Here is a 72089-nt window from a genome sequence, read left to right as displayed (position 1 = left end):
CAACTCATCCCTCACACCACCTCCCTGCAATAATAACCAAAACAGAATCCCCCTTGTCCTCACGTACCACCCCACCAACCTCCAGATCCAACGCATCATCCTCCAACACTTCCGCCATCTGCAATCCAACCCCACTACCAAAGACATTTTTCCCTCCCCACCCTTATCTGCTTTCCGGAGGGACCACTCTCTCCGTGAATCCCTTGTCCGCTCCACACTCCCCACCAGCCCCACCACCCCCGGCACGTTTCCCTGCTACCGCAGGAAGTGCTACACCTGCCCCTACACCTCCCCCCTCACCCCAATCCCAGGCCCTAAGAAGACCTTCCACGTCAAACAGATGTTCACCTGCACATCTGCTAATGTGGTATACTGTATCCGCTGTTCCTGTTGTGGCCTCCTCTACATCGGGCAAACCAAGCGGAGACTTGGGGACCACTTTTTGGAACACCAAAGCTTGGTTCGCACCAGACAACTGCACCTCTCAGTCGTGAACCATTTCAACTCCCCCTCCCACTCCTTGGATGACATGTCCATCTTGGGCCTCCTGCAGTGCCACAACGATGCCACCCGAAGGTTGCAGGAACAACATCTCATAATTTGCTTGGGAACCCTGCAGCCCAATGGTATCAATGTGGACTTCACAAGCTTCAAAATCTCCCCTCCCCCGACCGCATCCCAAAACCAGCCCACCTCATACCCGCCTCCCTAACCTGTCCTCCCACCTATCCACTCCTCTCACCTCAAGCCCCACCCCCATCTCCTACCTATGATCCTCATCCCGCCTCCTTGACCTGTCCGTCCTCCCAGGACTGACCTATCCCCTCCCTAACTCTCCACCTACACTCGCCTTTACTGGCTCCAACCCCGCCTCCTTGACCTGTCTGTCTCCTCTCCACCTATCTTCTCTTCTATCCATCTTCTGTCTGCCTCCCCTTCTCTCCCTATTTATTTCAGAACCCCCTTCCCCTCCCCCATTTCTGAAGAAGGGTCTAGACCCGAAACGTCAGCTTTCCTGCTACTCTGATGCTGCTTGGCCTGTGTTCATCCAGCTCTACACCTTGTTGTCTCAATATCAATGTACCTATTTGTAATTTCCAAACTGTTTGTCATTCATCTTTCCATCATCGTTCGAGTAACTTTGTTTTGGTCATAAACGTGTTATTTTAGCAGATTAAAGAAAACTGTCTGACTTGTTCTGAACACTGACCGTGATCCAGTGTGAGATCTACATCATTGGCCACATCACTGACCTGATTACGTTTAAAATTTTGGAGATTTCCCAAAGATAGGAGCCCATGGTATCCAAGGCAAGCTGGCAAACTGGATCCAAAACCGGCTTACAAATTGGAGGCAAATGGTGATGGTGGAGTGAGGTTTTTGTAATTGGAAGTCTGCGAGCAATGGCATACATGTGGATCAGTGCTGGGACTCTTATTTCTATACACAGGAATGACTTTGATGTGAATGTAAAAAGATATAATTAGTAAATTTGCAAATGACACACAAACTGGTGGTGTTGATTGTGAGGAGGACGTTATCAGGCTACAGTCTGAAAATGCTGGGCTAGTAATTTCGGGCAGATCAATGGCAAGTAGAATTTAATCCCTATAAATGTGAAACGAAGTATTTTGGTTGGTCTAAAGTGGGAAGAATCACAGGCACGAGAGCTTTTCACATCTAGACCAAAGAGCAATCAAGTACAGTTAGCACTTCATTGACATCGCTTATTACATTCTGTCAATACATTTAAGAACTGCCTTTTGTCGCTTTCCTTCATTTTCCACACATTTCTAACTCGGCTTGCAACAATGTGACATTTGTTCTTGTCCAGGTGTGGAAAACTGCGCAGGAAAATGCACGATTAAGGAGAAGGACAGGTAAAGTGAGAGGAATTAAAGTAAGATAGCTCATACCTGCACCAATGTTATAGAGTAGTGATCTAACAGCCGAAGGCACTGACCAATTGCGTCACAAGACCAATGCACACGCAGCTGGCAGGATCTCCTTAACCAGCCAGTTAGCTGTTTGTTTATATTGTGTGTGTGTTCTTTTTAAAATCTTCATGTCTGCCAATTAGCCTGTTCAACATCGATCGATTTGTATGAAAAAGACGAATGAGAGGGGATCTCATAGAGACTTATAAAGTTCTAACAGGACTGGACAGGGTACATGCAGAGAAGATGTTCCCAATGGTGGGTGTGTCCAGAACCAGGGGTCACAATATGAGGATTCAGGGCAGACAATTTAGGGCGGAGATGAGGAGATATTTCTTCACCCAAAGAGTGGTGAGGCTGTGGAATTCATGTACACAGGAAGTAGTTGATGCCAAAACATTGAATGTATTCAGGAGGCGCCTAGATATAGCACTTGGGGTGAATGGGATCAAAGGTTAAGGGGAGAAAGCAAGATTAGGCTGTTGAGTTGGACTATCAGCCATGATCGTGAAGAATGGCAGAGCAGGCTCGAAGGGTCAAATGGCTTGCTGCTGCTCCTATCTTCTATGTTTCTATGAATGAATTGTTTCAAAGTCCAACGCTGCAGATACTTCAATGGCCCATTTCGAAATGTAATGTTTGCAAAGTGGAATGGTTACCACTTTTGATGAGTGCACAAGAGACCCCTGTTTAGAAACAGTGATGCTGATTTTTTTCTTACTAGAGATGGGGGAAAAGTGACAAAGAAAAAGGACAGGCTATTAAGCAATTTGAGATTGAAAAGGATTTTCTTCCTGGAATTGGCTGACATTTTTGTCTGTTTCTTAGCAACAGCAAAATTTGCCCATGGAATTCAATTCAAGAGACAGTGCTGAAGCACATTGCCGTGGCCGAATAATTAACGTGGGCAATGGGGAGAACATTGAACCTTGGGCATGCGTTCGAATCCTACTGATTAGTGTACTCTTCTGTCGCTTTACTGAAGCAAGTGTCTGCCCAATTGATGATTCAAACACACTTGCATTTTCACGTGTCCATTTGAGGAACTTTGCAACATTAAATGGTGCATTAATCTAGTAATATATTAATTAAGAAATGAGTAAGTTACTTACTTAATTTCTGCCTGTTTGTCGATCCTGAGTCGGTGTTAACTATTGGTGTCTCTGTCTACCTGTGTTCTTCTTCAGGTGTTAATGTGGGTCAGTTCCCCAACGAATTGAACACATTGTTACTGTCCCAAACTGTTCACATCCGTCAGTTTTCTGGCTTTACATTAAGATTGTGCGGAGTAAAACAGCGAGTTTACAAAATGTGAGAGGATACGGGAGAGAGCGCGAGGGGACTGCTGGGAAGGTGAGCTTTTCAGTTTAAAAGACTTACCTCGTGAGTCTGTGGCCTCCATTTGTTCAGCAGTGGGAGTCGGGAGACAGTGTGAGGGGACTGCTGGGAAGGTAAAATCATATATTCTGGCAGTGGCTTCACCCAAAACACTACACGTGTAGTGTCTCCCACCCACCCTCCTCCTCTAACCAAAAAATATGACTCTGTGTGGAGGGTCAATAAGCACAACGATTTCCTCTGAATCGGGAGAGAGTGTGAGGGGACTGCTGGAAAGGTAAGTGGCGAGTATAATAACTTACTGTTAGTGCTTTGGGGCCTTCATTTTTGGCGGCGGAGGTGGAGACCGGGAGCAAGAGGACCCCTAGGAAATATAGCTTGGGCGGAACCTGTGGGAAGTGCACCCAGCTCCAGCTCCTTAAAGACCACATTAGGGAACTGGAGCTGAAGCTGGATGAACACAGGATCATTTGGTAGGCTGAGGTGGTGATAGTAATGAGCTACAGGGACATAGTTACTCCAAAGAACGAAAGCAGTTGGGTGACAGTAAGGAAAGGGAAGGGAAGGAAACAGTCAGTGCAGGGATCCCCTGTGGTCGTTCCCCTCGACAGTAAGTATACTGTTTTGGATACTGTTGTGGGGGACGACCTACCAGGGGTAAGCCACAGGGACCGGGTCTCTGGTACAGGGTCTGGCTCTGTGGCTCAGAAGGGAAGGGGGGAGAACAGGAGGGCAATTGCACTGGGGGATTCAATAGTAAGAGGCACAGACAGGCAGTTCTGTGAACGCGAACAAGACAAACGGTTGGTGCGTTGCCTCCCGGGTGCCAGGATCCGTGACGTCTTGGATCGTGTCTTTAAGATCCTTAAGGGGGAGGGTGAGCAACCAGCAGTCATGGTACACATCGGTACCAATGACATTGGTAGAAAAAAGACTGAGAATGTGAAAAACGAGTACAGGGAGTTAGGTTGGAAGCTGAAGTCCAGGACAAACAGGGTAGTTATCTCCGGATTGCTACCAGTGCCATGTGATAACGAGGTAACAAATAGGGAGAGCGTGCAGCTAAACACGTGGCTGCAGGGCTTCCATTATGTGGATAATTGGAGCACATTCTGAGGAAGGTGGGACCTGTACAGGAACGACGGGTTGCATCTGAACCGGAAGGACAGAAATATCCTGGGAGGGAGGTTTGCTCGAGCTATACGGGATGGTTTAAACTGGATTGGCAGGGGGTGGGGAACCGGATTTGTAATTCTGAGGATGAAGTATTCAGCCTTTCAACAGACACAACAGGGAGTGAGGTTGTTAATAAAGAAATGCAGTCGATGGAGTGTAATTGTGGACACAGGGATGGTTTGAAGTGTGTGTACTTCAATGCTAGAAGTATCAGAAATAAGGCGCATGAATTAGAGCATGGGTCAGTACATGGAACTACGATGTTGTGGCCAATACAGACACTTGGGTAACTCAGGAACAGGAATGGTTGTTAGAAGTTCCAGGATTTGAATGCTTTAAAAGAAATAGGGAGGGTGGTAAAAGAGGCGGGGGAGTGGCATCGCTAGTCAGGGCTAGTATAGCAGCTACTGTCTACGGAGTCAGTTTGGGTTGAGGTCTGGAACAAGAAAGGAGCAGTCACTTTGTTGGGTTTTTTTTTTTGCAGACCCCCGAATAGTTGCAGAGAAGTGGAGGAGCGAATTGGGAGGCAGATACTGGAAAGATGCAGAAGTCACAGGGTTGTAGTCATGGGTGACTTCAACTTTCCAAATATTGATTGGAAACTTTTTAATTGTAATAGTTTAGATGGAGTGGATTTGTCCAGTGTGTTCAGGAAGGATTCCTGACACGGTATGTAGATAGACCAACAGAGAAGGGAGAAGTGAGCGTAGAGGGAGAATAACAATTAATGTAAGGCAAAGCAGCAGGTTAACAGGTGACGAGGAAGCTTCAACTTCATTGAAAATTAGGAAAAAAGTTAAAGGGAAGGAGAACTCAAGAGGTGTTAGTAATGGAGGTAATAGGACCCAAAAAGAAGGTGCAAAAACTGGCATAAGTGCACTTTATCTGATTGCTCGGAGCATTCAAAACAAGGTGGATGAGTTGACGGTGCAAATCATAGTAAATGGATATGATTTAGTGGCCATTACAGAGACATGGTTACAGGATGGTCATGACTGGGAGTTAAATATCCAGGGGTACCAAACTGTTTGGAAGGACAGACAGAAAGGTAAGGGAGGTGGTGTTGCTCTGATTTTTAAGGATGATATCAGGACAGTAGTGAGAGATGATATAGGTTCTACTGAACAAAACTTTGAATCCATTTGGGTGGAAATTAGGAATAGCAGGGAGAAGAAGTCACTGATAGGTGTGGCCTGTAGGCCACCAAATAACGACATCATGGTGGGGCGGGCAATAAACATAGAAATAGCTAATACATGTAAAAATGGTACAGCAATTATCATGGGGGATTTTAATCTACATATTGATTGGTCAAACCAGGTCGGTCATGGCAGCCTTGAGGAGGGGTTCATAGAATGCATCCACAATAATTTCCTTGTATATGTAATGGAACCTACAAGGGAGCAAGCTACCTTAGATCTAGTCCTGTGTAATGAGACAGGAATAATTAATGATCTCACAGTTAGGGATCCTCTTGGAGGGAGCGATCACAGTATGGTCGAATTTAAAATACAGATGGAGCGTGAGAAGGTTAAATCTAGTACCTATGTCCTATGCTTAAACTATGAGACTATGAAGGAATGAGAAAGGAGTTAGCTAAGGTAGAATGGGAGCAAAAACTTTATGGTGGGTCAATTGAGGAACAGTGGAGGACTTTCAAAACAATTTTTCACAGTGCTCAGCAGAAGTATATTCCAGAGATAAGGATGAACTGTAGGAAAAGAGAGAGCCAGCCATGGATGTCTAAGGAAATAAAAGAAAATATCAGATTGAAAAAAAACACATACAAAAAAGCAAAGAGTAGTGGGAAACTAGTAGACTGGGAAATCTTTAAAGGTCAACAGAAAGCCACAAAAAAAGTTATAAAGAAAAGTAAGATAGATTATGAGAGTAAACTAGCTCAGAATATAAAAACAGGCAGCAAAAGTTTCTATAAATATGTAAATCGTAAAAGAGTGGCGAAGGCAAACATTGGTCCTTCAGAGGATGAGAAGGCCAATTTAATAACTGGGAATGAGGAAATAGCTGAGACATTGAACAGTTATTTCGTGTCGGTCTTCACAGTGGAAGACACAAATAACATGCCGCAAACTAGTAGCAAGAAGGTTATAGCAGGTGAGGACCTGGAAACTATCATTATCACTAAGGAGGCAGTGCTGGGCAAGCTAATGGGACTAAAGATAGACAAGTCTCCTGGCCCTGATGAAATGCATCCCAGGGTACTAAAAGAGGTGATGGGGGAAATAGCAAATGCACTAGTAATTATTTACCAAAATTCACTGGACTCTGGGGTGGTTCCCGCAGATTGGAAAACAGCCAATGTGATGCCACTGTTTAAAAAAGGAAGTAGACAAAAAGCAGGTAACTATAGGCCAGTTAGCTTAACTTCGGTAGTGGGGAAGATGCTTGAATCTATCATTAAGGAAGAAATAGCAAGACATCTGGATATAAATTGTCCCATTGGGAACACCCAGCATGGGTTCATGAAGGGTAGGTCATGTTTAACTAATTTGGTGGAATTCTTTGAGGACATTACTTGCATGTTGGACAATGGGGAACCTGTGGATGTGGTGTATCTGGATTTCCAGCAGGCATTTGACAAGGTGCCACACCAAAGGCTGCTACATAAGATAAAGTTGCAAGGTATTACAGGTAATGTATTGCATGGATAGAGGATTGGTTGACCAGTAGAAAGCAAAGAGTAGGTGTAAATGAATGTTTTTCTGATTGGCGGTCAGTGGCTAGTGGTGTGCCTCAGGGATCAGTGTTGGGACCTCAATTGTTTACAATATACATAGATGATTTGGAGTTGGGGACTAAGTGTGGTGTGTCAAAATTTGCAGATAACACTAAGGTGAGTGGTAGAGCAAAGTGTGCAGAAGACACTGAAAGTCTGCAGAGGGATATAGATAGTCTAAGTGAGTGGGCAAAGGTCTGGCAGAAGGAGTACAATGTTGTTAAGTGTGAGGTCATCCATTTTGGTAGGAATAACAGCAAAATGGACTATGTTTTAAATGGTAAAAAATTGCAGCACGCTGCTGTGCAAAGGGACTTGGGTGTCCTTGTGCATGAATCGCTGAAGGTGGGATTGCAGGTGCAGCAGGTGATTAAAAAGGCAAATGGAATTTTGTCTGCCATTGCTCGAGGGATGGAGTTTAAAAACAGGGACGCTATGCTGCAGCTGTATAGGGTCCTGGTGAGGCCACACCTGGAGTACTGTGTGCAGTTTTGGTCTCCTTACTTGAGAAGAGATATACTAGCACTGGAGGGGGTGCAGAGGAGATTCACTCGGTTGATTCCAGAGTTGAGAGGGTTGGATTATGAGGAGAGACTGAGTAGACTGGGCTTATACTCATTGGAATTCAGAAGAATGAGGGGAGATCTTATAGAAACATATAAGATTATGAAGGGAATAGATAAAGTGAAGGCAGGGAGGTTGTTTCTGCTAGCAGGTGAAACTAGGACTAGAGGGCATCGCCTCGCAATAAAGGGAAGCAGATGTAGGACTGAGGTCAGGAGGAACTTCTTCACCCAAAGGGTTGTGAATCTGTGGAATTCCCTGCCCAGTGAAGTGGTTGAAGCTACCTCACTGAATGTTTTTAAGGTAAGGCTAGATAAATTTTTGAACAGTAAAGGAATTAAGGGTTATGGTGAGTGGGCGGGTAAGTGGGCCTGAGTCTCAAAAATCAGCCATGATCTTATTAAATGGCCGGGCAGGCTCGAGGGGCCAGATGGCCTACTCCTGCTCCTAGTTCTTATGTTCTTATGTTCTTAACATGAGGAGAGGCCACTTTGGATTTGGTGCTTGGCAATGAACTGGGCCAAGTGTCAGACCTGTTGGTAGGAGAGCATTTTGGCGGTAGTGATCATAACTCTGTTACTTTTACAATAGTCATGGAAAAGGATAGGTACATACAGCAGGGTAAGGTTTATAATTGGGGGTAGGGTAATTATAATTATGTTAGGCAAGAGCTGGGTAACATAAAATGGGAACAGATGCTGTCATAGAAGAGCACTATAGAAATGTGGAGATTGTTTAAGGAATGCATACTGTGTGTGCTCAATATGTTTGTCCCCAGCAGGCAGGGAAGATGCGGTCGAGCGAGGGAGCCTTGTTTCTCAAGAGAGGTCGAACGACTAGTTAAGGGGAAGAAGGATGCTTATATAAGGTTTAGGAAACAAGGATCGGAAAAGGCTTTAGAGGGATACAAGTTAGCCAGGAAGGAGCTGAAGAAAGGGCTTAGGAGAGCTGTAAGGGGGCATGAGAAAACCTTGGCGGATAGGATCAAGGAAAACCCCAAGGCTTTTTACACGTACGTGAGGAATAAGAGAATGACCAGAGAAAGGGTAGGGCCAATCAAGGATTGTAAAGGGAATTTGTGTACGGAGCCTAAAAAGAGATAGGAGAGATCCTTAATGAATACTTTTCTTCGGTATTCACAACTGAGAGGGACCTAGTTTTAGGGGGAGGACAGTATGAAACAGGCTGGTAGGCTAGAGGAGATGGATGTTAGTAAGGAAGATGTACTAGGAATTTTGAGGAACTTGAAGATACATAAGTCCCCCAGGACTGATGGGATTTATCCAAGGATTCTATGGGAAGCGAGGGAAGAGATCGCAGGGCCTTTGGCGATGATCTTTTCATCCTCACTGTCCACGGGTATAGTGCGGGAAGATTGGAGAGTGGCAAACATCATTCCCTTGTTCATAAGAGGGAATAGGGATAACCCCGGAAATTACAGACCAGTTAGTCTTACTTCAGTGGGGGCAAATTATTGGTAAGGGCTGTGAGACATAGGATTTATGATCACTTGGATAGGCACAGTTTGATTCATGACTGTCAGCATGGATTTGTGAGGGGTACATCATGCCTCACAAACCTTATTGAATTCTTTGAAGAGGTGACCAAACACGTGGGTGAAGGTAGAGCAGTGGATGTGGTATATATGGATTTAAGTAAGGCGTTTGATAAGGTTCTCCATGGTAGGCTCATGCAGAAGGTAAGGAGGCATGGGATGGGGGGAAATGTGGCAGATTGGATTCAGAATTGACTGACCCTTAGAAGACAAAGGGTGGTAGTGGACGGAAAATATTCAACATGGTGCTCAGTTATGAGTGGTGTACCACAAGGATCTGTTCTGGGTCCTCTTCTATTTGTGATTTTTGTAAATGATTTGGATGTAGTAGTGGAAAGGTGAATTAGTAAGTTTGCCGAAGATATGAAGGTGGGTCGAGTTGTGGGTCGTGCGGAGGGCTGTTCTAGGTTACAAAGGGAGATTGATAGGATGCAGAGCTGGGCTGAGAAGTGGCAGATGGAGTTTAACCCTGAAAAGTGTGAGGTGATTCATTTTGGAAGGACAAACTTGAAAGCGGAATACAGGGTTAACAGAAAGATTCTCGGCAGTGTGGAGGAGCAGAGGGACCTCGGGGTTCATGTTCACAGTTCCCTGAAGGCTGCCGCCCAGGTGGATAGAGTTGTTAAGAAGACATATGGTGTGTTAGATTTCATTAATAGAGGGATTGAGTTCAAGAGCAGTGAAGTTATGCTGCAGCTATACAAAACCCTGTTTCGGCCACTTCTGGAGTATTGTGTCCAGTTCTGGTCGCCTCATTACAGGAAAGATATGGAAGCATTGGAAAAGGTGCAGAGGAGATTTACCAGGATGTTGCCTGGAATGGAGAGAAGATCTTCCCAGGAAAGCTTGAGAGAGCTCGGGCTTTTCTCTTTGGAACGACGAAGGATGAGAGGTGACTTGATAAAGGTGTACAAAATGATCAGAGGTATGGATAGAGTGGACAGCCAGAGACTTTTTCCTCGGGTGGAGGTAGCTCTTAAGAGGGGGCATATTTTTAAAGTGAGTGGAGGTAGATATAGGGAAGACGTCAGAGGTAGGTTCTTTACTCGGAGAGTGGTAGGGGCGTGGAATGCATTGCCAGAGAGGGTAGTAGAGTCGGCCTCATTAGGGGCATTTAAGCAGCTATTAGATAAGCACATGGATGATAGTATAAAGTAGGGGTGGACGTTAGATAGACCTTAGGTTTAGGGTTAAAGTTCAGCACAACATCGTGGGCCGAAGGGCCTGTACTGTGCTGTACTGTTCTGTGTAGAATCGATAACAAACCAAGGTGATTGATTTATGGATGTTCCATTCAGATGCCAAAGTGGTTGCATTTCGAACAAGGCCCAAACATTTTCCGAAGCGAACATTTAGTTTCTTGAAAAGTCCTGCAGTTCATTTCTTTTTATGGAACCTTAACCGCATTTGTTTTCTCACACATTTGACATGTATTCTTCACCATGTCTCAAAACATGCATTCAGTTCGTGATTTTCTTTTGTTTTCATTCGGATGTGGATGGTAATGGATGTTGTGACTCGGGGTCTGTAGCCACAATAACGGAGAAAGTCGTATTTCGCCAGCCTGCTGCTGTGATAGCGTGGCCGAGCGTTCTAATGCTCTGTGTTTCGGTTCCAGTCTCTATGGAGGCGTGGGTTTGAATCCCACTTTCGCTCATAAACTTGTCCCATCCAGTCTTTGGGAGAAAGTTTAAATTTTCTGTCAGCAAAGAAATGCGATCTGTTTAAATGAAAACCATCTTCAGTGAACGACTGCACAGTGGGAAGCGCCATACAGCCACACTGTATTTCTGTGGTGTAGTGGTTATCGTGTTCATATATGTTTGTAAGATCACGCCCCAAGCAAAAATAGCGCTGCTGTCTCATTATTCAGGCAAGGACCGTTGTCCCCACTTATCGGCTAAAATGAATGCATTTTTTTTCATTTTATTGCTGTCTGAAGTGTTCATCTGAACGATATTTTCCCTGTGAAGTTTTATTCTTAGGTGACACAACCAATGGGAGTGAAGTTTGCGATGGTAAAACAATGTTCAGACCCCCTTGGGGAACTGATTCTCATTTTTACCCAGAGAGGGAAACACATTGACACGTCGCCCAAGAGTGACAGAGACCTCAGGTTTGTACCCACTGCATGTGCTTCACGTCAGTTCCCCAACCCCACAGACACAAGGTTCTCCCACAAAAGGCAGCTTTAGGTCGAACACAAACGATTTCTCCAGACAATCAGAACCGTTGCAGTGAGCTGGGATATGAAATGGGCAGAGATAATGTAGTCCTACAAGCTGCTCATGTGCAACTTTCAATTTCCTAAAACCCATGACCCGATCACTGCAGTTCCTGGGAATCTGAAAGGACAGTGCCTGGCAGACTTTATTCACTAAAAACAACTGACATACGGCAAACTCTAATAACTCTCACGTCGAATCTCTTTCTAATTCTGTCCCCACCTCACCTCCAGCTCCCGCTGACCGTCCAGCTCCCAGGTCAATGAGCTGTTTGATACAATCACAGGCAGACGGTCTTTATCTGGAAAGCAGGGCGGGAGAAAAAAAAACACAAGGTTTTGAGAAGCGATGCTTAAAGAGACGTCTGGATCTCATCTTCCTGATCCTCCCAGATACTGATTCCAGGAATATGCACAGTACCAGTTGTCCCCAGTCCCAATAGATAATGTGTCAGACAGACAGATCAGGGGAGTGTAGTTTCGCTTCCTTCCAGTCTCGGATGCATTTTGTAAATGTTGTACTGTTACTTCGCAAACTGCTGTCTACAGCACAGAAAAGGCCTTTCAGTCCATTAAGTCTGCGCCAATCAAACACTAACTGTTCTGGTCTCATTGTTTTATATACGTTGACATCGCAAGTGAACACCTAAATACTTATTAACTGTTTAAGGGTTTCTGCCTGGCCCACCCTAACAGACAGTGAGTTGAAGATTCCCACCATTCGGTCTGGGTAAAATTACTTTCCCATCCCTACAACATCTGACGAGAGAGAAACAGAGTCAACGTTTCAGAATTTCTTCAGAACTTCATCGCAGCTGTTTTTTCCTAGAGATGCTGCCAGACCTGTGTGTTTCTCTAGCAATTTCCGTTTTGTTTCAGAGCATCAGTTCTTTGTATTGTCTTGTTTTTAGAAAAAAGGTATAGAAACATTCTAAGGTCACGCACGAGATAAGGTTTGTGTTTGCGGAACATCTTCCTGAACCCATTAACTGTTCGGAACTGTGCAGCACAGAAAGCTGACGGAGTGAAAACCACAGAAGTTCCCTCGCTTGGTGATTTTGGACCATCAACTTGGCAATTAACAGTTGAACTCACTACAGAGACTAGCAATGCACCAGCTTGCGCCATTCCCCTAAAGCAGGCAGTCAGTGAGTTCAAGCTTCAGATTGCCACTCCCGGAATAACAGTTGTCCTCCATCCATCTTACCTTTCCAAATTAACGGCTGGGACAATCATTATGGAGACACGGGAATAGTCTGACTCCTCCCGTTTGCAGACACATCCACATTACCAGGAACCAGCTCTCTTACAACCGGGATAACAGTGTGGAGCTGGAGGAACACAGCAGGCCAGGCAGCATCAGAGGAGCAGGAAAGTTGACGTTTCAGGTCTGATACTGCCTAGCCTGTTGTGTTCCTCCAGCTCCACACTGTGATCTCTGACTCCAGCATCTGCAGTTCTTACTATCTGTTACAAAAGGTGTAGAGCTGGATGAACACAGCAGGCCAAGCAGCATCAGAGGAGCAGGAAAGTTGACGTTTTGGGCCTAGACCCTTCTTCAGAAATGGGGGAGGGGAAGGGGGTTCTGAAATAAATAGGGAGAGAAGGGGAGGCGGACAGAAGATGGATAGAAGAGAAGATAGGTGGAGAGGAGACAGACAGGTCAAAGAGGTGGGGGTGGAGCCAGTAAAGGTGAGTGTAGGTGGGGAGTTAGGGAGGAGATAGGTCAGTCCAGGGAGGACAGACAGGTCAAGGGGCAGGATGAGGTTAGTCGGTAGGAGGTGGGGGTGGGGCTTGAGGTGGGAGGAGGGGATAGGTGGGAGGAAGGACAGATTAGGGAGCTGGGCTGGTTTTGGGATGCGGTAGGGGGAGGGGAGATTTTGAAGCTTGTGAAGTCCACATTGATACCATTGGGCTGCAGGGTTCCCAAGCGGAAAATGAGTTGCTGTTCCTGCAACCTTCGGGTGGCATCGTTGTGGCACTGCAGGAGGCCCAGGATGGACATGTCGTCTGAGGAATGGAGGGGGTGAGTTGAAATGGTTCGCGACTGGGAGGTGCAGTTGTTTAGTGCGAACCGAGCATAGGTGTTCTGCAAAGCGGTCCCCAAGCCACCGCTTGGTTTCCCCGATGTAGAGGAGGCCACAACGGGAACAGCGGATGCAGTATACCACATTAGCAGATGTGCAGGTGAACATCTGCTTGATGTGGAAAGTCTTCTTGGAGCCTGGGATGGGGGTGAGGGGGGAGGTGTAGGGGCAGGTGTAGCACTTCCTGCGGTTGCAGGGAAAAGTGCCGGGTGTGGTGGGGCTGGAGGGGAGTGTGGAGCAGACAAGGGAGTCACGGAGAGAGTGGTCCCTCCGGCAAGCAGCTAAGGGTGGGGAGGGAAAAATGTTTTTGGTGGTGGGGTCAGATTGCAGATGGCGGAAGTGTCGGAGGATAATGCGTTGGATCCAGAGGTTGGTGGGGTGGTACGTGAGGATGAGGGAGATTCTTTTTTGGTTGTTATTGCGGGGACGGGGTGTGAGGGATGAGTTGCGGGAAATGTGGAAGACACAGTCAAGGGGATTCTCGACCACTGAGGGGAGGAAGTTGTGGTCCTTGAAAAATGAGGACATCTGAGATGTATCGGAGTGGAATGCCTCATCCTGGGAGCAGATGCGGCGGAGGCGAAGGAATTGGGAATAGGGGATGGCATTTTTGCAGGAAGGCGGGTGGGAGGAGGTGTATTCTAGGTAGCTGTGGGAGTCGGTGGGCTTGAAATGGATATCGGTTTCTAGGTGGTTGCCCGAGGTGGAGACAGAGAGGTCCAGGAAGGTGAGAGAGGTGTTAGAGATGGTCCAGGTGAACTTAAGGTTGGGGTGGAAGGTGTTGGTGAAGTGGATGAACTGTTCGAGCTCCTCGTGGGAGCACGAGGCGGCGCCGATACAGTCATCAATGTAACGGAGGAAGAGGTGGGGTTTAGGGCCAGTGTAGGTACGGAAGAGGGATTGTTCCACGTAACCTACAAAGAGGCAGGCATAGCTGGGGCCCATGCAGGTACCCATGGCCACCCCCTTTGTCTGTAGGAAGTGGGATTGAAAGAGAAGTTGTTGAGGGTGAGGACGAGTTCGGCTAAGCGGATGAGGGTGTCAGTGGAGGGGGACTGGTCGGGCCTGCAGGACAGGAAGAAGCGGAGGGCCTTTAGGCCATCTGTATGGGGAATGCAGGTGTATAGGGACTGGACGTCCATGGTAAAGATGAGGTGTAAGGGACCGGGGAATTGGAAGTTCTGGAGGAGGTGGAGGGCGTGGGTGGTGTCACGGACATAGGTAGGGAGTTCCTGGACTAAGGGGGAGAAAATGGAGTCGAGATAGGTGGAGATAAGTTTGGTGGGGCAGGAGCAGGCGGAGACAATGGGTCAACCAGGGCAGTCAGGTTTGTGGATTTTGGGAAGGAGATAGAAGCAGGCAGTGCGGGGTTGCAGAACGATGAGGTTGGAAGCTGTGGGTGGGAGGTCATTTGAGGTGATGAAGTTGTGGATGGTTTGGGAGATGATGGTTTGGTGCTCTGGGGTGGGGTCATGATCAAGGGGGCGGTTGGAGGAGGTGTCGGAGAGTTTGCGTCTGGCCTCGGCAATGTGGAGGTAAGTACGCCATACTACAACTGCGCCTCCCTTGTCCGCGGGTTTTATGGTGAGGTTGGGATTGGAGCGGAGGGTTGCACATTCTGCGGAGGAAGAGGTTGGAGCGGGTGAGAGGTGTGGAGAGGTTGAGGCGATTGATGTCTCGACAGCAGTTGGAGATGAAGAGGTCAAGGGAGGGTAGGAAGCCTTGGGGTGGTGTCCAGGAGGAGGGGTGTGTTGGAGGCGGGAGAAGGGGTCGGTAGAGGGAGGGTTAGGTTCACGGTTGAAGAAGTAAGCGTGGAGGCGGAGGCGGCAGAAAAACTGCTCAATGTCCAAACATGACCGGTATTCGTTGACGTGTGGGTGGAGGGGGACAAAGGTGAGCCCTTTACTGAGGACTGACCATTCGTCATCAGTAAGGTGTAGGTCTGGGGGGATGGTGAAGACTGGGCAGGGCTGAGTGTTGCTGTCTCCTCTGGAGCTGCTGGCTGTGGAGGCAGTGGGCGGAGCGACGTCGGCGTCGGCTGTGGGCGGAGTTGCGTCCGCATCGGTGATAGACGGAGCGGCGTCGGCGGCGGCAGCAGTGGTGACAGTAGGTGCGTCTTCAGTGTCTGTGGTGTTGGTCTCGGAAATGGAGGCGGTGGCATCAGCAGCGATGGTGTTCGCTGTCCCGGAAGTGGAGTACCCGGTGGTGGCGGATGTGACGTCATCTGTGGGTTCTCCGACAGTGGCCTCATGGCAATGGCAGCAGGCACATTGTGGGGAAGGTCCTGGATACAGCTGGGGATTTGGGAGGTGGAGGAAGCCCATTTTGGGTGGTAGGCACCAGTAAGTTTACTGTACTTATGTTTTTTTTGTGTCCAATGAAGCTGAGTAGAATTGTGAGTTCAGTTTGTGGATCCTACGAAGAATAAAAAACAGGAGAGGTCCTTTGCCGGTCTGGGAGAGGGAGGCTCTGAGCTGGGGTAGGCTTGACTGTAGTGCCTGGAGATGCTGGCGCATTGCTGCCAGTGTGTGTTTCAGGAGTCGCAGGGAGAAACGCTTCTGAAGGATCTCAATGCTATGAATGTAGACATTGTCACGGTTGGGGCCAAATTGGGAAGGCCTGAATGTGGACTGTAGTCCATTGGGGATGATGTGGTTCCGTAGGCAGGTAGCAGCTTCAGAATCATTTGGATATTTTCTTGCTTTTCATGTGGTCTCGTGAGATTGTTTTACGTTCCTAATCCTTTGACATGCCTTGTCCTGAAAGATCAATGTGCTAAACCTTGAAGGAATTGCTCCTTGGTAATGGATAATCAATTGTTCAAACCTTTCAGTTTAACGCAGAACTTTCTTCAATAGATTGTTTTATATCGAGTCACACGATTAACCTGCCTGCTCTCATTTTATCTCACATGTACATTTTTGGATCTTCTGTTATTTCCATCTCTCTCTATTACAGCCAACCTGGGAGTGATTGTGATCCTATCCCAAAGACAATGCGGACTTTCAAGATGTATCAATTATTACTTGGTGTCAATGGCGGTGGCAGATTGTCTTGTAATGGTCACGGTTGTAGTATTAAACCAGTATTGCTGGACTGTTTTTCCAAATCAGTTTCCTGTCTATTACACCTATCTGCAGCATACGCAATGCCTTAAGCTTTGCAGCACTTGATAGTTCTGCGTGGTTAACAGTTGCGTTCACTTTTGATCGGTTTGTGCTTATTTGCTGTCCGAAACTGAAAACAAAATATTCCACCCAAATGATGGCAGCCTGGGTTTTAGGAAGCATGTCTGCACTGATCTGTGTAAAAAATATGTTCATGTATTTTATATACGAACCTAAAGAAATAATTAAAAATATTCCCTGGTTTTGCAACATAAAAGACACTTTTTACGCACCACTGATGTGGATCACATACGACTGGATTCGATCGATTTTCTCTCCGTGTCTCCCATTCATTTTGATTTTACTGCTCAATGCTCTGACCGTTAGACACGTTATTGCTGCCACTAGAATCCGTGGGAGACTCAAAATCCATAGAAATGGGGAGAATCAGAGTGATCCAGAGCTGGAGAAGCGGAAAAAGATTATCCTCTTACTCTTCGCCATCTCGGGCAGTTTCATCCTGTTAAATTTGTTACGTTTTGCAACAATTGCCTATGTTCGAATTGCGAATGTTACTTATCCTACAGATTCTGACTTGAGTAATGTCACATTTGTTCTCCAAGAATCAGGATTTATGCTACAGTTTTTGAGTTCTTGCGTCAATCCATTTATTTATGTTGGGACCCAGAGTAAATTTCGAGCTGAGTTAAACAATTGGCTGAAATTACCCTTGAACATAATTGTGCAAATATTTAGACTTAAAGTAAGATAATTCCACATGAATTGTATTTTCTATTGCAGAATATTGTCTCGACTCATTTGGGTAGCTCACTCGAAGTCAAGCCCAGCTGTTTCTGGAGTCATCACAAAAGCAACGACTTTTAAAGTATGAACATTATTTAATTTAACTCGCTTTCAGACGTAGATTGTTAGAAAGGCCAGATTTTGTTACTGAACAATAAATGCTATTCATTACAATTAATTAAGTCTAGCTACAGGTAAACAGTTATAAACCACCGGCATATAACTATATGAGTTAAACCTCCAATCGAAATGTAAACTCTCGGTTACTCAGAAATAGACAAACTGACATGAAAAATAGATTATGGACAGTGGGGAAAAACTGGAAAGACAGTTCAACAGTCATTCTTCCCAGGTGCTGTTGTTGAGATGATCTCTATTACTCTTCCTCTGGCCAGTACGTTGTTTCCATTGTCTTTCGCTGGGTGCTTCCATTGGTTGGTGTCTGGTTCCGTCATCAAATGTATCTGATTGATCAGTTAAATATCACTGCGTGTAACAACTGTTGCAGCAAACATAAAATGTTGACAGTGATTTTTGACTGGCGACAACAGGGAGACAATTCCGGAGCTGGGGAAGAACTGAATAATTTTCTCTGGCTGTAACTTATTCTCAGCTTCAAAATGTTCATTTACCTGAGAACCGAACTTGTACTTGCTCCCACTAGCAGATCCCTGCCATTGATAATGGTTCACTCGACTACAGGTTAATCGACTTCTTGTTGCCAGCAAAAGTTGCAGCAGCACATGCCCACAACTCTGGAATTCCTGCTTGATCACAGTTGTTCTCATGATGCCCGACATGGGTGTCAGGTTACTTGATTTTCAAGATTGCAGTTAATCTTTCAACAGTGTGGAGCTGGAGGAACACAGCAAGCCAGACAGCATCAGGCGAGCAGGAAAGCTGACGCTTCAGGTCAGGACCCTTCTTCAGAAATGGGGGCGGGGAAGCGGGCTCTGAAATAAATAGAGAGGGGGCGGGGTTTGGGCTGGGGAAGGTAGGTGGGATGGTGATAGTGGGTAGGTAGTGGTGGGGATTGGTCAGTGAGGTGAGAGGAGCGGATAGGTGGGAGAGAAGATGGACATGTCAAGGTGGTGGGGATGAGAGGGAGGGCTGGCCTTGGGATGAGGCTGGGGTGGGGAGATTTTGAAGCTAGTAAAGTCCACATTGAGACCATTCAGTTGTAGGCTTCCAAGGCAGAACATGACGTGCTGCTTCTCCAGTTTCCGGGTGGCATTGTTGTGACACTGGAGGAGGCCCAGGATGGACATGTCATCCAGGGAGTGGGAGGGGGAGTTGAAGTGGTTCGCGACTGGGAGGTGTTGTCATTTGTCATGAACCGAGCGTAGGTGGTCTACAAAGCGGTCTCTGAGCCTCTGCTTGGTCTCACCAATGTTGAGGAGGCCACATTGTGAACAGCGGATACAATAAACCACATTGGCGGATGTGCAGGTGAACATCTGTCGGATAGGGAAGGTTTTTTGGGGCCTGGGATGGAGGTGAGGGGGAAGGTGTAGCACTTTTCTGCAGTTGCCGGGAAAAGTGCCAGGGGTGGTGGGGCTAGTGGGGAGTGTGGAGCAGATGAGGGAGTCGTGGAGAGAGTGGTTCCTCTGGAAGGCAGATAAAGGTGGGGAGGGAAATATATCCTTCGTAGTGAGGTCAGATTGCAGGTGGCGGAGAATGATGCATTGAATCCGGAGGTTAGTGGGGTGATACATGAGGACAGGGGAATTCTGTCTTTGTTTTTATTGCAGGGAGGGGATGTAAGGGCATCTAATGTGATGTGATATATTTTGGAAGGTCAAATACAGGCATAAGTTACACCATGAATGGCACAATCCATAGGAGTATTGATATGCAGAGGGATCTGGGTGTGAGGGCCAGAGATCACTGAAGGCAGCAGTGCAGGTGGATAAGATAGTAAAAAAGGCCCATAGCATACTTGTCTTCATTGAAAGGGGCATTAAGTATAATGAGAGACAAGTTATGCTGCAGCTTTATATAACTTCAGTTAGGACACACTTGAAATATTGTGTCTAGTTCTGGTCACAACACCAGAAGGATGTGGATGCTTTGGAGAGGGTACAGAAAATGTTTACCAGGATGTTGCTTGGTATGGGAGGTTTTAACTATGAAGAAAAGCTGGATAGACTGGGTTTGTTTTCATTAGAATGTGAGAGATGAGGAGCAACTTAATAGAAGTTTATAAGATTGTGCATGGCATGGTAAAGTGGAAAGAAGAAGGCTTTTTTCAAGGGTGGAAGGCTCAATTACTAGAGGACACAGGTTCAAGGTGAGGAGAGGGGGTGTCTAAAAGAGATACGCAAGACAAGTTTTTCACACAAAGGATGGTGAGTGGCTGGAACATGCTGCCAGAGGAGGTGGTGGTAGCAGACACAATAGCAGCATTCAAGAAGCACCTGCATGAATACATGAATAGGAAGGGAGTAGAGGGATATGGATGCTGCAAGTGGAGACAGTTTTAGTAATGAAGGGCAAACTGTGTTGCCGCAGGCTTGGAGGGCTGAAGAGCATGCTCCTGTACTGTATCATTCTTTGTTCATTATGGGACCCCACTACACACAGAACCCAGTCAGACAAGCATCTCTTATTATTAGCCTCTACTTCTTGCCACTCAGCCAATTGTGGACCCTATTTGGAAATTTCAATGGATCCCAAAGGACCTAAGGGACAACTTTTTCAGCCAGAGAGTGGTGCACGTATGGAATGAGCTCTCAGAAGAATTGTGGGAGGCTGGTACAAATACAATATTTAAAAGGCATCTGGATGGGTATATGAATAGAAAGGGTTGAGAGGGATATGGGCCAAATGCTGGAAAATGGGACTGGATTAATTTAGGACATGTGGTTGACATGGACGGGTTGGACTGAAGGGTCTGTTTTCGTGCTGTACACCTCTAAGACTGTGATTCTATAACTCATGAACTCTTAACTTTATTATCATTCTCCCACGTGAAACCTTATCAAATTTTTGCTGAAGTGAAAGGAGACTGTCTCAAAAGCATTGCCCTCACCTACGTACATGGACACCTCTTCAAAATATTGAATCAAATTGGTCAACATAACCTCCCCTCACAAATGCATGCTGGCTGTTCTTCATTAATCCCTGCCTCTCCAAATGTAATTAACTCTGTCTGTCAGAACTGCTTCCAATAGTTTACTCACCATCAAGGTGAGGCTATTTTCTTGGTTTATCCCTTGCTCTATTCTTGAATAAAAATACCACAGAGAAAAATTGAAAACTTTGGCAAGCATCCCTGTTATTTCATCTCAACAATCTAGGATACATTTCACCTGATCCTGTAGATTTATGTACTTTTAAGCCTGCCAGACTTCTCAGCACCTCCCTTCTCTCTTGGCTAATTTCTTTAAATTCTATCATGGACTTTCTCCAACTTCATCTCTCTCACTAGGGAACACTGCCACAAAGTACTCATTTAGAACTCTACCTATATTCCCCGGCTCCACACACAAATTATTATTGTGGTTTTTAATGGCCCTACTCTTTTCACATTTATCTTTTAACCATTATTGTACCCATGAAATAACTGAGCATTTTTCTTTATGCTATCTGGCTGTATCAATTCATATTCCCCTTATAGCTCTCCTAATCTCCCCACTTAATTTCCCTCTTGCACCTTTACTCTGAAAGTATCTGCTCCTTGCGCACTCTCATCAAATCATATCTGGTCTTATTAAAACCTATCAATTCAGAACTTTGATTTCAGGCCCATCCTTGTTCTTTCCATAACAATCCTGAATCAAGATTTACAATAACTGTCTGCAGAATGCTACTGATACTTCAGCCACTTGTCCATCTTTGTTCCCTAAAGTTAAGTCTAGGACCTCCCCCTTCCTTGTTGGTACTTCTGTATACTGGCTTCAAAAGGTGTTCTGGATGTATTTTATAAGTACCTCTTAACCTTTCACACAATGACTACCACTGTTAATGCTGGGAAAGTTGGAATTTCCTTATATTATAACCTTCTTACTTTTACACTTCCCTGAAATTTGCCTCCTGACCTGCTCTACTTGTTCTATTCACACTTGTTTATTTAAGCAGTTTTCTAAGATGTCATCCCTCCTTATTTCTGTAATAAATTCCTGCAACAGAATTGTGACACCTCCTCCTCTTCACCTCAGTGAAGAATCTGTATTCTGCAGTACTGAGCTTCCAATTCTACCCCTCTCTCAATCATGTCTCAGTGACAGCAACATTATTATACCACAATGTTTTATTTGTATCCTCATCTGCCTAGCTCGTCAAACTCATAGCATTAAAATCAATGCCATTGACTAAGTTAATTCCTTTGTACCTTACAATGTCGATGCTTTCCTGACTTACTTGTTGTTTCTTCTCTTTTTGGTCCCTCTTCTTACCCTTTTGAACATTTTCTCTGGATCCCATCCACTTGCCAAGTTAAGTTACATGTATATTGAACAAATGATGAACAGGAAAAATAAAATTCTTGCCCTGTGCACAGAATTCCAATAATGCACTAATTTTCCAGCATTCCAGGTTGTCCCTCTCTCTGGATGTGTCTTGTCCGAACTGTTCATGTGAAGCATATCGATTGTCACTCAGAGTAAAACAAACTCCATGAGATGGAGAGCTCTTCAGAAGAACATAATCTGCCTTAGAGATAGGATAAAGACTAGACGCACAATAGTTTAAATTTTAAAAAATCTGATTTATATTATTTTTATCCCAAATAGATAATTGGAATTGTGGTGTATACAAATATCACCAGAATCAGGCCCAGAAGACATGCTTTGGATATCGATAATAGCATAAAAATCCAACCCTTACAGTTTTTTTAACCAGGCCTGATGGACTAGGAAATTCCCTTACAAACAACATGCAGGTGAACAGTCTCTATTCAGTGTGAATAAATTGATGTACAGCGAATTTGTGGTTCTTTCCAAACCCACTCTACTGTTACACAATTACATGAACATTTTATGTACAATATCGGCATCTCTACTAGAACAGGGTTTAATTTTAACATATGTACAAACAGCCCAATGGATATTATTCATTCGTTGGTGTGAATAAGAGGACTACATTTCAACTGTGTATTTTTGTGAAGAGCTGGTGTATTAACAAACAGCAAAGACTGCCACAAACACAGCAGGAGAATAGCATGCACCCAGTGACAACTTGATGATGTGGTAATGCTTAGGATGACAGTGTGAATCTTTTCCAACACACAGAGCAAGTGAATAGTCTCTCCCCAGAGTGAACTCCCTGGCAAGTTCATACGAGTTGACCGAGTGAATAGTTTCCCACAATCAGATCAATTGATCAGTTTCTCTCTGGTAAGAACTCACTGGTGATCCAGCAAATTAGATGTGTGAGTGAATCCTTTCCCACATTCGCAACAGGTGAATGATCGCTCCCTTGTGTGGAGTCACTGGTATTTGAGTAGGTTCGGTAATGAAGTGAATGTCTTTTTCCAGAAGTGGAGCAAATGAATGGTCTCTCCCCAGTGTGAACTTATCGATGCGTCAACAGGCTGTATGACACAGTGAATTTCTTCCCACAGGCTGAGTAGGTGAATGGATTATCCTCAGTGTGAATGCATTGATGAATTTCCAGTTGGGATGGGTAACAACATCCTTTCCTGTAATCCCCATATATCCACAGTCTCTCCTCAGTGTGACTGCATTGGTGCATTTCCAGCTGGGGTGGGTAAAGAAATCCCATCCTGCAATCTCCACATTTCCACAGTCTTTTCCCAATGTCACTGTACTAATATTTGGTCATTCCAGATGAATCTTCACAGACTCTTCTATGCACAGATCACGTCTGCTCCCCCCCAGTGTGAATAATGCTTTTTTCCTTCAATGATCAAAATCCTGACAAAATTTGGTTATGATAAGCAAAGTGACTGTGAGAACTGGATGTAGTTTCATCTGAATTCTCTAATTGTAAACTAATCTTTCATACAGAAAACAAAAGTAATGATTGAGAAACCAGAAGAATACACAGATTATGAAAATGAGAGAAATGAGTCTGGTCATTTGTGGAGCCGACTTGGGGAATCTGCTGGATTATCATTAAAATTGGCATCGCGCATATATGTTCTTCAGGTAAGTAAGCTAGTCAGCGTTTGCACAAAACTGCTGAAAGAGATAAGAAATTGGAGAGGCAGACTTGAAGAAGAGGCATTTTATCGATCTGCAATTCAGTCCTGTTCCTGTTTTTTCCATATACCCTTCAAACCCTCCAAAGGATTAAGAACAAGTACAGAAGCAAAACACTGAAAATCTAAAGTAAAAACAGGAAATGCCAGAAGTGCAAAATAAGCAGCATTTGAAATTGTATCAGACGCAAAAACCATTGTAACCTTGAAGAAGTGTTTAGACGAGCCTACAAAGCACAATATAAGTTATACTCTCAGTGCTGGACAAGATGCTTAATGACCAGCGCGGATCCAATAGGGGACACTGTGTTCAACAATTTTATATCAGAATGTCTGACTCCATTTTGTTTCCTATTTCTCCTTGACTCTCTTTTTGTAGGCAGGCAGGCGTTCATGCAGTGAAGAATGCAAATGATAAGTTAGCCTTCACAGTGACAGGATTTAAGTACAGGAAAAGGGATATCTTTCTGTATGGGCATTGTGAGACCACACCTGTAATACTGCGAGCACTTTTGTTCTCCTTTCCCCAGAAAGATGCCCTGCCATTAAGAGAGTGAAAAGAAGGTTCACCAGAATGATTCCTGGGATTCAGGGCTGATGTATGAGGAAAGACTCAATCCTCATTTAATCTTAATTTCTTTTATCTTCCTGAGCTACTGGTTGCATCACTATCTAAGGTTCTACTCCCCCGTTTCCTGATCCGAATCTGACCAATCTAAGCCTGCACTTTTGGTTCTATCCCCATTACTATCGAATCGTCTATCACTATAACCCTACTGCTCGTTTTCCTCACATTATGTGCAGCAGACCTACCCGAAGTAGCTTGGCTGATGCTGCTTTCCCCAAGAGGCCACTCCTCCCCTGACAGTGTCCAAAGTGGTATATCTGTTTGAGAGGGGCATGATGACTGAGAACTCCTGCACTTTCTTCCTCAGCCTTTTACTTTGGTTGCCCATTCCATTTCAACCTGTGTAATCCTCACATGCAGTGTCACCACTGTGATAAACATGCTGTCCACAACATGCTCATCATCGTAGGTGCTACACAATGAATCCACCCACAGCTCCAGCTCTGAAAAGTCAGTTAGCCAGTAGTTGCAGATGGATATATTTCCTGCCCATGTAGCTGTCAAGGACACTGGAGAATTCCTTATTTCCCACATTGCGCAAGAGTAGCACACCATGGGTCTCCTGTTATGTTTTCTCTAGATTAAGCCAATTACTCCCTTTAAGGGAATTTTATTAAGCTGTCTTCGTTTCAAACATTTCTTTTATAATCAGAAGTCCCTCCCTTTATTTAAGCTGATTTATGTACTTTAAAAAAACTGTAAGAAAATACTCTACAGTATTATTTATCTCTTGGCTGTTTCCATTGGAACCGTATCACTTTCTGAATTACTGGATTGAAACTGAGCACTACATTCAGTCTTTCAGCTTCACCTTTCTCCTTGTCTCACCTAACTCACTGTTTTTGCCCAACTTCAAAACACTCCCATTGAGCCAAGCAGCACTCACAATGCAGCTTTGTCATTTAAACTGTCTGCTTACACCTACACTGACTTCAGCCTCCTGAACTGTTCTAATGATGCTCAATGGGAACTGAGGGTACAGTGTCTCATCTTTCAATTCAGCACGTTATGATGCTGCGGACTCAACACGGACGCCAGTAGTTTCTAGATCAATGAAGAGATGTCAGGATCTGCAATGTTCCACCTGAAGTCATGCGGGAACGCATGTCCATAAGGAATTTTAAAAGGGAGTTTGCAGTATCTGAGAATGAGGAATTTATAAATTAAAATCATGAAGTGTGCGACTGGGGCCACATATGACAGTTCATTCAAATAGACGTGCCCTCTCTCAGGCCAAAATCTCCTTCCTCAGCTGCTGGGCCCAGAACTGAACACATATCCCAGGGGCGGTAATAATCGTGAAATTGAGCGTCTTGCTGATTTTGAAATTACAACCATATCGGAGATACTTCCCCACAGACAGAACCGACAAACGTTTTTTCCTTCCACAGACAAATGTCAAACGGGACTTTCCTGCTTCTCTGATGCTGCTCGACCTGCTGCCTTTGTCCAGCCCTATGTTTATTGACGAGGAAGAAGCATGCGTCCTGCTGCCCGTGCCCCGAATAAAGATGGCGGCGGTAACAAGGGGCCTGTAACGCCTGAAGCCCACAGCCATTTTCCCGTTTTCTGCAACACGGGTCCGGGAGTTTCTAATTCGGGTTTAGGGGCCTACACCTGGTATTTATGAAACTGACTCTATTTTTCCGGTCTTCGTCATTAATTTCTCCTTTCCCGTCTCCTTCCTTCGACACTCAATCAGGCGCCACTCACAGCTGCACTGCGCCTGCCGAGTTGGTGGTCTCGTGTCGTTCCACTGGCCCCGTCCCCGGTTCTGAGGAAGGGTCAACGGACCTGAAACGCTAACTGTGATTTTCTCTTCACTGATGCTGCCAGACCTCTTGAGCTTTTCCAGCAACTTCTTTTTTTGTCTCCTTCACTCCAATTGGTTGAAGGACCAGCCACTTTCACTTTCGCCCTCTGGGCACGCCCTTTCTCCTCTAAATGGTCCGGAACTGCCGTCAATCAGCTGTGCCCCAGCACAAAGCGACAGAACTGCGGATGCTGTAAATCAGAAACAAAAACAAAAGTTGCTGGAAGAGCTCAGCAGGTCTGGCCGCATCTGTGAAGAAAAAAAATCTGAGTTAACGTTTCGGGTCGAGTGACCCTTCCGGAGAACTGATGGCAGCTAGGAAAAAGTTATTTTTTATGCGGAAGATGGGGGCAGCGGTTAAGGAGTAAGCGATAGGTTGGGGATAGAGCCCAAAAAGATACCCAGATGATCAGTCATGGATGATTTCTCTTTTGTAAATCTGTGGTGTCTGTGTCTAATTCTGCTATTGTATTCTACGTGCTCTACTGCAAAATCCTTGATAATGGAATCGATCTTCTTCCCCACTACTTATGTCAAACTCCCAGTCTATAATTCTGTGTTTTATCTCTACCTTCCCTTTTAAATATTGAGGTTACATTACATTATCCGTGCACATGCGTGTAAGAAATCGTGAAAGATAATCAACAATGCATCCACCATTTGTATGACCGTTTCTGTAAGTACTCTGGGATGTAGATTGTCAGGGGCGAGGGATTTATCGGCTTCCCATCAACTTCTCCAACACCATTTCACGAAAATTACAGATTTTCTTTAGTTCCTCCCTCTCGTTAAATCGTGGTTTTTCCATTTTGCCTGATGAATTATTTGTGTTCTCCTTTATGAAGACAGAAATGAAGTATGAATTTAGTTTGTCAGCCATTCCTTTGCTTCCCATTATAAATTCCGCTGTTTCTGACTGCAATGGACCTACATTAGTTTTTGCCAATCCTTTTCACTTTATATATCCACAGAAAATTCTACAGTCAGTTGATATGTCACCACAAACTTACTTTCATGCTCTATTTTCCCTTTCTTAGTAAATTGCTAGGTCCTCCTTTGCTGACTTCTGAATTGTTCCTAATCGTCAGATCTATTGTCTTTTTTACACCAATCTGTATGCTTCTCTTTTGCATCTAACACTACCTCTAACTTCCCTTATAAGCCATGGTTTGACCATTGTTCTCTTCTATAGCAACATATTGGAATAAACAATTTTTGTTATTAATCTATGGTCTCTTATTCCCAAGGGATCTCTCGCAACTACATTGTGAATTATTCCTCTCTTATTGCTTAAAAAACCCAGTCTAAGGTGGTCTCTTCTCGAGTTCATTCCAAAAAGTATTCTTCCAGAAAACCATCCCGTTTACACTCTAGGGATTCCTCCTGTCCAGTGTTGTGACTAATTTGATTCACCGAATCTTTGTGCAGATTAATATCACCCAGAATTACTAATGTTCCTTTACTATTCATTGTTTGTCTCTGATTTCACATTTAATGTCATTCCCAACATCATCAGTACAGTTTTGTGGTCTATGTGCCTCTCGTGCTATTGTTTTTGGCCCTTGCTGTTTTTCAATTCTGTCCTCAGATTTTCTACATTGTCTGAGTTAATATCTTCCCCAATAGTGTGTGTGGATCCTCTTTAAGCAGTAATGCAACTCCACAGCTGTTTCCTTTTGTGTCTATCCTTCTTATATAGTTAATGCCCTTGGATGTTCAATTCCCATCCCTGGTCACTTCAAAGCCATATCTCCGTAATTCCAATGATATCACACCCATTTACATCTCTCTGAGTGGTTAATTCATCGACCTTATTTCAAATTCTCCATCCATTCTTTTAATGTTTCTTGTCCCTTCCTCACTTTATTCCAACACAGAAAAACAGTTGTGAAGTGAGATGCCCTCTGGGGCTTGCCCAGCTGGCTGCCTGGCGTCTTTCCTCTGCCTGGTCGTTACTCATTCCATCTCTGCCTTCATCTCCTTACACTGCGGGATGACTATCTCAGAAAACACGCTATCTACGGAGGTTTCAGCTTCGCCGATGCACCTCCGTGACTCCAGATGATTTTCCAGTTCAAAGATTTGGCACTCAAGCTGTTCAAGCTAGCGATAATTCCCACAAATGTAGTGAATCAGACTGTCAGAAGAATCAAGGAATTCACACACGCTGTAGATGGCACAACACACTACCTTGGCCTCACCTGTTATTTGGAGTCAAATTCAAATTCCTTATGTTTAAGACTTTTTAAAAATTCTCTCACGGGTGTCAGTGCCTGGCCAGCATTTATTGCCCATCCCTAGCTGCCCTTAAGGAGGTTGTGGTGATCTGCAGACCCTGTGATGTAGGTCGACCACAATACCATTAGGGAGGGAATTCCTGGATTTTGATACAGTGACAGTGAAGGAGCAGTGCAAATCTTGCCACTTGTCAGACCAAGCCTGGATATTGACCAGATCGTGCTGCATTTGAACATCGCCTACTTCATTATCTGAAGAGTCACAAAAGATGCTGAACATTATGCAACCATTACGAATATCCCTATTTCTGAACTTATATTGGAGGGAAGGTAATTGATGAAGCAGCCAAAGATGATTTAGCCTAGGGCACTACCCTGAGTAAATCCTGCAAAGATGTCCTGGAGCTGTGATGACTGACCTCTAACAGCCACAACCATGTTCCTATGTGCCAAGTATGCCCCTGATTCCAGTTTTGCTAGGGATGTTTGATGCACACTTGATGAAATGTGGCCTTTATATCAACAGCTGTTGCGCTCACGTCACCACACCTCTGGAGTTTAGCTCTTTGTCCATGTTTGAACCAAGGCTGTAATGAGGCCAAGAGCTGAGCAGAACCCAAACTGGGCATCACTGAGCAGGTTATTGCCGAGCAGGTGCTGCTTGATAGCACTGTTGACGACACCTTACATTACGTTACTGATGATCGACATTCGACTGATGGATTGATAATTGGCAGAGTTGGATTTACCCTGCTTTTTGTGTGCGCAGGATGTACCTGGGCAATTTTCCATATTGCAGGGTAAACAATAGAGATTTAGCTGCAAATCTTGGCTAGGGGAGCAGCAAATTCTAGAGCACCAGGCTTATGTACTCACTCAATTACATACTATAGCAAGAAAATTGCTAGGGCCCATAGTATTTGCAGTATCCAGTGCTTCCAGCTATTTATTTTTAATATCACGTGGATTGGCATGAATTTAATCGACTGAAAACTGATATCTGTAATGCTGGGGACCACTGGAGGAGGCCGAGATATTTCATCCACTTGGAACTTCTTTCTGAAGATTGCTGCAAATGCTTCAGTCTTTTGTACCGATGTGCTGGGCTCTTCCATCAGTGAGCATCGGGAGATTTGTTGAGCCTCTTCCTCTGGTGAGAAGTTTAATTGTCCACCACCATTCATGACTGGATGGGCCAGGACAATAGAGCTTGCACTAGTCTACTGGTTGTCTGTTTGCTTATCTTTGTCTGTCATTTTCGACTTATGCTGTTTGGCATGCACATCATACTGTTTGGGAGATTAATCAGGTTGACTTCTCATTTTAGACATTCCTTGTGATGTTCCTGACACAACTTCTGGCACTTTCTGTTGAACCAGAGTTGATCCCTTTGCTTGATGGCAATGGCTCAATGGGGGGATGTGCCAGGCCATGAGGTTGTAAAGTACAAGAGTCAAAGCACAAGATTACAAGTACAAGGGTCACCGGATCCTAAATGTTAACTCTGTTTTTTTCCTTCACAGATGCTGCCAGACCTGCTGAGCTTTTCCAGCAACTTTGTTTTTGTCCCTGATTTACAGCATCTGCAGTTCTTTCGGTTTTTATTAGGTTGTAAAGTAGTTTGGAGTATGAATCTGCAACTGTGATGGAAAGAACTTAACCCTTACCCTGTAGACCCGATATGAAATGAGCTAAATGCGGTACAATGAGCACTGAGCACTAAACGATGCTCATAGCTACAGGGAAGGGAGTGTTGGAGAAAACTTCACATAGTGGTAGGAAAGGAAGCAGCAGTGGCAACTGATCAAATTGTCTCATTTTTAGTGACAAATAAATTCTATAAATTACAATGTCAGCACATTTATTGGAGTGGGCTTTAATAACATTGGTATAAACAAGACAAGTTCATTCCTTGGTGTGAGTAAGAGAAAAATATTTCAACTCATGTTATTTGTGAATTTTCTGGTGTCTCAGTAGGTGAGATGACTGAAGGCTTTCCCACATTCAGAACAAGTGAATGGTCTCTCTCCAGTGTGAACTCACTAGTGTAATTATAGGTGGGATAACCAAGTGCATCCCTTCCCACACATGGAACAGGTGAATGGATTCTACCCAGTGTGACTGCGTTGGTGAGTTTCCAGCTGGGATGGGTAAAAAAATCCCTTCCCGCGATCCCCACATTTCCGAAGTATCTCTTCAGTGCGACTGCACTGGTGTTTGGACACTTCAGATGACTCTTCCCTACAAAGCGTGGAGCTGGAGGAACACAGCAGGCCAGGCAGCATCAGAGGAACAGGAAAGTTGACGGGTCGGGATCCTTCTTCAGAAATGTCAACTTCCGCTCCTCTGATGCTGCCTGGCCTGCTGTGTTCCTCCAGCTCCACACTATGTTATCTCTGACTCCAACATCTGCAGTTCTTACTGTCTCAGTGTCCCTCCCCATGCTTTTTTCCTTCTATGTTCAAAATCCTTTGACAATATGGTTATGATTAAAATGAGGGACTATCAGATCTGGATATGGTTTCATCTGAATCCTTTAATTGCAAACCAATCTTTCAAACAGAAAAAAAAAACGAAGTGAAGGAGAAAACAGAAGAATACACACAGGTAAAATTGAGAGAAATTAGTCTGGTCATTTGTGCAGTCAGTACTTGGAGAGAAACTTACCATGTAAACCGTTGGATTACCATTAAAATCATTCAGTGTTTGTACAAAACTACAGAGGTGGGAGATAGGAGTGAAGGAGAGGCATTTATACATCTACAATTCGATCCTGTTCTAGCTTCCCCTGAAACACTTTAATCCCTTTCGTCCTCAGAGCTAAGAACAAATGGAGAAGCAAAATGCTGGAAACACTCAGCAGTTCTGGTAGCATCTGAAATCTGTCCATTAATAACCTCAATCTTCAGCGTCATGTTCTGCAGTTCCCTTCTTAAACCTCTCTGAGTCCTTCTCCTCTTCAAGCTGACATCTTTTGTAACGTTCTTGATCATCGGCTTTATTTTTCTCAGTGACAAGTCTTGTGATATAATATGTCAGTGAAATTCAAGTGAACGTTTCATTGCAGTCAGAGGTCTATATAAATGCGAATTGTGTTTGTCGATTTATAAATCTATCAGTCTTCGTTTATCATTGCAACAATCCTCAGAAAGAAAGCTCGTATGAGCACCCTCATTACAAAGACAGCAGTGATTCATGTGGCTCACTCTCAGCTGCTCAACAGACTCCCGGGGATTGATAACATCTGCTAGTCTCTCTCAGCTCAAACTTGTCCATATCCAAGAATGGAGCTTAATTTAACAAAAAAAACGGTCGTGCAAATTGGATTTAAAGGCTTTGTTTAAAAAAAGCTACAAAACAGCATGAAATAGCGATACTGACGCCCTTTAAAAATTTTAACACTCACAGTGACCACCAACAGACACATTCCTGGGAGGGGGCGTTGTTGGGAGGACTGAGCTTAGAAGCATTCACCAACACAGCTCCAGTAAAGCCGCCACGAGAAGAGGAGAAGCAGGGACAGTGCCTGCTCTGATATCACACGGAACCTGTCCCTCAAACCTCCTGAACCCCGCCCGGCTCGCTGAGCTACCTACCAGCTGGAAGCTTCCTGAACTTTGACCAGCCTTGCCCAAGAGTGGGACAGTCCAAGACCAGTCTCCGTAACTAACAAGAGGGTGTTAGGTGATCTCTTGCTTTGTGCCGTATCCAATTTGTTCCTCCCTCCACGCCGCCATGGCCCTGTAAACAATGAATGTAGATTGCTGATGGATCTTGATGGATATCACGACTCCGCACCTTTCTGCACTGTAACCGTTCTCTGCACCAATCTAGTGTCTTTATCCCATTGCTTCATTCCCAGTGATTCTGTGCTGTTGTTACTAGCTCCCCGTTTCATCCCGGTCATCCTTCCCCTTTTCCCTGGTTACCACAGAAACTTCGAAAATAGGAGAATTAAAAGGCCCTTCGGCCTGTTCCGATATTCAGTAAGACCACGGTTGATCATCCAGCTCAGGAACCCTACATCCCTTTGATAACATCAGCCCTTGGAATATATCTAAATCCTTCTAGAAAACAGTCAACGTTTTGGACTCAGCCGCTTCCTGTTGCAAAGTATTCTGCAGGCTGCCCATTTTCTGGGTGAAAAGCTAATCTCCTCACCTCAGACTAAATGGTTTTCAAAGGCTCCTTTTTTTTATGTATCTTGCTAATTGTCTTTATTTTGCATTCAGGATTGCTAATGTCCTATTCACACCTCATGCAGACACATCTTTTATCTCAGATAACAAGGCGTAGAGCTGGATGAACACCGCAGGTCAAGCAGCATCAGAGGAGCAGGAAAGCTGACGTTTCGGGTCTAGACCCTTCTTCAGAAATCCTCAACGTCTTTTATCTCTTCGCTTCTCTATCGCCACTCCCTAAGATTTGGCAACGCGAACCCTATTGGCAGGAAATATCTCCTGCCCTTTACTTGATCATTCCCTTTGTTCACCGCCACCCCCGCCCAGCCTCACCTCCCATTGCTCACCGACCTGAACCCCCAACACCACCCCCATCCCCAACTCCTGTCTTCACAGACGTGGCCAGAATCAATGTCCGCGTTTCCACAGCAGAGTAAGAGACCCTTCGGCCCATCAAGTCTGTCCCAGTCAAGAAAACAGCCCAACTACTCTAATTCAATTTTCAGCATTTAGTCCATTGCCTTGTATACCTTAGCATCACGAGTATATATCTAAATGCTTCTGAAATTTTACGAGGATTTCCGCATCTACAACAGTTGCAGGCAGTGAGTTCCAGATTCTCACCACACACCGGATGAAAAAATAATCTCCCATTTCCTCTAACCTTTTGCCCTTTAATCTATACCTCTGGTCCTAGATCCCTGCAAGGGAATGGATCATTCTGTCTCTCCTGTCTAAGTCCCTCATCACTTTATACACTCAGTCATGTCCTCCCTCGGTCTGCTTTGCTCCAAAGAAACTAACCCCAGTGTATGAGGGGGGTGTGGTACCCTGCTGATGGGAGAGATCAGATTTTACCCTGCCACCCATTCTGGGATAATCTGCCACTATCACTAAATACTAATTGCCTTCTGTGAACCCAAATCAGGGCCGAGATTGACCACAGCCCACAGCCTGTAACTAGGGTTGGTAGAAAGAGGAAGAGAGAGGGGGAGTGATATAATCTAATACCAACAGTGACTTCCAATCCATTAGAGAGTGGGGATAGGGACAGAGAGTTCAGAAACACTTGCCAACTCGACTCTAGTGGAACATCCACAAAGAGGTATTTGTATCATCAGTAGACACAGGTGAGGTGCTGGAAGACTGGAAGTTGGCTAATGTGGTGCCATGATATAAAAAAAGGTGGTAAAGAAAAGCCAGGCTACTATAGACCAGTGAGCCTGACATCAGTGGTGGGCAAGTTGTTGGAGAGAATCCTGACGGATAGGATTGAGATGTATTTGGAAAGGCAAGGACTGATTAGCAATAGTCAACATGGCTTTGTTTGTGGGAAATCGTGTCTCACTAACTTGATTGAGATTTTTGAAGAAGCAATGAAGAGGATTGATGAAGGCAGGGTGGGGGATGTGATCTATATGGACTTCAGTAAGGCTTTTGAAATGGTTCCTCAAGTAAGACTTGTTAACAAGGCTAGATCACTTGAAATACAGGGAGAATTAACCATTTCAACACAGAACTGGCTTGAAGGTAGACAACAGAGGGTGGTGGTGGAAAGCTGATTTTCAGACTGAAAGACTGTGACCAGCAGTGTGCCATAAAGATCGATGCCGGATCCACTGCTTTTCTTCATTTATATAAATGATTTAGATGTGAATATGGGATATATGGTTAGTAAATTTGCAGATGACAACAAAATTGGAGGTGTAGTGAACAGTAAAGAAGCTTACCTTAGAGTAAAATGGGATCTTCATCAGATGAGCCAAAAGGCCAAGGAGTGGCAGTTTAATTTAGATAAATGTGAGGTGCTGCATTTTGGAAAGGCAAATAGGGCAGCACTTTAATGGTAGGGGAATAGTGAGTGTTGCTGAACAAAGAAACCTTAGAGTGCAGGTTTATAGTTCCTTGAAAGTGGAATCTCAGGTAGATAGGATAGTGAAGAAGGCATTTGGTATGCTTGCCTTCATTGGTCAGTGCACTGAGTATAGGAGTTGGGAGGTCATGTTGCAGCTGTACAGGACATTGGGAAGGCCACTTTTGGAATACTGGATGCAATTCTGGTCTCCCTGCTATAGGGAAGATGTTGTGAAACTTGAAAGTGTTCAGAAAAGATTTACAAGGATGTTGCCAGGTTTAGAGGGTTTGAGCTATAGGCAAAGGCTGAATAGGCTAGAGGTATTTTCTCTGGAGCAACGGAGGCTGACGGTTGACCTTATAGAGGTTTATAAAATCATGAGGGTCATGGATAGGGTAAATAGACAAGGTCTTTTCCCTGGAGTGGAGGAGCCAAAAATTAGAGGGTATAGGTTTAAGATGAGAGGGGAAAGATTTAAAAGGAACCCAAGGGGCAACTTTTTCACACAGAGTGTGGTGTGTGTATGGAATGAGCTGCCAGAGGAAGTGGCGGAGGCTGGTACAAATACAGCATTTGAAAGGCATCTGGATGGTTATATGAAAAGGAAGTGTTTAGAGGGATATGGACCAAATGCTAGCAAATGGGCCTAGATTTATTTAGGATATCTGGTCGGCATGGACGAGTTGGACCGTGCTGTACATCTGTATGGTTCTATGACTGTAAAAGGTGGAGCAGAAGCTGTTCCCACTTTGATATCCCATAGATCTGTCAATCACAATGTCATTCTCGCCAGTACACAGAGCAACCTACCTACTTGCAGCTTCTTAACCCTTAAGCCAGCCCTGCCCAGGAGTGGGACAGTCCAAGGTGAGAACCTCAGGGAGACTCATTCTGCTGTATCCATTCTCTGATCCAATTATGTATCTTTATCCCATTGATGCCTTCCAAGAGATTTCCACCTTCTGCTGTTGTCCACGTCTCCCAGTATAACCAAGTAACGTCCTCACCATTCCCCTGGTGAATGTGAATGTGTATGTCGGGCTGTGTCCTGACTTGTTGAATGTATCTCGCATTCACTGTTAGTCCTTCAGTCATGAAACGGCGGCAGGGCTTTTCGGTTCTGTAATCCCAACACATGACCTAAACATTATCAATTATGCAATGCATAGCTCCTCATGTGTTTTACAGTTTCCTTTGAAACTGTGATTAATTTTCGAGCTCTTTCTCAGTTGGGAGAGAATTTACATGTAGTTGCAATGTAACTAGTTCCCTCGATTCGATCACAGTCCCTGGCACTAATATAAAATCCTCACTAAACATCAACGGGAGGTGCGTGGAGGATGGAAGATAGAGTGTCAACAGATATCATGTGGCAAATTTCTCAAGTTATAGACTTTAGTGTTGAGAACGCATTGGGAGTGAATGAGGGGCTGGACTGGAGGACCGAATGGGAGTGACTGGTCCTCCAGCCAGTGGGAATGTATGAGTTGGGTTTTTAATGGCAATTCGGCGGTTTTTATGACAACTTTCGCCTACTGCTAACGCCACAACTTTCCAGTTTCATTCAGCTCCATATCATAACCTGCCTTTATGCTTTTGTGTGTTCTCTCACACTTTTTTCAATGTTAAAAATCAGATTAACAAATTGCACAGGACATTAGAGGATTTAGGGGCGACACAATGGCTCTGTGGTTCGCACTGTTGTCTGACAGCACCAGGAACCCAGGTTCTACTCCACCCTCAAGCGACTGTCTGTGTGGAGTTTGCACGTTCTCCCCATGTCTGTGTATGTTTCCCTCCACTGTGCAAAGATATGCAGGTTAGACTTGCTAATTAAACAGTCTATGTTTTCATGCTAATCATTTATATATATATTACGTCCCAGCTCTGATTCTTGTGGAATAGCACTGGTCACAGACCTCCAGTCAGAAAAACATTTCTCCGCAAATGTTGACGGGAGAAATATCATAGAGGAATCCTGAGTTTTGTGTTTAGCAACTAGAGTGACATTTATGTGGAGCTCCTTACCAATCATCATGGGAAAGGTCCATCCCCGGTACTGTCTGGCATCCCCCAGCCAAGTACAGGATTTTTATACATTTCCCCTTACAATACTTACATCCAAACTTGATGTCATTGCTAGCCACATCCCCCTAATCCCAGTGAACACACAGTCAATGATGGACAACTCTATGGATAGCCCTAGGTCTCCCTGTAATCTCATGATGTTTACCAGATACCTTCTTCATTTACCTTTAGAATCTCAATACCTGCTGTTTAACAATTCAATCCTGACAGTTTTATACTCCTTCCAAAACATTTACCAGTTGCACCTCATTGTCAATAACCTGGAAACGTTATCTCTGAGGTCTCTTCCAAGTTCTGTGTTGGAATTTATATTCCCTACTAACCTTAGTACAAAAGATTAGAAAGGATTTTAATTTTTCCTAATTATTATAAATTCTTTAAAATCAACTCTAACATAAAGTTACTACAATTATGTGACACCGCTGACAGGTTGTGAACAGCCCATCTCTCATTTGACCCATTTCCAATTACAATTACAGTTCCAATTACAACCCCCACTACTAACATGCTGCCAGTGTGTTTTGAACCAGAGTTAATTTCTTGGATAAATCTTTACCATCTCTTCTCTAAACACTTTCCATTAGTAATTTTCTTTACTTAATAAGACAGCAACTATTTGAATTCCATGGAGGGTGAAATTCAATCACTTTACAACTTTATCAAGTCTTTATAAGAAACTTTTTTATATTCTTCACGTTACTCGGGGACATAACCACAACTTCACCCTGTATTTTGTGATTTGTCTCTGTCACTCTCTTCCTTTGACCTTTAGATGGAAGGATTTGTTCAAACTACCTACAACTGCACTTAAGCTTCAATTGTATATCTCTGTACAGTCCTAATGACTGCATTTTTACAACCTCCTTCTGTCCCCTTTGCTGGCTATGGTGCTCTTTTAGAGGTTCTGTTTACACCATTTATTGCTTTTTCTTCACCTGTAATGAAGTAGGCCTCTTTTCAGTACCTAACAATATTTACTCAAGGAATTCAGCTAACCCTTTGACATGAGTTTGTTGTTTGCATTTCTAATTTACAAATACCTTAAAAAGTTCAGAACACTGTGGGATCAGACTGTTCCTTCTACATTTTACTAAATAACAAACTTGAGAATGTGGCTTGGCTAGGCATTTTAAAAATGTCCCTTATGAAAATGCTTATGAGTTTAGAACTGCTTGTTTACGGAAATGTGATTAAATTTCCTGATGTTTCGCCTTACAGACAATCTTATCTAGTATCTCTGTATGGAGAGCACAAATCTGGTTGTGAAAATCTGTGATGTGCATCTGGAAATGATTTTTGGCCATGTTATGTTAGCTAAAAGCCCCAGTTATTTTATGTCAATTTTAGTCATGGTCCGCTACAACAACATCCCCCTCTAGGCACTTGCCGTAATCTCCAAGCAGGCCTATGTGACTTACAGGTTATACTTGCCACCTCTGGTATTGGAGGTAATGGGGAAATCCTTCAGTTACTATACTTCTCTGTGTTGCAGCTCTTTGATACATTGTTTGCTGTTGCATACTAGTGTTTTAACACAATCAGAACAATGGATTGTATTACTGCTAGTATATGGGACATGACCCGGATCCACAGTTGATGTATGTGGATATTCAGTCCCCAGTTCCAAATCTGATTTATCCAGCTTGGTTGTTTTAATTCCCTGTACATTTGAGCTGTGTGAGTTTTGATCTCCTTTGTATGTTCAGATCATTGAATAACTTCTTCAGCTCTTTCCACAACCCTTACTTGATCTGCAGTCACGTGTTGAATTGGTAGTAATTCCACTGCCATGGACTGTAATAGTTTTCAATCCACATCAGTTTGTTGGATTGTGAGATTAATCCCTGCCTTAAATCAGGTGGAGGACCATATCCTGCCCTTTTCCTGCAGACCTTCACCCTATAACCCTTCCACATTCAGACCCAGCATCCTGTTAGTTACTGTCTCAGAATCCGACTCTAAAGAGGAAGAAGGACAGGAGCTCTCAGCCCAGATGCGACTGGTCAGATATGAGCGGACTAAAACTGGTACAGATGCAGATGGAAAACTGATGGGCAAGACCCGACATGTTTGTAGGAAATGGGCTCTCCATGAACTTCCCGACCCCAAATTTGTCAAACTGCCACACCGAAAAAAGGAGGACTCAAGACCTGGTCAGAATTGGAGAAACTCAAAAACATTTACTGTCTCCATCCGACAGATGGTGTCCAAATTGTGACAGCCATGATAGGCTCCACTGCTGGAGAAAGACTGCTTAGAAAGGCAAAGGATAGGCTGGGTCAAAATGACTAAGAATTGAATAAGGGATGGGAAGCCCTCTGCGATTGGTTACATGAATATGGCCCCCCTAAAATTGACTGGACAAAAAAACATCTTGCCAACAAATAGGCTTTGAGGACATGAGGGATTTTGCTCAAAGATTTATTGATATCTGCTTTGAACATTCGGGTTTGGCCCACAGAGACACCCCAGAGGAAATAGAGAATAGAGAAATAGAGAGCCCACCCTCCCCTCAAAGCAACCTTTGTAGCTGGCTGGAAGCCTGAACTAGCCCTCTTAGCAATAGATGTCCTTACGCAGATAAACTCATCCATCCATTTTAACAATGGCCTCGTTACCTAGTCCATCTGCCAACTGTCCCTTGAAGAATGGCACGAGCACCCCATCTGGGCTAAATCTAAGAATGACGGTGGTCTTTTGCAGATGCTTCTTGTTACCTTCACAGGGGTCGCTCCCCCTTGCACCAAGCAATACCCCATCAGCCTGGCCTGTATCATTGGCGTTCTCCCCATCGTCCAACAGCTGGAACAGCTTGTCAAAACCCACAGTCCGTCTAATAGTCCCATTTGGGCCGTTAAAAAACCTGACGGCTACTGGCGATTGACTGTCGACTATCGTAAAGCTTATCAATGTGTAAATCAGAAAGCTCCACTTGTGGCTGACCTCTTCACCATTTTTAATGACCTCTCACCAGGCCACAAATTTTTCTCCAATATTAATATGGCAAATGGCTTTTGGGCAGTTCTCCTCACCCCTGAGGTCCAGACCTGGTTTTCCTTCACTATTCAGCACCAGCAATACATCTGGACACGCCTGCCCCAGGATTTTCAAAACAGTTCGACTGTTCTTCACGTGGCTCCAAAATAGACCAAAATCTGTGGGAGCTCCCTTCTATGGACTCTACTGTTATCCAATATGTTGATGATATCCTGGTGGCCTTTCCCATGGTGGAACAACACAAACAGGATCTCTGCACCCTCCTTAACCACTTATGTGGTCCTGTGACCTCTAGAATGTAAGAAAACTCCATTTGTGCAGGACGGGGTCATCTATCTGGGACAGAAAATCTCTTCTGGCAAACATGAAATTACTCAGGACAGAATTTCTGCCATTCGCTCTGTGAAAGAACCCACCACTGTCCGAGATTTAAGATCCTTTTTGGGCCTTTGTAATTTTAATTGATCTTGGATTGACTGTTACTCTCAATTCACACAACTTCTCACTGATATCCTTAAGGGTTCTAAAGACTCTTGGAACTCTCTTATTCTCTCCCATGAACTGCACTCTGCGTTCCAGGCTCCTAAATATGCTCTGTGTTCTGCCCCAGTTTTGGGTATTCCTGACAATGGTCGCCCCTTTACTCTCCACGTCCATGAGCAGGATGACCACATGAAGGCTGTTCTAACCCAAGAGCACGGTGACAGTCAGCATCCCATCGGACACTGCTCTGCTCGCCTGGATCCTATGTCTCTGGGTTGGGGAAGCTGTTTACAGGCTATGGAAGGTACTTGTCGCACTGTTAGGGTAACGGCTCCTATTGTCCTTGACCAAAAGTTGGTTGTCAAATGCCTTCAAATTCTCCACGCCATGCTCTCCATGAATCATGCCTCACATGTTACAGCTGCCCAGTAGACCCGTTGGACAGCCCTCTTAGAGGCCCCGACTATTCACCTTATCCATGCCAGTCTTCTTAATACGGCGACACTGTTGCCTGTCTTTTCAGACGAAAGGGGGGAGGAGGGGCAGCGTCGTGAGCATGTTTGCATTGAAATATTGCAGCAGCTTGATGAAGCTGCCAGGGCATCTGCGGGGCCCCTGCAGAATCCAGACCCAATCTTTTTTATAAATGGGTCCTCCTTTGTGGAAAATGGGATCCACAGAGCTGGGTGGGCGGAGGCAACACCACATGAAACATTTGCCCAGGGTAGCCTCCCACCCATTACATCAGCACAGCTGGCTGAATGATGGAGGCATGTAAGCTAGCTGAGGGAAAGACAGCTAATATTTAGATAGTCTCTAGATAGGCTTATGGAGTGGCCCATATCTTTGGCCCGTTATGGCAGAAAAGAGGGTTTCTTACAGCAAATGGAACATCCATTAAAAATGGAAATGAAGTCCGCGACTTACTTGATGCAATTCAGCTTCCCCAAGTGGGATCAATCCTCAAGTGCAAAGCCTATACTAAAGGGAGCCCAGGGCAATGCCTTAGAAGATCAAGTGGCCAAGAATGCTGCCATCCATTCCACTCAAGAACCAAAATAAGGAACAGTTCAAGCAGCAGTTAATAAGTTACAAGATTTGAAAACCATGCAGGAGCTGTGCCCTCGGGAGGAGAAATAGACACATGTTGAAAATGGGCTCAAGTTATGAGGATGAGAAACAAAGAGAAATCTATAAACCGGTCACACCCCAGGCACTGTTGCACTTTTTGGCACTGCAAATCCACTCATGGGGATATTTAGGGCCTCCGCAGATGACAGCTAGGTTCCAGAGAAGATGGTGGGGAAACGGATTTAAGAAGTATGCCTAATTGGTACTAGACAGATGTGTGACCTGTCAGAAGAACAACCCTGGACGTACTACCCAAATGCCTCAACTAAAGTCACCGTCCCCGGCCAGCCTGTTTCAGCATTTACAAGTCAACTACATATTCCTGCCTAAATGTCAGGGGTACTCAGACATTCTGATAATTGTTGATAAATTCTCGAGGTGGGTGGAAGCTGCGCCCTTCACAAAGAACCACTGCCAACCACACCACTATGTAAGGATTACATAACTCAGTGGGGACTCCCTATCACGATTGATTCAGAACAGGGTACGCACTTTGCAGGTGCAGTATGTCAGGAAGTCTGTAGATTATTGGGAATCAAATGGGAACTACACTGCCCAACCACCCTCAATCTTTGGGGCAGGTTGAAGAACCAAGAGTACACTCCGGCATAGGCTGGTGAAGTACCATCAGTATGGCTTACTGTGGCCTCAAGCCTTGCCCTTAGTCCTATGCACCATATGTGCAACCTCGAACAGAACTACAGGCTTGAGCCCATTAGAGGTCATCACATATGTCCCGCCTGGAACCATTGATCTACATACTGTGGATTGTCATTTACTTCGTGACTCCTTGCTCAATTACTGTCAAGACCTAACCACAGCTGTCAGTTCTGCTTCCCAACGGGTGGCTGCAGCCTGGGGGGATCCCACTGACGGAGGTCACAACATAATCCCCGGCACTTGGGTCTACATGCAGAAAATACAAAAAGAGCCTCTAGGTGCTAAGTGTGAAGGTCACTACCAAGTCCTGCTAACAACACAAGCAACAGTCAAAATCCAAGGGACGAAAGCTTGTATCCACGCATCACACATAAAGTGAACACCGTACAACAGCTCAGCATGAAGCATTTGGTTTTGGGACTGATTTTGGGACTTGTTTTGACTAATGTCAGTTATGTTCTATATTTGCTTGCAATGCTGCTCTGCATGTATTCAGCAATTGGTTCAAATGCCCTCTAATGAACGGTCTTTAAAATCATCCCCCAAGCTGTTGGGTTCGTACATTTAGCTTTTACATTCTACTTCTGCCAGTACTTGTGACAGAATCAAAGCGGGGAGTTGTGAGGTTCAGTGGAAACCTACAAAGCAGGAAAAGGTCAAACAGGACTTAATAAGATCAGACTTAGTCTTTAATGACTACTTACTGGGCAACAATAGCTTTGCGACTTAGGGGAACTGATTATATCAGCACTTTTAACATAGTGAAGCACTTCAGCGCTCAGCGAGAGGTAACCGCAGATTAGTCTCACATGGTGTAAACCACTTCACTGAAAAATCTCAAGTAACCAGAAACGTCAGCTTTAAGTGCCTTACAGATCAAAGTACTTAATCCAATAGAGTAAAAACAAACAAACAGAAACCACGTACGGGAGATGAATGCTGCCTGTGTAAGAGAACTACAATAAGCTCAGATCTCTGTAAAAAAAAATCAGTTGATCATATGAAGAAACCGATGACTGTAAGAATGCTGTGTACACAAGTATCTGTTGCAATATTGTATAAGAAGGCCACGTCTACTCACTGCAATAGCTTAAGCTCAGAAAGATGTAACAGCAGGTTCTCCGAATAAAGACAACTGAAGGCCATTTTACTGTCTCTCACTTCGATTCACATTACACAAACAACCCAACAGGTTTTACCCATCCTGCTATGGGGCTCAACCCCTCCATGGTGTGGACTCTTGGATCTTACCCGTCCTGCAATGGGCCTCAACCCCTCCCGGTGCAGACTAGGTCTGTTGATTGTTGACTAAAGAAAGTGCAATTCCCTTCCTTCTCTTAGTTCTTGTGCTGCAGCTTACAGCCGGACCGATCTTGGATTTGCCGACTACCTAAAGGGTAGTAATGTTAAAAGTACTTATACAATTCAGGTCCAGGAGCAGTGGCCTTATTTTAGGCTAATTATTCAGTTTTTATTTTATGGTTGTGTGAAATAGACTCTGGCTAATATTTCCATTCACTTGTATTGGATCCACTGACAGCTACGTGGTTAGTCAGTTTCTGGCTGATCGATCAGTTTCTCTGTCCTATCACATGATGGTGACTTCCTCAGTTTCCATTGGCTCGCTTCAGCCTTAGTCTATCCACTGCTGAAACCCTCCATCCAGCACTTTTTCCCTCTCACTGCAACTATTCCAATCCAGTCCCAGCTTATCTCCCACATCCTACCTCCATATGCTCATGATCATCTCAAATTCTACTGCCTCTGTCCTTACAGCAAATCCTCAAAGTCATCCACCTCAATTTCATGCTGATCTACATTATGTTCAGTCCAAATAATTTCAAAATTTTGTTCACTGCTTTCGAATCTACCGATGACCTTGCTCAATCCTACTTCTGCAGTTGCACATCTCTCTGAGGTATTTGCACTTATCCAATTCTTGCTGCTTGAGAATTTCTCGTTTTATTCTCCTCACTATTGGTGACTTTATCTTTAGCTGCTTTGAACCTAAACTTCCCCTATCCCCATCAAGTCTCCTTCCTTATTTTAGGCTTTCCTTAAAATCTACCTGTTTGATCAAGACCTTGATTTCCACCCTTAAAAATCTCCCTTTGTCGATAGGAGATGGCCTAGTAGTATTGTTGCTGGACTCTTAAACAAGTGACCCAGGTAATATTCAGAGGAAACAAGGTGTAGAGCTGGATGAACACAGCAGGTCAAGCAGCAGGCTTGGCCTGCTGTGTTCATCCAGCTCTACACCTTGTTATCTCAGATTCTCCAGCATCTGCAGTTCCTACTATCTCTAATATTCAGAGGACCTGGATTCAAAGCCTACAATGGCAGATGGTCGAATTTGAATATGACAAAAATCTGGAATTAAGAGTCTAACAATGACCAGGAATACATTGTCAATTGTCAGGCAAAACCATCTGGCTCACTAATGTTCTTTAAGAATGGAAACTGCCATCCTTACCTGGTCTGGCCTACACGTGATTCTAGATTCACAGCAACTCTTAACTGCCGTTGGGGATGGATAACCAATGACACCCTCATCCCATGAATGAATTTTAAACAAAGCTCACAGTCCTGTGATCATGTGAAAAAGAAGCAGGAGACTATTCACCTCCTCCGTCTGCCGCACCACCTGGTGCAGACATCCACCATCCTATAGGATCATGCTTGATTTGTTTGTGATTTGTATTCCATATTGACTTCTCCCAACGCACCCCCCCTACCCACAATGACGCTTAACAAAACTCTGTCAACCTTGTATCTTAAGAATATTGAATGACCTCACCTTCTGAGGGAGAGAGTTCTAAATTTGCACAGCCCTCTGAGAGGGAACAAATCTCCTCATCTCTGTCCTGAAAGGGCGAACCCAATTTTAAAAGCAGTTTGCCCTAGCTCAAGAATGCTGCACAAGAGGAAACCTCTTTTCCACATCCATTTAGGATGTTAGACACTTCAATCACATTACCCTCTCACTTTTCCAAACTTTAGCGGAAACAAACCCAGCCTGTCCAACCGATAGTCATTTTTTTTGTGTCATGCCAGGTGTGAATGTTATTGAAATGTTTTGTTGTGCCAGTTATGCAGTGCTTCACTGTGTCGCATCTAAGATTCAACATGAGCCAGTTTCACCAATTAGCCACACAAGCTTGCCTATCTCACTGTGTTACATTTCTTTTAGCATTATCTTATCAGCAAGTTCATTTATTAAAGTGACAAGGAAAGGGTTATTCACATGATATTTTATACTTAATATTTCAATTTAAATGTAAGACAATGGCTTGTATTTGTGAGAATGTCATGTGTGCAACAGACTGTCACTAATAGGGTAACGTTACCTAGAGCACAGATTTCCTTTGTCTGTAAATTATGCGTGAAGTGACTAGAACATCTGGAAAAGGGATGTGTTCATTGTAATATCATTTCCATCAATGCACTTTGTGGAATCTTCTGAAGCCAGAGAGACACAGATGTGTACAGATTTCTTTTCCTCATTTAAGGAAGCTCACATTGGCTTTTGAGTGATTAATACAGAGGGGCACCAGGCTCATTCCTGGGACTGGAGATTGTTTATGAAGTGGTACTAAATGGGCGAGATATCCTGTATTGCATGTGAATAAGAGGTGTTCGCATTGAACTGTATGTTATTACCAAATAGATTGATGGAATTAATGTTGGCAGCTGTCTCTGCTGATAGGAATCGAGAACAATGGGTCACAGAACTGTATAGCAGCCTGAGTGACTGGGATAAGAAGAAATGTCTTCACTCAAATACCTGCAAATCTTTGATCATTTCCATCTCAAGGACTGAATCACTGACGATATTACAGTAAATGGTTTGCAACATTTGTAATACAAAGGAGGCCAAAAGATGTTGCAGAACCTGGATGAGTAGTACTTCATTAAAATGGAACGTGGATGTTGGAAATTTGAAACAAAATTAAATGCTGGAGAAACCTAGCTGAACTGGCAGCACCTGTGGAGAGAATTAATGTTTCAAGATTGATGTGACTCTTCTTCAGAATGAATAATGTTATTAAACTGGAAGTCAGGCTCCGAAGCCTTTTTTTCAGAGAAACAATCTCCCCATTTGTTTGATTGTGGCACTGAGAATGTACTCTTGAAATAGAATGGACTCTTTCTGTGTCTTGTTGATGCCTGGGTATAAATTGTTGTCCATTGTTCATTGCTGAGACTGGAGGGAGTTCTGTCACACAGAAACATTCAATTTAAAATGCTATTCATGAAGAACAAAAAAGTTTTCTCCAAGGCAAGGAATCAGATCTCCATCACTGATCCTCACTAACCATAACAGGACTCAAACCTAGAGGTTTATTATTGTGACTAACACAGTCAGATGTGGTATACTGTAGTTCACATAGTCCTGTCCTTTCCGAACTTCATGGTTCTGAGTCAGAGGATCTCAATGTAGAAACGCTTCCTACAGATGAGACAATCCAGGACAGACCCACAATCCACATTTCCCTCAGAATGCATTCCTGATACATGGGCTGTCAGGATCACAATGGATAATTATTTAGTATTTAGTTGTAATTAATTGTTAGAGCAGTTAGACTCACTTGTAAGTCTAGATTGTCGACTTGAAGTGTCGTCACTGTTCTCATGAAGGGAATTGATGTTCACTTTAGTCCCTGGGAGCAATGTGTCAGAGTTTACAGGGGATGCCCAGTGAGAAATGTAGGGTTCTAGTTTGTAATCAGTTATTTTCCTGATCATTAACCGATTCCAATTGATCCGAGACCCCAGGTTCTGGACTTATTTATGGGGATATGAATGAGGAGACAGTAGACAGGTGTCTAAGGGCAAAGGAATCTCAATTTATTTTGATGGAAAAAGGTAATTATAATACAAGAAATGGATAACTCAGTAAATTCTATGAAGTTAATACAACGAATACACAGGAACACGCCAGTCCTTAAAATTACACTATGAAAAGGGATTACCACTGTTAGGCACTATTTACTGACAGACAGAAAACTGTGTTTAAATTTACACTCTTAATCAGAATTCCTCCCAATACAATCCCAATGCACTGGCACCAGTCGCCTCCCACTGCTGTCTGTTTTGGAATTTAGGATCTCGAGGTTTATGTTGTCAACCCAGAACATGGTTTTGAAGCCCCAGTGGTTTTTCTGACTTGTCATTCCCACAGCCTGGATGAAGACTTTGGACTGCATAGGTTTTTCAGTTTGGGTTGAGTCAGCTGATGCAATAAGGCGTATTTTGGACTTATCAGGTGAGTACCCAATTCTCTTTAGCTTTGGGCTCTGCGAGTGGTTTTCAACTCAGGTTGAGGACTTGCGGCTTCAGTGGATTCAGTGATTGATCGTGTTTGTTGGTGTAGTTTCGGATGGTCTGGGTCAGGTTCTTGCTGTCAGTGTTCTTGGTTTGGAAAGGTCCATGTTTGGATGCTTTTTGTTCAGTTCCTCCTTCAGTAAGGTCAGGGCTGACAGTTATACTGATTGTGGGCCTTTTAATCTCTGCGCCAAATCTGTAGTTTTCATTATGCTCTTGATGTTCTCTTCTGAGTTTAATTGAGTTTGTAATGGTTTGAGAGTGTGTGAATGGATTTTGATCGAGGTTGAATGTCCTGTACCTCTGTAGGCCCCATACTATCCGTGCTGTGCAGCCCAAAGTGTAAGAGATATCTCCGACCAGGATCTGGTGGTTTCAGTTAATTGCTCTTTGAGACGAGGTGTAAATTGGGATTACAGGCTGAACAATAATCCCAGACAGCAATCTGTGACCCCAGGCCTGCCAGTTGTGTTATGTATTTCCTGCAGATTCTGTCCAGATGTCGCTTTTCTTTTAAAAGTTTTGGAAGTCCAGAGTTCTGACCAAAAACCAAGGGTTTTGTCCATATGTTTTACTATTGGGGATTTATGCTCAATCTTGCATGTCAGTATTTATAGAGGTTCCCCAATCAGTGTTTACAGAGTGCTTGTGGGTAATGAGTCAAAATCTATAGAGTATCTCCAGTGAGAGTGTGGCGTGCTATTTACAGGATGATCACCCAAAACTATCTGGCACAAATACTCTTGCTGGGAAGTTTGCTGGCATCACTTAGGAAGATATAAACTAGCTTGGCAGGGTGTTGGGAACCAAAGCAAAAGCGAATTTGACTGAAAGGGAACTAGACAATAGGGCCAGTAAGATTCAGAGGAAGAGCAGGCAGGGTGTGGTTGTTGATCAAAGCGGGTCTGATGGATTGAAGTGCATCTGTTTCAATGTGAGAAGTGTAACAAGTAAGACAGATGAACTTAGAGCTCAGATTAGCACTTGGAACTAAGATGTTGTTGCTATTACAGAGACTTGGTTAAGGGAGGGGTAGGATTGGCAGCTTAATGTTCAAGGATACAGATGTTTCAGGCAGGAGAGAGGGGACTGTAAAAGGGATGGGGGAGTTGCACTACTTGTTCAGGAGAATATCACAGCTGTACTGTGGGAGGACACCTCGGATGGCTCATACAGCGAGGCAATATGGCTAGAGCTCAGGAACAGAAAGGGTGCAATCACAATATTTGGGGTTTACTGTAGGCCTCCAAATGGCTAGCGGGAGATAGAAGAACATATATGTAGCCAGATTTCGGCAAGGTGTAAAAGTAACAAGGTTGTTGTCATGGGTGGCTTTAACTTCCCATATATTGACTGGGACTTACTTAGTGCTTGGGATGCAGATGGGGCAGAGTTTGTTAGGAGCATTCTTGAGGGCTTTTTGAAACAGTATGTAGATAGTCCAAGTAGGACAGGCAGCATACTAGACCTAGAATTGAGGATTGAGCCTGGCCAGGTGGTTGAATTCTCAGCAGGGGAGCAGCTTGGGAACAGTGATCACAATTCAGTAAGTTTTAAGGCAAAGATAGGTTTAGTTGTCAGGTAGTGGGAGGCTTTCAAGTATAAGTTGCTGGGAACTCAGGACTGGCACATTCCTGTAAGGATGAAGGATAAGTAAGGCAAGTTTAGGGAACCTTAGATAATAAGAGATATTTTGAGCATCGTCAAAATGAAAAGGAAACATTTATCAAGGCTAGGAGGCTGGAAACACAAGAAGCGAGGGTGGAATACAAGGAAAGTCGAAAGAAATTTAAGCAAGGAGTCAGGAGGGCTAAAAGAGGTCATGAAAAGTCACTGGCCAACAGGATTAAGGAAAATCCCAATGCTTTTTATACATATATAAAGAGCAAGAGGTTAGCCAGGGAGAGGGTTAAGGAATTTATGTGTGGAGCCAGAGGAAATGAATGAGGTATTAAATGAGTACTTTGTGTCAGTATTCACCATAGAGAAGGACTTGGTAGATGATGAGTCTGGGGAGAGGGTGAATAGATAGTTTGGGTCATGTTGAGATTAGAAGGGAGGAGGTATTGGGGCTCTTGAAAAACATTTAGGTAGACAAGATCCCAGGGCCTTATCAGATATACCACAGAATAGTGAGAGAGGCAAGGGAGGAAATTGCTGGGGCCTTGAGGGAAATCTTTGCATCCTCACTGGCTACAGGGGAGGTCCCAGAGGATTGAAGAATAGCCAATTTTGTTCCTTTGTTTAAGAAAGGTGGCAAGGATAATCCAACTAATTATAGGCCATTGAGCCTGACGTGAGTGGTAGGGAAATTAATGGAGAGGATTCTTCGAGACAGAATTTACTCCCACTTGGAAATAAGTGGGCATATTAGTGAGAGGCAACGTGGTTTTGTGAAGAGGTGGTCATGTCTCACTAACTTGGTTGGGTTTTCTGAGGAAGTGGTGAAGATGATCGATGAGGATAGGGCAGTGGATGTTGTCTACATGGACTTCAGTAAGGCACTTGACAAGATCCCTCTTGGCAAGCTGATACAGAAGGTTAAGTCGTAAGGGGTAAGAGGTGAGGTTGCAAGATGGATAAAAAAACTGGCTTGGTCATAGAAGATAGAGGGTAGCAATGGAAGTGTCCATTTCTGAGTGGAGGGCTGTGACTAGTGGCATTCCTCAGGGATCAGTGTGGGATCTTTGCTATTTGTAATATTTTCAATGATTTGGAGAAAAATGTAACTGGCCTGATTAGTAAATTTGCCGATGACACAAATGTTGGTGGCATTGTGAAAGCGATTAGGACTGTCAAAGGATAAAGCTGGATATAGATCGATTGGTGACTTGGGCAGAGAGAGATGGCAGATGGAATTTAATCCGGAAAACTGTGAGGTAATGCATTTCGGAAGGTCTAATCCAGATGGAAAATATACAGTATATGGCAGAACCCTTAAGAATACTGATAGGCAGAGGGATCTGGGAGTACCGGTACACAGGTCACTGAAAGTGGCAACGCAGGTCGAGAAGGTCATCAACAAGGCTTGCCTTCATCAGCCAGGGCATCAATTTTAAAAATTGGTGGATAATGTTGCAGCTTTATAGAACCTTAGTTAGGCCGCATTTGGAATATTGTGTTCAATTCTGGTCGCCACACTACCAGAAGGATGTGGTAGCTTTGGAGAGGGTACAAAAATGATTTACCAGGATGTTGCCTGGTAAGGAGGGCATTAGCTATGAGGACAGGTTGGAGAAACTTGGGTTGTTCTCACTGGAATGACAGAGGTTGAGGGGCGACCTGATAGAGTTCTGCAGGATTATGAAGGGCATGGACAAAGTGGACAGTCAGAAGCTTTTTCTCAGGGTGGAAGAGTCAGTTACTAGGGGGCATTGTTTTAAGGTGCGAAGGGCAAAGTTTAAACGTGATGTACGAGGCAAGTTTTTTTGCACAGAGGGTGGTGGGTGCCTGGAACTTGCTGCCTGGCGAGATAGTGGAAGCAGATACTATAGTGACTTTTAAAGGGTGTCTTGACAAATACATGAGTAAGATGGGAATAGAGGGATACGGTCCACAGAAGTGTAGGGGGTTTTAGTTGTGATGGGCAGCATGTCGGTGCAGGCTTGGAGGGCCGAAAGGCCTGTTCCTGTGCTCTAATTTTCTTTGTTGTTTGTTGTTTGTTCTTATCTCTGTATCTTAGGGATTTTCTGGGGAGTTCATCCTCCCTTACAGTGGGTCACAGTCAGGGTAGCAGTGCTTACTGAGCATCCTCAGCGAGTGAAGAGTATTTAGGGGAGTGTATCAGTAGTTGCAGAGAGTCCAGGGTATTGATTCAGTAATTATTGTGGGTCTGGAGGGGACCTTGTTGTTATTTACTTGAGGTCCTACGTCGTGTACCATTATTACAGAGGGTGTCCAGGGAGACTGCCAACATTAACATGGCGTCCTTGGAGAGTGTGTCAGTATTTACAGTGAGTCACTGAACTATTTTCATGGATCCTGGGTGGATGAAGCTGAGGGTTGACCTTACAGTAGTGTACAAAATCTTGAGGGGTATAGATAAGGTGAATGGCAGGTCTCTTTTCCCTGGATTGGGAATTTCAAGACAAGGACGCATATTTTAAGGTAAGAGGAAAAAGATATTAAAATGGTGTCTATTTTTACACAGTTCATGTGAGGGGTTGAACTGCTAGAGGAAGTGGGTACAGTTACAATGTTTAAATGTTTGGATAAGTATATGAATAAGAAATGTTTGGAGGGACAACGGCCATGCGCAGGCAGATGGGACCAGTTTAGTTTAGGCATATGGTCAGCATGGACGGGTTGGACTGAAGGGTCTGTTTCTATGCTGTATGGCTCTATGACTATAAAAGCAGCATTTACAGGTAATCCAAGAGGAGCTTGTTAATATTTACAGGAATTCCAGAGGGGATGCATCAGTATTTACAGAATACCATGGGGGACGGGTTTCAGCATTTACAGAGTGATCCTGGGGATGGCATCAGGATTTAAAGGCTGTGCCTGAGGATTGTGACAGTATTTTACAAGGAATCCCAGAGGAGTGTGTCAATATTTACAGGGAATCCATCAGGAGGGTGGTAGTAATTTCTGGGGACTGAGGGGGGAGGGTTTCAATTTTTACAGGGAGGCCCTGGGGAGTGGGTCAGTGTTGACAGGGAATCCCTGCAAGATGTGTTTTTTTGAATTTTCGGGGTCAGTATATCAGTATCTACAGGAAATCCAAGGGGTGGGTGTTAATAATTGCAGGCTGTTCCAGAGCGAATACAGCAGTGTATACAGAGTAACCTCAGAGAGTCTATCAATATTTACAGGGGTGCAGGGTGACTATGATGGTGTTTACAGGGAGTTGAATGGGACTGTCAGTATTTAAAGGGGGTTGTCTGAATGTGTAAGTATTTAAAATGTGTCTCAGTATGGTGTTCTAGTGCTTGTAGTGAATCATCAGGAAGTGTGTCAGTTTTTACAGAGTCTCTCCATGGAAACTGAGTATTCAAAGGAAGTCTCGGGGGAGTATTAAATAATATGTCATCATTTACATATTGACTTCTCCATGTTCACATGAGTCCGGAGGTAGTGTGTGTGTGTAACAGACATCCACAGAGAGACAACAGTGAGTCTCCAGTGAGTGTGTCCATGTTTTTATGGGTCCTGGGAGGAGTGTTTAAGTATTTATGGGGGTCCCAGGGAGTGCGTCGGTATTTATAGGGGGTCCCAGGGAGTGGTTTGGTCTTTATGGAGGGTCCCAGGGAGAGTGTAAGGACCAGACTGTTTGGACTGAAGCAGTTTCCACTTGTACATAGTTCTGATCTCATGGTATGTGTGTGCAGTGGCTGTGTGGAAGAGTGCAGGGAATGTTGGCCTTTGTTGTGAGAGTGGGAGGGAAATGGTGACGAGTGTAGGAGCACATGGAGGGCTTTCTGGACCAATGTGATGCATTGCTGTAACCATAGCTAGAGATCTGGGTCCAGTTTTGGTTTCTGCTTTGAGAGGCTGCTGTTGCACTGTGATAGTTTAGAGACGTTTCTCTTATCTCAATCCTGGGATTGGCAAGGTAGGGAGGGGAAGTGAGGGTTACCTTGTGGGGCAGGATCGAGCACATTTTGACTGCATTTTTGTTGGAGATTTGAAGAATAGGAGGTGCCCTTATTGAATGTTCCAGGATTCTGACAGGATGAGAAAGGGGCGATGCTGAGAGACTGTTTTCCCTGGTGGGAGAATCCAGAACCAGAAGGCACAGTTTCAGAATAATGTGTCTCCTAACAAAAGCAGGGAAGAGGGGTAATTCCTTCCTTTTAAGAGCCATTGGACTGCGATTCTCTTCCCAGAGAGCCATACAGACTGGGTCATTGAAGGTATTACCGGCTGAATGTAACAGTTTTTGATAAATGATGGTGTTAGTGGTTGTAGGGGCTATCAGGAAAGTTAAGTTAAGGCTACAGATATATCAGCCATGATCCCATGGACTGGTGGTGCTGGAATGAGGGGCTGAATGGCCTAAACTTGGTTTTCTGTTCCCTAAAATCTTATGACCATCTAAATTCCACTTGGTTGGTTAGCACACTGCTGGTAACACTGAAATATAACTTGCTTAATTACAGAACTATTGCAAAAGTGTTAAATATATTTTCAAGTCTACAGCTGTTTTGTCGAGTGTCCAAACTTTTATTTCAAGTGAAAAGGAGGGGAGGGGTTGTTGAGGAGGAAGGGGTATCTGGCCGAGCAGGAGGATAGATAGAGGGGACTGATGTCTGCAAGAGGGAGGGGAGGGGTGATCGTCGGGAATGTCCGGCAGAGGGAGGGGAGGGAAGGGGTGCGTGGGGAAGGTCTGGAAAGGGGATGTCATTCGAAGGGAGACTGTGGATTGTGTGTGCAGGCGGAGCGAGGGTGATGATTAATGGGTCTGTTGGTTTCTCAACCCCACCCCTCGCCCCGCACTCGGTATTTGCAGGGGCACTCTCCCAGCACCAGCTGTACCACATGACCGCCGCGCGCTCACGCTCCAATTCCCAGCTGTTGTTCCCCACTCACATCCGCCTCGTCAGCATTACAGCTCCCATCAGGCCCCCTGTGTCCGACACCAGGCTGCCAGCGCCAACGTGGGTCTCAAAAGGCAGCATGGGTAATGTGGTTCATCCAGTGGGTGCTGGAGGAAATCAGCAGATCAGGAAAGTTGTGTGGAGAGAGAAACAGCTAATATTTAAACTCTGATCTAACTCTTGTTCAGAACTGAAAAGCGCTAGGAAATGCTGTTTTTTCAAAAAAAATATTGTAGACAGAGAAGGAGTGAGAGCGAGGGGAACAGATGGTGAGTGTGCCTGGGGTGTAAACTGGGATAGTAGGAACTGCTGATGCTGGAGAATCCGAGACAACAAGGTGCAGGGCTGGATGAATCCGCCACGTTCAGCGAGATGCCACCACGAGACACATATTCTCCTTCCCTCCCTTGTCTGCCTTCCGCAGGGACCGTTCCCTCTGGGACACCCTGGTCCACACTTCCTTCACCCCCAACACCCCCCACAGCCCTACTGCACCTTCCCCTGTAACCAACGAAGGTGCAACGCCTGCCCATTTACCTCGTCCCTCCTCAGTATCCAAAGGCCCAAGCATACCTTCCAGGTGAAACAACACTTCACCTGCACTTCCCAGAATCTAGTCTACTGCATTTGCTGCTCCTAATGTGGTCTCCTCTACATTGGGGAAATGAAGCGAAGACTAGGTGAGCGCTTTGCAGAACATCTACGTTCTGCTTGCAAAAAAGACCCTGAATTACCCATTGCCTGCCACTTTAATGCACCACCCTGTTCCCTGGCCAACATCTCTGTCTCTGGCTTGCAGCAGTGTTCTAGCGAAGCTCAATGCAAGCTAGAGGAACAACACTTCATTTTCCACGTGGGAACCCTGCAGCCCTCCAGACTCAATATTGAGTTCAATAATTTTAGGGCCTAAACTCTCCCATGTCCTAGCCCCCTACCCCACACACCAGGCCTTGTTACCACATAGCCTGCCATTACACACTACCTGTTGTTAGTCACTAATAGTCCCCATAAACAACAATTCACCCTCCCAGTCTGATCGTTATCAACTCTTTGTCTGTCCAACTGCTCTTCTCTCTCTTTAGGCTCCATCATATCGTTTACTCCCTAGCCCATCCCCCTCCCCTATTTTCTGCATATAAACTGATGTTTTCCCAGCCACCATCAGTTCTGAGGAAGGGTCACCGGACTTGAAACGTTAACTCTGTTTTAACCTTCACAGATGCTGCCAGACCTGCTGAACTTTTCCAGTAACTTTGTTTGTGTTCTAGATCAGATTGGGATGTCTAGTTGGTGTGGACGAGATGGACGAAAAGGTCTGTTTCCGTGCTGTGTGACCATGTGACTTTGTTAGTCTCAGGACATCTTTCCTCCACAACATCCTGGACCCTGCAACATTTACAAATCTTTAGCAATGGTGAAATGAAGACAGAATCTGCCTGGCTTTAACCACAATGTCAGGGTGCTATGTAAAGTTTGAAGATCATCAGTGCTGGCAATGTCACGCTGGGTTATAAAATGGTCAGCAGGCATAAAAAAAAAATAAAAAGCACATGTTTAATGTTTTAAAGTTTCGATGTTTCACATTTTGAAATTGATAGAAATAATCGATGATGACGGGTAATAACAGAAAACACACATGAAATGTCGTAAATGTCTTCAGACAACTGACCAGAACAGCATTCGGCCTTCTGTCCCAAATGGTGATGAATATTCACTTGGTGATTTGGATCTTTTTGTCCTTCTCCATGTGGCAGCTAGCCCAAGTTATCTGCTTAACTTTAATGGTTCACCCTAGAGGTTTTACAAACTGTCGCTGAGTGATTTATAGACTTGAAAGCATTCTTACGAATAATCAAAAATAGTCCAGACAGAGTGCTGGAGGAATTCAGCAGATTGAGCAACTTGTGTGGAGAGAAAAACAGTCAATGTCTAGAATCTGATATGAAACTTCAGAACTGAAAAGGGCTGGAAAATGATATTATTTATGTTGTAGACGGAGTAAGATGAAGGTGCAGAGATTGCTAACGGTGGTGAAAGAGTGATTGAGGTGTCAAATGGGTATTAATGGAGGTGTAAAAGGCAGAAAATGTCCTATTGCTCAGAGCAATGTCAACAAGAGTCAATACATTGCGAAGTTGGAGAAACACAGCAGGTCAGGTAGCATCTGAGGAGCAGGAAAGTCAATGTTACAGGTCTGATGAATGGTCAGGCCTGAAATATCGACTTTCCTGCTCTTCTGATGCTGCCTGACCTGCTGTGTTCCTCCAACTCCAGACCTTATTGACTCTGACTCCAGCATCTGCAGTTCTTGCTATCTCAAAGTCAGCAAGACAAGGCCATGTGGGCAAATGGAAGTAAACTGGAGGACAGATGTTGTGAAGTAATGCTTTGAAATTGTGGAATTCAATATTGAGCCTTTGAGGTTTTGAGGTGCTGAAGAGGAAAATGTGGCGTTGTTCCTTGAGATGGGTAACAGAATCAGAGGAGAAATTTAGCAAGGCCCATCTTTGCATCGGGATCAACTCATACTGTCTTTCACACTTCTCCAAACAGAGTGGTGAGATTCTCACCGGGCAGTAGCAAGCTACCAATTGACAGCCATTAATGTAGATGTCCTTGTTGATGGTCCAGTGCGCCTCATTGTGATTCCATTCATGATCTGACCAAGTGTGCCCACTCAACAAGCTGTCAGGAAACCTGACATGAAAATCAGAGCAGATGCTTGGTGCATTCAGTTCACCGCCTCCTTTGAACAACCTGTCTCGCCCATGGTGAAACTGCAGAGCAGGGTACGATTCACAGGCATTTGCTATGTGTACCCTTCCACCATGGACATTGGCACTTGATATTCAGGGAGCCACCATCACCATCCTGGTGCCTTATTGATGCACCAGCAATCTGCCCAGAGTTGCCTAGGAAGGAACACCAGGAACTAGCAATGGACAGCCGCATTGTGTCCAGTTACTGCCCAGGGACAGGGACCCAGTCCATATTACAGATCAAGCTGCCCATCAGGGCTTTTCCTGTTCTCCCTGTGCATGCATTCCCCTGCCTACCAGCATGCCCACAGCATGAATGCTTCACCTTGTCCTGCCAAAGCCTTGTAGTGGCAATTGGTGGAGACAAAAACAGGGCTGACAGTCATACTGTACAACAGTCCTCAGTCCGGGGCATGTGTACCTTGTTTTTACATTAGTGTGCCACTTCATTCTGTGCCAGCAAAGCATGTGGCAGCAGTGATCATGCCAAACACACTGCATGTGAAGCAAAGACTTGGATATGTCTGAAATATGTGAATGTAAATTGCGTTGAAGTCTGTGGGGGCATTGTCAGTCAGAGGGGGTGCACCATCAATGGATTGTCCTTTTGTTAAATATTTTGACTGTTTCCTTGAAATGTTTTTCACCATTCATTTACAGACCGGTATTTCAGTTTGCTTATCTGATCTTTGTCAGTTCTCCACTCATGTGCATGTATGTGGCTTTGATTTAACATTGGATTGTGTGCGTGTGAGAGAGAGAGAGAGACATGGACACAGAGAGAGAGAGAGATGTGGACAGAGTGAGAGAGATAGACATGGGCAGAGAGAGAGAGAGAGAGACATGGACAAAGACAGACAGAGAGAGAGACATGGACAAAAAGTGTGAGAGAGAGACACATGGACAGAGAGAAAGAGAGATAGATATGGAGAGAGATAGATATGGAGAGAGAGAGATGGACAGAGAAAGAGAGGGAGAGAGAGACATGGACAGCGAGAGAGAGAGAGTGAGACATGGGCAGAGTGAGAGAGAGACAAGGAGACAGTGACAGAGAGAGTCATGGACAGAGAGAGAGAGACATGGAGAGAGAGAGAAATAGAGTGTGAGACATGGACACAGAGAGAGAGAGAGACAGGTGGGCAAAGAGAGAGAGAGACATGGGCAAAGAGGGAAAGAGAGACATGGACAAAGGGGCAGAGAGAGACATGGGGAGAGAGAGAAAGAGACATGGACAGAGAGAGAGAGACATGGACAGAGAGAGAGGGACATGGACAGAGAGCGAGGCATGTTCAGAGAGAGAGAGAGAGACGTGGACCGACAGAGAGGTGGACAGAGAGAAAGAGAGACATGGACAGAGAGGCAGAGAGTGTGAGACATGGACACAGAGAGAGAGAGAGAGAGAGAAAGAGATGGAGAGAGAGAGAGAGAGAGATATGGACACAGAGAGAGAGGTGGACAGAGAGAAAGAGAGCGTCAGACATGGACACAGAGAGAGAGACAGATGGACAGAGAGAGAGTGAGATATGGACAGAGAGAGAGATAGACATGGACAGAGAGACAGAGAGAAAGAGAGAGAGAGATGGACAGAGAGAGAGATATATATATAGGCAGAGAGAGAGAGCGCCATGGACAGAGAGAGAGACAGATATGGACAGAGTGAGAGAGAGACATGGATAGAGAGAGAGAGACGTGGACAGAGAGAGAGAGACATGGACAGAGAGAAAGAGAGAGAGAGATGGACAGAGAGAGAGAACGAAAACAAAGTTGCTGGACAAGGTCAGCAGGTCTGGCAGCATCTGTGGAGGAGAAAACAGAGTTAACGTTTCGGGTCCGGTGACCCTTCCTCAGAACTGTGAAAGAGAGAGAGACGTGGACAGAGACAGAGTGAGAGAGAGACATGGACAGAGAGAGAGAGTCATGGATAGAGAGACAGATTGATAGACATAGACAGAGAGACAGACAGACAAGGACAGAAAGACAGAGAGACAGAGACATGGAGAGACAGAGAGAGAGAAAGAGAGACAGATGGACAGAGAGAGAAAGAGACATGGACAGAGAGAGACATGGTCAGAGAGAGAGAGAGACGTGGACAGAGAGAGAGAGGTGGACAGAGAGAAAGAGAGATGTGGAGAGAGAGAGAGAGCGTGAGACATGGACAGAGAGAGAGAGAGACAGATGGACAGAGAGAGAGTGAGACATGGACAGAGAGAGAGAGAGAGATAGACATGGACAGAGAGAGAGACAGATATGGACTGAGTGAGAGAGAGACAAGGACAGAGAGAGAGAGAGATGGACAGAGAGACAAGGACAGAATGACAGAAAGACAGAGACATGGACAGGAGAGAGAGAGAGAGAGAATCATGGGCAGAGTGAGAGAGGGACATGGACAGAGGGAGAGTGAGAGACATGGAGACAGAGAGAGAGAGAGACATGGACAGAGAGAGACGGAGAGAGACATGGAGTGAGAGAGATGGACAGACAGAGAGAGACATGGACACAGAGAGAGAGATGGACAGAGGGAGAGAGAGACATGGAGACAGAGAGAGAGAGACATGGACAGAGAGAGACATGGAGAGAGAGAGAGACATGGACAGAGTCAAACAAGCATAAAGTATTGATTCATTTTGTAAGTGTGAGATTTTGATGCATAAATATACTTATCACACTGAATTAAGCATTTTAGCACAACCAAATGCAAATTTTGAGTCATTTGGCGATTGTGAGATTTTGATGTACAAAACTGCTTATCACACTGAAATAAGCATTTTAGAAGAAACAGCCGCAAACTTTCAGTCATTCGGTTAGTGTGAGATTTTGAGGTACAAATGTGTTTATCTAGCTGAAAGATGCATTTTAGAACAGCCAGCAACAAATTTTGAGGTATTTGGCCAGTGTGAGATTTTGATGCAACAATGTGCTTATCTCACTGATATAAACATTTTAGTACATCGAGCAGCAAGATTTGAGTCGTTTGGTATTGATGTGCAGATGTGCTTATCTCACTGAAGTATACATTTTAGTCAAACAAGCATCAAGATTTGATCCATTTGGTTAGACTGACATTTTGATGCACAAACGTGCTTATCTCACTGAAATAAGCACTTCAGTGAAACAGCAGCAAACTTTGAGTCATTCGGTGAGTGTGAGATTTTGATGTACAAACATCCTTATCTAGCTGTAATCAGCATTTTAGATCAAACAGCAGCAAAGTTCGAGTCATTTGGTGAGTGTGAAATTTTGATGTGCAAATCTTGTTATCTCACTGAAATAAGCATTTTAGAAGAAACAGCATCAAGATTTGAGTCAATTGGTGAGGTGTTAGGTTTTGATGTGCAGATGTGTTTATCTCACTGTAATATGCATTTTGGTCAAGTCACCTTAAAGATTCGAGTAGTTTGGCGAGTGTGAGATTTTGATGTGCAGATGTGCTTATCTAGCTGTAATAAGCATTTTAGTTCAATCAGCAGCAAAGTTTGAGTCATTTGGTGAGTGTGAAATTTTGATGTGCAAATCTTATTATCTCACTGAAATAAGCATTTTAGAAGAAACAGCATCATGATTTGAGTCAATTGGTGACGTGTTAGGTTAGGATGTGCAGATGTGTTTATCTAACAATAATATGCATTTTAGTCAAGCCAATTTAAAGATTCGAGTAGTTTGGCGAGTGTGAGATTTTGATGGACACATGTCCTTACCTCATTGAAATCAGCACTTTTGTGAAACCAGCATCAAGATTTGAGTCATTTGGTCAGTTTCAGATTTTCATGAAGAAACGTGCTTACCTCAATGAAATAAGCGTTTGAGTCAAACCAGCATCCAAAATTGACACATTGTTGAATGTGAGTTTTTGATGTTAGAAAGAGCTTATCTCACTGAAATCAGCATTTTACTTAAACTAGCATCAAGATTTTAGTCATTCGGTAAGTGTGAGATTTTGATGAGCAATTCGGGTTATCTCACTGAAATAAGCTTTCTGGTTTGACCAGCAGCAAAATTTGAGTCATTTGGTAGGAGTGAGATTATGACATACAAATGTGCTTGAATCCCTGAAATGAGCATATTAGCCACACGTGCATCAAGAATTGATTCATTTTGTAAGTGTGAGATTTTGATGCATAAATGTGCTTATCACACTGAAATAAGCATTGTAGTTCAACTAGAAGCAAATTTTGAGTCATTTGGCGATTGCGAGATTTTCATGTACAAAACTGCTTATCGCACTGAAATAAGCATTTTAGAAGAAACAGCAGCCAACTTTGTGTAATTTGATGAGTGTCAGATTTTGATGTACAAGTGTGCTTATCTAGCTGTAATAAGCATTTTAGTTCAATCAGGAGCAAAGTTTGAGTCATTTGGTGAGTGTGAAATTTTGATGTGCAAGTGCTGTTGTCTCACTGAAATAAGCGTTTTAGAAGAAACAGCATCAAGCTTTGAGTCAATTGGTGAGGTGTTAGGCTTTGATGTGCAGATGTGTTTATCTAACAATCATATGCATTTTAGTCAAGCCAGTTTAAGGATTCGAGTCATTTGGCGAGTGTGAGATTTTGATGTACAGATTTGCTTATCTCATTGAAATCAGCATTTTTGTGAAACACGCATCAAGATTTGAGTCATTTGGTGAGATTCAGATTTTGATGAAGGAACGTGCTTACCTCAATGAAATAAGCGTTGAGTCAAACCAACATCCAAAATCGACACATTGTTGAATGTTAGACTTTGGTGTTATAAAGAGCTTGTCTCACTGCAATCAGCATTTTAGTTAAACAAGCATTAGGATTTTAGTCATTTTGTAAGTGAGAGATTTTGATGCATATATGTGCTTATCAAACTGAAATAAGCATTTTAGCACAACCAAATGCAAATTTTGACTGATTTGGCGATTGTGAGATTTTAATGTACAAAACTGCTTATCACACTGAAATAAGCATATTAGAAGAAACAGTAGCAAACTTTCAGTCATTCGGTTAGTGTGAGTTTTTGATGTACAAATGTGTTTATCTAGCTGTAATCAGCATTTTAGTTCAAACAGCAGCAAATTTTGAGTCATTTGGTGAGTGTCAAATTTTGATGTCAAGATGTGTTTATCTCACTGAAATATGGACTTCAGTCAAGCCAGCTTAAAGATTCGAGTCATTTGGCGATTGTGAGATTTTCATGTACAAAACTGCTTATTGCACTGAAATAAGCATTTTAGAAGAAACAGCAGCCAGCGTTTAGTCATTCGATGAGTGTCAGATTTTGATGTACAAATGTGCTTATCTAGCAGTAATAAGTATTTTAGTTCAATCAGCAGCAAAGTTTGAATCATTTGGTGAGTGTGAAATTTTGATGTGCAAATGCTGTTATCTCACTGAAATAAACATTATAGAAGAAACAGCATCAAGAATTGAGTCAATTGGTGAGGTGTTAGGTTTTGATGTGCGGATGTGTTTATCTCACTGTAATATGCATTTTAGTCAAGCCACCTTAAAGATTCGAGTAGTTTGGTGAGTGTGAGATTTTGATGTACAGATGTGCTTATCTCATTGAAATCAGCACTTTTGTGAAACAAGCATCAAGATTTGAGTCATTTATGAGTTTCAGTTTTTGATGAAGTAACGTGGTTACCTCAATGAAATAAGCATTTGAGGCAAACCAGCATCCAAAATTGACACATTGTTGAATGTGAGATTTTCGTGTTATAAAGAGCTGATCTCACTGCAACAGCATTTTAGCTAAACAAGCATTCTGATTTTAGTCATTTGGTAAGTGTGAGATTTTGATGCGCAAATCTGGTTATCTCACTGAAGTAAGCTTTCTGGTATTACCAGCAGCAAAATTTGAGTCATTTGTTAGGAGTGAGATGATGACATACAAATGTACTTAAATCTCTGAAATGTGCATATTAGTCAAACGAGCATAAAGAATTGATTCATTTTGGAAGTGTAAGGTTTTGATGCACAAATGTGCTTATCACACTGAAATATGCATGTTATCACAACCAAATGCAAATTTTGAGTCATTTGGCGATTGTGATATTTTGATGTACAAAACTGCTTATCACACTGAAATAAGCATTTTAGAAGAAACAGCAGCCAACTTTGAGTCATCCGATGAGTGTCAGATTTTGATGTACAAATGTGTTTATCTAGCTGTAATAAGCATTTTAGTTCAATCAGCAGAAAAGTTGTGTCATTTGGTGAGTGTGGAATTTTGATGTACAAATGCTGTTGTCTAACTGAAATAAGCATTTTAGAAGAAACAGCATCAAGATTTGAGTCAATTGGTGAGGTGTTAGGCTTTGATGTGCAGATGTGTTTATCTAACAATCATATGCATTTTAGTCAAGCCAGCTTAAAGATTCGAGTCATTTGGCGAGTGTGAGATTTTGATGTACAGATGTGCATATCTCATTGAAATCAGCACTTTTGTGAAACAAGCATCAAGATTTGAGTCATTTAATGAGTTTCAGATTTCCATGAAGACGGGTGCTTACCTCAACGAAATAAGCGTTTGAGTCAAGCCAGCATCCAAAATTGACACACTTTTGAATGTGAGATTTTGGTGTTAGAAAGAGCTTATTTCACTGAAATCAGCATTTTAGTTAAACTAGCATCAAGATTTTAGTCATGTGGTAAGTGTGAGAGTTTGATGTGCAAATCTCACTGAAATAAGCTTTCTGCTATTACCAGCAGCAAAATTTGAATCATTTGGTAGGAGTGAGATTATGACATACAAATGTGCTTATATCCTTGAAATGAGCATATTAGTCAAACGTGCATCAAGAATTGATTCATTTTGTAAGTGTGAGATTTTGATGCATAAATGTGCTTATCACACTGAAATAAGCATTTTAGAAGAAACAGCTGCAAACTTTCAGTCATTCGGTGACTATGAGATGTTGATGTACAAATGTGTTTATCTAGCTGAAATATGCATTTTAGAACAAGCAAGAACAAATTTTGAGGTATTTGGCCAGTGTGAGATTTTGATGCAAAAATGTGCTTTTCTCACTGATATAAACATTTCATCACATCGAGCAGCAAGATTTGAGTCATTTGATGAGTGTTCTGTCTCGATGTCCAGCTGTGCTTATCTTACTGAAGTATGCATTTTAGTCAAACCAGCATCAAGATTTGAGTCATTTGGTAAGACTGACATTTTGATGTACAAACGTGCTTATCTCACTGAAATGACCACTTAAGTGGAACAGCAGCAAGCTTTGAGTCAGTCGGTGAGTGTGAGATTTTGATGTACGAATGTGCTTATCTAGCTTTAATAAGCATTTTAGTTCAACCATCAGCAAAGTTTGCATCATTTGGTTGGTGTGAAATTTTAAAGTGCAAATCCGGTTATCTCACTGAAATAAGCATTTTAGAAGAAACAGCATCAAGATTTGAGTCAATTGGTGAGGTGTTAGGTTTTGATGTGCAGATGTGTTTATCTCACTGTAATATGCATTTTGGTCAAGTCACCTTAAAGATTCGAGTAGTTTGGCGAGTGTGAGATTTTGATGTGCAGATGTGCTTATCTAGCTGTAATAAGCATTTTAGTTCAATCAGCCGCAAAGTTTGAGTCATTTGGTGAGTGTGAAATTTTGATGTGCAAATCTTATTATCTCACTGAAATAAGCATTTTAGAAGAAACAGCATCATGATTTGAGTCAATTGGTGACGTGTTAGGTTAGGATGTGCAGATGTGTTTATCTAACAATAATATGCATTTTAGTCAAGCCAATTTAAAGATTCGAGTAGTTTGGCGAGTGTGAGATTTTGATGGACACATGTCCTTACCTCATTGAAATCAGCACTTTTGTGAAACCAGCATCAAGATTTGAGTCATTTGGTGAGTTTCAGATTTTCATGAAGAAACGTGCTTACCTCAATGAAATAAGCGTTTGAGTCAAACCAGCATCCAAAATTGACACATTGTTGAATGTGAGTTTTTGATGTTAGAAAGAGCTTATCTCACTGAAATCAGCATTTTACTTAAACTAGCATCAAGATTTTAGTCATTCGGTAAGTGTGAGATTTTGATGAGCAATTCGGGTTATCTCACTGAAATAAGCTTTCTGGTTTGACCAGCAGCAAAATTTGAGTCATTTGGTAGGAGTGAGATTATGACATACAAATGTGCTTGAATCCCTGAAATGAGCATATTAGCCACACGTGCATCAAGAATTGATTCATTTTGTAAGTGTGAGATTTTGATGCATAAATGTGCTTATCACACTGAAATAAGCATTGTAGTTCAACTAGAAGCAAATTTTGAGTCATTTGGCGATTGCGAGATTTTCATGTACAAAACTGCTTATCGCACTGAAATAAGCATTTTAGAAGAAACAGCAGCCAACTTTGTGTAATTTGATGAGTGTCAGATTTTGATGTACAAGTGTGCTTATCTAGCTGTAATAAGCATTTTAGTTCAATCAGGAGCAAAGTTTGAGTCATTTGGTGAGTGTGAAATTTTGATGTGCAAGTGCTGTTGTCTCACTGAAATAAGCGTTTTAGAAGAAACAGCGTCAAGCTTTGAGTCAATTGGTGAGGTGTTAGGCTTTGATGTGCAGATGTGTTTATCTAACAATCATATGCATTTTAGTCAAGCCAGTTTAAGGATTCGAGTCATTTGGCGAGTGTGAGATTTTGATGTACAGATTTGCTTATCTCATTGAAATCAGCATTTTTGTGAAACACGCATCAAGATTTGAGTCATTTGGTGAGATTCAGATTTTGATGAAGGAACGTGCTTACCTCAATGAAATAAGCGTTGAGTCAAACCAACATCCAAAATCGACACATTGTTGAATGTTAGACTTTGGTGTTATAAAGAGCTTGTCTCACTGCAATCAGCATTTTAGTTAAACAAGCATTAGGATTTTAGTCATTTTGTAAGTGAGAGATTTTGATGCATATATGTGCTTATCAAACTGAAATAAGCATTTTAGCACAACCAAATGCAAATTTTGACTGATTTGGCGATTGTGAGATTTTAATGTACAAAACTGCTTATCACACTGAAATAAGCATATTAGAAGAAACAGTAGCAAACTTTCAGTCATTCGGTTAGTGTGAGTTTTTGATGTACAAATGTGTTTATCTAGCTGTAATCAGCATTTTAGTTCAAACAGCAGCAAATTTTGAGTCATTTGGTGAGTGTCAAATTTTGATGTCAAGATGTGTTTATCTCACTGAAATATGGACTTCAGTCAAGCCAGCTTAAAGATTCGAGTCATTTGGCGATTGTGAGATTTTCATGTACAAAACTGCTTATTGCACTGAAATAAGCATTTTAGAAGAAACAGCAGCCAGCGTTTAGTCATTCGATGAGTGTCAGATTTTGATGTACAAATGTGCTTATCTAGCAGTAATAAGTATTTTAGTTCAATCAGCAGCAAAGTTTGAATCATTTGGTGAGTGTGAAATTTTGATGTGCAAATGCTGTTATCTCACTGAAATAAACATTATAGAAGAAACAGCATCAAGAATTGAGTCAATTGGTGAGGTGTTAGGTTTTGATGTGCGGATGTGTTTATCTCACTGTAATATGCATTTTAGTCAAGCCACCTTAAAGATTCGAGTAGTTTGGTGAGTGTGAGATTTTGATGTACAGATGTGCTTATCTCATTGAAATCAGCACTTTTGTGAAACAAGCATCAAGATTTGAGTCATTTATGAGTTTCAGTTTTTGATGAAGTAACGTGGTTACCTCAATGAAATAAGCATTTGAGGCAAACCAGCATCCAAAATTGACACATTGTTGAATGTGAGATTTTCGTGTTATAAAGAGCTGATCTCACTGCAACAGCATTTTAGCTAAACAAGCATTCTGATTTTAGTCATTTGGTAAGTGTGAGATTTTGATGCGCAAATCTGGTTATCTCACTGAAGTAAGCTTTCTGGTATTACCAGCAGCAAAATTTGAGTCATTTGTTAGGAGTGAGATGATGACATACAAATGTACTTAAATCTCTGAAATGTGCATATTAGTCAAACGAGCATAAAGAATTGATTCATTTTGGAAGTGTAAGGTTTTGATGCACAAATGTGCTTATCACACTGAAATATGCATGTTATCACAACCAAATGCAAATTTTGAGTCATTTGGCGATTGTGATATTTTGATGTACAAAACTGCTTATCACACTGAAATAAGCATTTTAGAAGAAACAGCAGTCAACTTTGAGTCATCCGATGAGTGTCAGATTTTGATGTACAAATGTGTTTATCTAGCTGTAATAAGCATTTTAGTTCAATCAGCAGAAAAGTTGTGTCATTTGGTGAGTGTGGAATTTTGATGTACAAATGCTGTTGTCTAACTGAAATAAGCATTTTAGAAGAAACAGCATCAAGATTTGAGTCAATTGGTGAGGTGTTAGGCTTTGATGTGCAGATGTGTTTATCTAACAATCATATGCATTTTAGTCAAGCCAGCTTAAAGATTCGAGTCATTTGGCGAGTGTGAGATTTTGATGTACAGATGTGCATATCTCATTGAAATCAGCACTTTTGTGAAACAAGCATCAAGATTTGAGTCATTTAATGAGTTTCAGATTTCCATGAAGACGGGTGCTTACCTCAACGAAATAAGCGTTTGAGTCAAGCCAGCATCCAAAATTGACACACTTTTGAATGTGAGATTTTGGTGTTAGAAAGAGCTTATTTCACTGAAATCAGCATTTTAGTTAAACTAGCATCAAGATTTGGTAAGTGTGAGAGTCTGATGTGCAAATCTGGTTATCTCACTGAAATAAGCTTTCTGGCATAACCTGCAGCAAGATTTGAGTCGTTTCGCAGGAGTGAGATTATGACATACAAATGTGCTTAAATCTCTGAAATGTGCACATTAGTCAAACGAGCATCAAGAATTGATTCACTTTTTAAGTGTGAGATTTTGATGCATAAATGTGCTTATCAGACTGACATAAGCATTTTAGTACAACCAGAATAAAATTTTGAGTCATTTGGCGATTGTGAGATTTTGATGTACAAAACTGCTTACTGCAGTGAAATATGCATTTTTGAAGAAACACCAGCAAACTTTGAGTCATTCGGTGAGTGTGAAATTTTGATGCGCAGATGTGTTTATCTCACTGAAATAAGCATTTTAGATGAAACAGCATCAAGATTTGAGTCAATTGGTGACGTAGTAGGTTTTGATGTGCGGATGCTTTTATCTAACAATAATATGCATTTTAGTCAATCCAGCTTAATGATTCGAGTAGTTAGTCGTGTGTGAGATTTTGATGAACAGACGTGCTTATCTCATTGAAATCAGCACTTTGCTGAAACCAGCATAAAGATTTGAGTCATTTGCTGAGTTTCACGTTTTCTTGAATAAACGTGCTTACCTCAATGAAATAAGCGTTTGAGTCAAACCTGAATCCAAAATTTACAAAATGTACATCAAAATCTCATAGTGACCGAATGACTGAAAGTTTGCTGCGGTTTCTTCTAAAATACTTGTTTCAGTGAGATTAGCAGTTTTGTACATCAAAATATCACAATCGCCAAATGATTCAAAACTTGCTTCTGCTTGCACTAAAATGCTTATTTCTGTGTGATAAGCACATATATGCATCAAAATCTCACATTCACAAAATGAATCAAATCTTAATGCTCGTGTGGCTAATATGCTCAGAGATTTAAGCACATTTGTATGTCATAATCTGACTCCTATCAAATGACTCAAATTTAGCTGCTGGTACTACCAGAAAGCTGATTTCAGTAAGATCAAAAGATTTCCACATCAAAATCTCACACTTACCAAATGACTAAAATCTTGATGCTAGTTTAACTAAAATGCTGATTTCAGTGAGATAACCTGTTTCTAACACCAAAAACTCGCATTCAACAATGTGTAAAATTTTGGATGCTGGTTTGACTCAAACACTTATTTCATAAAGATAAGCACGCTTCTTCATGAAAATCTGAAACTCACCAACTGACTCAAATCTTATTGCTGGTTTCACAAAAGTGCTGATTTCAATGAGAAAGGCACATCTGTACATCAAAAACTCAAACTCACTGAATGACTCAAAGTTTGCTGCTGTTTCACTGACATGCTTATTTCAGCGAGAGAAGCACGTTTGTACATCAAAATGTCAGTCTTACCAAATGAGTCAATTCTTAATGCTTGTTTGTCTAAAATGCATACTTCAGTAGGATTTTCACATAAGAACATAAGAACATAAGAACTAGGAGCAGTAGTAGGCCGTCTGGCCCTCCGAGCCTGCTCTGCCATTCAATAAGAACATGGCCGATCCTTTCGTGGACTCAGATCCACTTACCCGCGTTCTCACCGTATCCCTTAATTCCTTTATTGTTCAAAAAAAATCTACCTTTGTATTGTATTGTCGAGCACTGCTGTCCCTGCCGGTATTGTAGAGCACTGCTGTCCCTGTCTGTATTGTAGAGAACTGCTGTCCTTGTCGGTATTGTAGAGCGTGGCAGTCCCTATCTGTATTGTAGATCACTGCAGTCCCAGTCTGTATTGTAGAGCACTGCAGTCCTTGTCTGTATTGCAGATCACTGCCGATCTTGTTTGTATTGTAGAGTTCTACTGTCCCTGTCGGTATTGTAGAGCACTGCCGTCCTTGTCGGTATTGTAGAGCACTGCAGTCCCTGTCTGTATTGTAGATCAATGCAGATTCTATTTGTATTGTAGAGCACTGCAGCCCATCATTGTATGGAAGAGCAATGCAGTCCCTGTCTGTATTGTAGACCATTTCAGGCCCTGTCGATATTGTAGATCACTGATGTCCCTGGCTGTAGTAGAGATCAATGCTAACCCCGCCTGTATTGTAGAGCACTGCAGTCCCTGTCTGTATTTTAGACACTGCAGTCCCAGTCTGTATTGTAGAGCACTGCAGTCCCTGTCTGTATTGTATGTCACTGCAGATCCCGTCTGTATTGTAGAGCACTGCAGTCCCTGTCTGTATTGTAGACTACTGTTGTCCCCGTCTGTATTGTAGAGAACTGCTGTCCTGTCGGTATTGTAGAGCACGGTAGTCCCTGTCTGTATTGTAGATCACTGCAGTCCTAGTCTGTATTGTAGAGCACTGCTGTCTCTGTCAGTATTGTAGAGCAGTGCTGTCCCTGTCGGTATTGTAGAGCACTGCTGTCCTTGTTGGTATTGTATTGCGCTGCAGTACCTGTCGGTATTGTAGATCAATGCTGTCCCTGTCTGTATTATAGATCAAAGCTGTCCCTGTCTGTATTTTAGACACTGCAGATCACGTTTGTATTGTGGAGAACTGCAGTCCATCTTTGTATTGTAGAGCAATGCAGTCCCTGACTCTATTGTAGACTTCTGCAGTCTGTGTCGGTATTGTAGATCACCGCTGTCCCTGTCTGTATTACAGATCAATGCTATCCCTGCCTGCAGTGTAGACCACTGCAGTCGCTGTCTATATTCTCGAGCGCTGCAGTACCTTTCTGTATTGCAGATCACTGCTGTCCCTGTCTATATTGTAGAGAACTGCAGTCCCTGGTTGTATTGTAGAGCACGACAGTCCCTGTCTGTATTGTAGAGCACTGCTGTCCCTGTCGGTATTGTAGAGCACTGCTGTCCTTGTCGGTATTGTATTGCGCTGCAGTACCTGTCGGTATTGTAGATCACTGCTGTCCCTGTCTGTATTATAGGTCAAAGCTGTCCCTGTCTGTATTTTAGACCACTGCAGAACCTGGCAAGATTGTAGATCACTGAAGTCACTGTCTGAATTGTAGAGCGCTGCTGTCCCTGCCAATATTGTAGAGAACTGCTTTCCCTGTCGGTAGTGTAGAGAACTGCTGTCCTTGTCGGTATTGTTGTTCACTGCAGATCACTGCAGATCCGGTCTGTATTGTAGAGCACTGCAGTCCATCTTTGTATTGTAGAGTACTGCAGTCCCTTTCTGTATTGTAGACCACTGCTGTCCCTGTCTATATTGTAGAGAACTGCAGTCCCTGGTTGTATTGTAGAGCACTACAGTCCCTGTCTGTATTGTAGTGCACTGCTGTCCCTGTCTGTATTGTAGGGCACTGCAGTCCCTGGTTGTACTGTAAACCACTGCAATCCCTATCTGTATTGTGGAGCACTGCAGTCCTTGTCGGTATTGTAGATCAATGCTGTCCCTGTCTGTATTATAGATCAATACTGTCCCTGCCTGTATTGTAGACCACTGCAGTCCCTGCCTAGATTGTAGAGCACTGCTTCCCCTGTCTGTATTGTAGAGCACTGCAGTCATTGGCTGTAAAACGAGCGCTGCTGTTCCTGTCTCTGTCGTAGTGATTTGCAGTACCTCTCTGTATTCAAGGGAACTGAAGTCCCTGTGTATATTTAGAAATAACACAATCCCTCTCTACATTGTAGAGCGCTGCAATACCACTTTGCATTGTAGATGACTGCAGTTCCTGTCGGTATTGTAGAGCACTGCTGTCCTTGTCTGTCTTGTAGAGCACTGCCGTCCCTGTCTATATTCTAGAGCGCCGCCGTACCTGTCTGTATTGCAGATTAATGCTGTCCCTGTCTGAATTGTAGTGCACAGCAATGCCTCTCTGTATTGTATAGCAGGGCAGTCCATGTCTGTACTGTAGAACACTGCAGTCCCTGTCTGTATTGTAGATCACTGTAGATCCTGTCTCTATTGTAGAGCACTGCTGTCCCTGTCGGTAATGTAGAACACTACCGTCCTTGTCGGTATTGCAGAGCACTGCAGTCCCTGTCTGTATTGTAGATCACTGCAGTTCATGTCTGTATTGTATATCACTGCAGATCCTGTCAGTATTGTAGAGCACTACAGTCCATCTTTGTATTGTAGACCAATGCAATCCCTGTCTGTATTGTGGACCACTGCAGTCTATGTCGGTATTATAGATCACTGTTGTCACTGTCTGTATTACAGATCAATGCTGTCCCTACCTGTATGGTAGAGCACTGAGGTCCCTGTCTGTATTGTAGAGCACTGCATTTCCAGTCCGTATTGTAGAGAACTACAATCCCTGTCTGTATTATAGAGCACTGCTCTCCCTGTCTGTGATGTAGATCACTGGTGTCCATGTCTGTATTGTGGAGCACTGCAGTCCCTGTCTGTATTGTAGACCACTGTTGTCCCCGTCTGTATTGTAGAGATTTGCAGCCACTGCCAATATTGTAGAGCACTACATTCCCTATTTGTACTGTAGAGCACTTCAGTCCCTATTTGTATTGTAGAGCGTTCCAGTCCCTCCTTGTACTGGAGAGCATTGCAGTACCTGGCATTATTGAAGATCACTGCTGTCCCTTTTTGTATTGTAGAGCACTGCTGTCCCTTTTTGTATTGTAGAGCACTGCTGTCCCTGTCGGTATTGTAGAGCACTGCTGTCCCTGTTGGTATTGTAGAGCACTGCTGTCCTTGTCGGTACTGTAGAGCACTGCAGTCCTTGGCGGTATTGTAGAGCACTGCAGTCACTGTCTGTATTGTATATCACAGCAGTCACAGTCTGTATTGTAAAGCACTGCTATCCCTGTCTGCATTCTAGATCACAGCAGATCCTGTCTGTATTGTAGAGCACTGCAGTCCCTGTCTATAGTCTAAAGCGCTGACGTACATGTCTGTGTTGAAGATCACTGCTGTCCCTGTCTGTATTATAGTGGACTGCAGTCCCAGTTGTATTCCAGTGCACTGCAATCCCTCTCTGTATTGGAGACCCCTGCAGTCCCTGGCTGTATTGTAGAGCACTACAGTCGCTGTCTGGATTGTAGAG

General features: G+C 43.4%; 2 long non-coding RNA genes across 2 annotated transcripts; one reads left to right on the top strand and one right to left on the bottom strand.

Moving 5' to 3' along the window:
- Positions 1-22216: 22216 nt before the first annotated feature.
- LOC125484898 lies at positions 22217-31878 on the bottom strand. Its single transcript, XR_007263700.1, has 2 exons — positions 31777-31878; positions 22217-26968 (listed from the first exon to the last, which is right to left on the bottom strand). It is a non-coding gene; the product is annotated as an uncharacterized LOC125484898 (long non-coding RNA).
- A 20225-nt stretch (positions 31879-52103) lies between these two features.
- Positions 52104-55196, top strand: LOC125484897. Its single transcript, XR_007263699.1, has 2 exons — positions 52104-52214; positions 54898-55196. It is a non-coding gene; the product is annotated as an uncharacterized LOC125484897 (long non-coding RNA).
- Positions 55197-72089: the final 16893 nt, after the last annotated feature.

The sequence above is a fragment of the Rhincodon typus genome, chromosome 14, assembly GCF_021869965.1.
Source record: "Rhincodon typus isolate 14 chromosome 14, sRhiTyp1.1, whole genome shotgun sequence".
Classification (NCBI taxonomy): domain Eukaryota; kingdom Metazoa; phylum Chordata; class Chondrichthyes; order Orectolobiformes; family Rhincodontidae; genus Rhincodon; species Rhincodon typus.
Note: the sequence above shows the minus strand (reverse complement) of the source record. Positions and strands in the feature narration are given on the sequence as shown.